General features: G+C 48.2%; 4 protein-coding genes across 4 annotated transcripts in view; 1 reads left to right on the top strand and 3 right to left on the bottom strand.

Annotated features, from left to right (window-relative positions):
- Positions 1-21,738: 21,738 nt before the first annotated feature.
- LOC146041729 (uncharacterized) lies at positions 21,739-32,097 on the top strand. The gene is made up of 5 exons (XM_083161642.1): positions 21,739-21,771; positions 26,464-26,645; positions 27,377-27,505; positions 29,068-29,190; positions 30,194-32,097. Exons 1-5 carry the CDS (start codon positions 21,752-21,754, stop codon positions 30,355-30,357), a joined length of 618 nt encoding a protein of 205 aa, XP_083017768.1. The 5' UTR covers positions 21,739-21,751; the 3' UTR covers positions 30,358-32,097.
- A 2,283-nt stretch (positions 32,098-34,380) lies between these two features.
- On the bottom strand, positions 34,381-46,334 carry LIM2 (lens intrinsic membrane protein 2). Its single transcript, XM_083161641.1, has 5 exons — positions 46,278-46,334; positions 41,157-41,362; positions 39,742-39,891; positions 38,673-38,807; positions 34,381-34,840 (listed from the first exon to the last, which is right to left on the bottom strand). Exons 2-5 carry the CDS (start codon positions 41,329-41,331, stop codon positions 34,779-34,781), a joined length of 522 nt encoding a protein of 173 aa, XP_083017767.1. The 5' UTR covers positions 41,332-41,362; positions 46,278-46,334; the 3' UTR covers positions 34,381-34,778.
- A 2,283-nt stretch (positions 46,335-48,617) lies between these two features.
- LOC146042224 (uncharacterized) lies at positions 48,618-55,320 on the bottom strand. The gene is made up of 2 exons (XM_083162147.1): positions 55,161-55,320; positions 48,618-51,588 (listed from the first exon to the last, which is right to left on the bottom strand). Exons 1-2 carry the CDS (start codon positions 55,169-55,171, stop codon positions 49,950-49,952), a joined length of 1,650 nt encoding a protein of 549 aa, XP_083018273.1. The 5' UTR covers positions 55,172-55,320; the 3' UTR covers positions 48,618-49,949.
- A 9,085-nt stretch (positions 55,321-64,405) lies between these two features.
- LOC146042223 (protein NLRC3-like) overlaps positions 64,406-69,420 on the bottom strand; it is a 23,728-nt gene continuing 18,713 nt past the window's right edge. Inside the window, exons 7-8 of the mRNA XM_083162146.1 lie at positions 67,502-67,669; positions 64,406-65,656 (exon numbers count right to left, since the gene is read on the bottom strand). Of these exons, the coding sequence (XP_083018272.1) occupies positions 65,341-65,656; positions 67,502-67,669 (484 nt within the window). The 3' untranslated portion in view covers positions 64,406-65,340. The remainder of the gene's footprint in view (positions 65,657-67,501; positions 67,670-69,420) is intronic.

The following is a 69,420-nucleotide window of genomic DNA, read 5'->3' as shown; positions in this document are numbered from 1 at the left end:
GTGACAGGGGCAGTGACATGATGTGAGGAGGAGAATGGAGGCAGCAGGAAGCCAAAGACTGAGAGTTATATAGTGGGAGGAGCAGGGTCCCCAGCAGCACAGAGTATATCAGGAGGTAAGTGATGTGTCATTGAGGACAGGGCTGCATGTGACAGGGGCAGTGATATGATGTGAGGAGGGGAATGGAGGCAGCAGGAGGCCACAGACTGGGAGTTATATATTAGGGGGAGCAGGGTCCCGAGCAGCACAGAGTATATCAGGAGATGAGGGATGTGGCAGTGAGGACAGGGCTGCATGTGACAGGGTCAGTGATATGATGTGAGGAGGGGAATGGAGGCAGCAGGAAGCCACAGACTGAGAGTTATATAGTGGGAGGAGCAGGGTCCCCAGCAGCAAAGAGTCTATCAGGAGATGAGAGATGTGTTAGTGAGGGCAGGGCTGCATGTGACAGGGGCAGTGACATGATGTAAGGAGGGAAATGGAGGCAGCAGGAGGCCACAGACTGAGAGTTATATAGTGGGGGGAGCATGGTCCCCAGCAGCACAGAGTATATCAGGAGATGAGTGATGTGTCAGTGAGGACAGGGCTGCATGTGACAGGGGCAGTGACATGATGTGAGGAGGGGAATGGAGGCAGCAAGAGCCACAGACTGAGAGTTATATAGTGGGAGGAGCAGGGTCCCCAGCAGCACAGAGTATATCAGGAGATGAGTGATGTGTCAGTGAGGACAGGGCTGCATGTGACAGGGGAAGTGACATGATGTGAGGAGGGGAATGGAGGCAGCAGGAAGCCACAGACTGAGAGGTATATAGAGGGAGGAGCAGGGTCCCCAGCAGCACAGAGTATATCAGGAGGTGAGTGATGTGTCATTGAGGACAGGGCTGCATGTGACAGGGGCAGTGACATGATGTGAGGAGGGGAATGGAGGTAGCAAAAAGCCACAGACTGAGAGTTATATAGAGGGACGAGCAGGGTCCCCAGCAGCACAGAGTATATCAGGAGAGGAGTGATGTGACAGTAAGGACAGGGATGCATGTGACAGGGGCAGTGAAGTGAGGAGGGGAATGGAGGCAACAGGAAGTCACAAACTGAGTTATATAGTGGGAGAAGCAGGGTCCCCAGCAGCACAGAGTATATCAGGAGACAAGTGATGTGTCAGTGAGGACAGGGCTGCATGTGACAGGGGCAGTGACATGATGTGAGGAGGGGAATGGGGGCAGCAGGAGGCCACAGACTGAGAGCTATATAGTGGGATGAGCAGGGTCCCCAGCAGCACATAGTATATCAGGAGATGCATAATGTGCTGCGCTTCAACGTAAATTAACAAAACAAATGGGGTGAAATGTAATAGGATGAGAGATTCAGAAAGTGAGAGATTTGGTAAGAAATCTCCAGTTTTTTTAAAGTGGCAATCATTCACACAGCAAAATCACACTGGTTTTGCTGTGTCAATGATTGCCACTTTAAAAAAACTGGAGATTTCTTACCAAATCTCTCACTTTCTGAATCTCTCATCCTATTACATTTCACCCCTAATGTTTATACTGTGTGTTTAATATTTAAATATATTTTTGTAAACAAACAGTCTTAAGATCCCGGACAATGCCGGGTACTCCAACTAGTACTCATGGGTCTTCAACCTATGGCCTCCAGATGTTGTGAAACTACATGTTCCAACATGCATTGCCACATATTTTCCTATAAGAGCATGCGAAAACTGTCAGGGCATGCTGGGAAATGTAGTTTCAAAACATCTGGAGGGCCACAGGTTGAAGACCTGTGACTTATATAAAAGGGTGATGTGTGTATAATATGAGAGTGTCAGTCTCTGGATATTATACGTGAGACTGTGACAGTGTGTTGGTGTGCATTATGAGCCTGATTCAGACCTGCTCACTAGACTGCGTATATTCTCTGCCTACAGGCCCAGCTGAGCGAATCCCCGCACTAGCATGTGAGCCGCTGTGTACGCTTACACCTCCGCTCGCATGCGGCCACACAGGGGAAAAAGTCATTCGATGGAATCTCCGTCAACCCACCGGGAGAAAGTAGCCGCCCCGCTAACCAGCGTCCCCTCACAGCAGCCGGACACCTGTGACCAGCTCCCTGGCTTATAGTAGAGCTGTCGCGCTGGCGGAGGCAACGTAACACGGCGAATACCCAGCGGCGCACTCACTTACAGAGTGCCCGCTATGTCTGCCCAGCGGACAGTGTGTGTTAATTGGAGCGCAGGTACCTGTGATACACATCTACAGGAGCAGATTGCACAGGACCCCACGTCTCCTAAAGGAGGTAAAAATAATTATTAATCTATTGTGGGCTTGTGCAATATTAAATCTTCTGCATTATTGGGAAAGTTGGAGTTACTAATCCCCCAGAGAGGATGACTATTGGAAAGCTCCAACAATTCCCAAAGGATGATTATATCTGACCTATTACCTGCAGGTACTGCTTATAACATTCTCCCATATGCAGGGGGTCTATTATCAGTCCCTGCAAAGTGAATGTAGTCTGTATGTTTTATGGTGTATGTCAGTGTGTCTTTTGATTGATTGATTCATTGTGCCACAGTGCCCTAAGCGCCCCACTTTTACTTTCTGTTTTATAATCTGTTGGAGGTGGGCATCCCTCCTGGCGGTGGCAGCTGGGGCACTGGTCATACTCTGAGTTTCTCAAAGCGCCTGAGATTTTTTTTTCCTTCACACACCCATAAAAGGCTGGGTGGTCTACTGCGTCCGCCTCATGCCCACCCCTTTAATTAACCAGTAAAGTGGGTGGTCTGAGCATCGGATGGCATGATCGATCCTGGTTGCAACATTGTAGTGGCGCCATCAACTGTCTGCATATTAACTGCATACTGTCCACCTAGACACCCTTCTGGGTGTCTAGGTGGACAGTAAATAGTTAATATGTCGACAGTTGGGATTCCTGTGGTCACTGAAATCCCAACTGCTGACATTACTGCCAGAGGGACTGCCGGTGCACAGGGACTCTTCTCAATTTTGAGGGTCCATGACCCCCAGAGAGGGGGAATAGAGCCTAGTGGTGAGCAAAGTGAGCCAACCATGCCTGCAAGGGTCCTCTTTCTGATTACCCCTGTCGGCATTCTGGCGGCCAGGATACCACTGTCGACAAATCATAAGGAACCCATCTAGACATCCCCCCGGCTAAGCTAACCCAACGGTTGTCCTGGAGAGAACAGACCAGAAGTCGGCAAGCATGACCAAGCCTTCTGGACCAGAGGTCGGCAAGCATGACCAAGCCTTCTGGACCAGAGGTCGTCAAGCATGACCAAGCCTTCTGGACCAGAGGTCGTCAAGCATGACCAAGCCTTCTGGACCAGAGGTCGGCAAGCATGACCAAGCCTTCTGGACCAGAGGTCGGCAAGCATGACCAAGCCTTCTGGACCAGAGGTCGTCAAGCATGACCAAGCCTTCTGGACCAGAGGTCGGCAAGCATGACCAAGCCTTCTGGACCAGAGGTCGGCAAACATGACCAAGCCTTATGGACCAGAGGTCGGCAAGCATGACCAAGCCTTCTGGACCAGAGGTCGACAAGCATGACCAAGCCTTCTGGAGTTTGGTAAATATGACTGTTTCTGGAAATTTTTCACAAATCTTAATTGACGAATAGACCCCTTTTTTTTTCTGCTTTTCATAAACTTGTTTGCTATGTTATATTGGGCATCCCTTATGTTTTTTTTACCCTTATTACAATACAATTTATAGATAGATAATAGTATTAGAATTTTCATGGTATATATAAATAAACATTTAAAAAAAAAACACACAAACTGGCTGAGTGTTATTACACCAATCCCAGATGGTGAAATGGCCTCTGGAAAGTTAGTAAAACGGAAGCTGATTACAGTATTAGTATTATGTTTATACATACTTGCCTACCTTTAATTTCGTCTCTCCGGGAGAGGTCGGCAAACATGACCAAGCCTTATGGACCAGAGGTCGGCAAGCATGACCAAGCCTTCTGGACCAGAGGTCGACAAGCATGACCAAGCCTTCTGGAGTTTGGTAAATATGACTGTTTCTGGAAATTTTTCACAAATCTTAATTGACGAATAGACCCCTTTTTTTCTGCTTTTCATAAACTTGTTTGCTATGTTATATTGGGCATCCCTTATGTTTTTTTTACCCTTATTACAATACAATTTATAGATAGATAATAGTATTAGAATTTTCATGGTATATATAAATAAACATTTAAAAAAAAACACACAAACTGGCTGAGTGTTATTACACCAATCCCAGATGGTGAAATGGCCTCTGGAAAGTTAGTAACACGGAAGCTGATTACAGTATTAGTATTATGTTTATACATACTTGCCTACCTTTAATTTCTCCTCTCCGGGAGAAGCCGGGAGAGGAGACTGTCAGCATCACGTGTGGGGGTGGGGGCCTGATGTAGACGTCAAGCCCCGCCCCCAGCACTAGAAATCCCCCCCGATTTGTGGGGTTTCGCGGAGAGGTGGGGCTAAAACAGCGCTATTTTCATATTTAGCCTCGTCCCTCGTGAATAGTGGTGATTCAGCTATGCGGCCAGGCAACTGCTGGGGAGAACAGGAGGGTGAGGCAGAATCCGGGAGGATTGCCGACCTTTGGAAGCCAATTAACCTACCTGTATATTTTTGGATTGTGGGAGGAAACCGGAGTACCTGGTGGAAACCCACGCAAGCACGGGGAGAACATACAAACTCTGCACAGTTAGGGCCATGGTGGGGATAGAACCCATGACCTCAGCGCTATGAGGAAGTAATGCTAACCATTACACCATCCGTGCTGGCCAGTATGTACAGAACCCAGGGGACTATGAGGCTACTTGCAATTGTGTAAGAGAACATTTACATAAAGTTTTTGTAAATGTTACGTGGGACTTAGATATTTCATCCTTTCCCTTGTGAAACATCCTAAAAGTTCCCAGAACATGAGGAAGTGTAGCTGACAGCAGAAGCCCAACTTCCCCCCTGTCCTCTCACTGCCCTCGCTTATACTATCATCTCCTCCCCACTGCCAACAACATTTGTCTATGTCGGCCTTATGACTGTTCGGCTATGTTTTGCATTGTAAGTCACTTTTTTATTGTTTCTGCATAGTGTTTCTGTTTACATCCTTTGTAAGGCGCTGCAGACCCCTCGTGGCGCCGTGCAACTGATTGTAATAATTATTTACCGCATATCTCCCAACAAGTCTAGCATGTTCGAGCTTGAACGAACGCAACGAAGGCATGAATGCGCAAAGGGGCAGGGCCATGGAGAAAGGAGGCGGGGCCTAACGGGACTCCCCAGCCACGCCACTGTAGAGGTATGCCCAGCACATGTTGGGCTGCCCCCAGCTTCCCCTTAACATGGCATTTATTATTCTCCCGAGCACCCGCTGCTTACATGCTGCTCTGCTTTCCCCCAATTCTCTCACTGGCACCTCTTTATTATTGTTTGTTTATAGTGTTTATTTGTCACACTTCCCCTTACCCAATTTGCACATCTGCAACCGCTGCACTGATGCCTGTCGCTGGTGTAAACCATCGATAGATTCCTGCCATCGATCCAGCAATGGCTCCCTCGCCATTCTCATTACCCATAGCAATTCTTATTAGAGCAAAAATAGAGCCTCATTCAGACCTGTTTTCTAAGCTGTGTGTGACAGGTAAATGCTGCCCGGCCGAACGCCTGACCGGCCCCGCCGACATCCTGATCCCATCTCTAGCATGCGAGATGATGTGTACGGGATCACATGCAGCCAAAAGGAGGAGAAATCATTCGATGGTCACTGACCATCAAATGATTTCTTCAGCCTACACTCTGTAAAAGTAATTCCATACTTGATTTCAGATGACCGCAGATCGCTGAATTGGGGGCGGGCATCGCAGGCATGCGCAGACCCCCACAGTAGGAGATTGTATAGTGGAAAGGTCCACCAAGGAGGAGGGGGATACGGTCATTGGGTCAGCAGCATGATGGTAGACAAGAATTAAGTCGACATGCATTTAGGTCGACATGGCTTAAGGTAGACATGCAGGAAGGTCGACATGGGTTAGATTTACAGGGTCATTAGGTCGACAGGGTCATTAGGTCAACATGGTTAAGATTGACAGGGTCATTAGGTCGACATGGTTAAGATTGACAGGGTCATTAGGTCGACATGTTTTTTTTTACTGTTTTTGAGCCGACATGTGCCGACAGGCGGTATTTCATGCGCTACCATCCACTAGGGCATGGTGGGAGCATACAATAGTGTGCCCGAAGCATGGCGAGCGCAGCAAGCCATGCGAGGGGACGCGGTGCTACATTTTAGTGTTTATGTTGACTGTGTTGACATTCTGGTTAAAAAAAACACACATAACTTTTTCAATGTCGGCCTTAACCATGTCGACCTAATGACCATGTTGACCTTTCACCTTACCCATATTGACCTACTGTCCTGTCGACCTCAAGTCATGTCTACCTTCCTGCATGTCAACCTTAACTCATGTCAACCTAAATGCATGTCGACCTAATGGTGGCGACCTAATGCTTGTCTACCATAATGCTGGTGACCTAGTGATCCATACCCGGAGGAGGGAGCCGCTTCCCAATGCAAAGTAACCGCTGATGCCCCCTGTCCCCTCCTGGATCTGCTACAGGCCGAGGGGCTCCAAGTTTTATCCCAGCAATCATTATTTTATTGCTACATAATTTTATAGGGGACCCGGGAATGCTCCATTATTAGGCCACACCTTCTATCATACCCAGGCCAGACGCCACTCTCTACTGCCCTCTACTATAAAATGCGTGCCCCCCACCGGAAATTACTGAAGCCCCCCCCCCTTCCTAATCTAAATCTCCCCACAACCCTGCTTTACCCCTCAAATGTGCCGCCACCAATCCCCTCCCCCTGGCTCCGCCACATCAGTTTCAGGCCACCCCCGCCCATCTTCCCGCCCATCTTCCCGCCCATCCTGTACACAGTAGCCAATAGCCGGCTCTGTGTACAGGCAAGTAAATCAGGTGGGGGGAGATCAGTCTGTCATGGCCACGCGGCACCCGCACCGCGGCCTCTGGTAATCAGCTAGCGGGCAGCAGCAGGCGGCAGCATGTCAGTGCGTCGGGCGGGTGCAGGTGCCCACAGAGACCCCGCTGCTGCTCGCTCCCCCAAGTGGCAGCGGGGTCTGCCTTACACCAGTTACGCCACTGACTGCCCTGTCTCTCACAATCCGGGCACTCACTATTGTGCGTTCGTCTGCTGTGCACATGAGGAACGACACGGCACCACTGGAGGAGCTGCAGACAGGCTTGCAGAGGAGAAGGCACTGAGGTCTAATACCGTCACACACATGTCCAATTTGGCCACTTTTCACCCTAACCCGATGGATCGGGCTGAAAAATTGGCCAAAACGCTGGTCCGATCCAATGTGCAGTCCTGAGCAAATCAGAGTCGGAGATGGGACCCGCTTGCACGTTCGACCTCTCACTTGGGGAGCCTCCCAGCAGCAGGGAATGGGATTGCAAAAGGACCACATGCGATATATCACATCCTGCCGCCTGGGCGACTCAAGGGGTATCGGCTCCAGGGGAGAAGCCAGATGTCCTCTACAAGCTCCGCTAAGGTACCCTGCGGACTATTAGAAAACACTGGATACTGAATATGAAGCTGTTAATGACAGTAAGTAAATAGCTTGAATGATAAAGCAGTTATTACAGGGTCATTTTAATATACTTTAATGTGAAGCTACAGTAATACCGCTATCACACTGCCTAAACGTTTTAAAAACCGGTATTTTGAAACTGTATTTAAAAAGGGTCTGAGCCTTCACATTGCAGTAGATTACCGCTTTAAATACCGTTTAAGTACCATTCACATCAGTCAACCCGTTTAATCCCCTGAACACGTTTCAAGGCAGAACGCAGGGGCCAGCCTATCACAGGTCTGTAATCTGTTGTTTTTACTAAATACCGTTCCAAAGCCATTCTCACGGCTCTGAACCGTGTAGGACTCTGCTTTTTAAACGTTTTGAAATACCGGTTATCTTTAACCGGTAAATGAACTCTGGTGCTTTCCCACTGACATAGCAGCAATCTCCCCCTCTCCCTCATTAGTCTAGCAATCTCCCTCATGTCACCTAGCCCACATTACACTGTTACACCATAGTTACCCCCACTGGCGTAACTATAGCTCCGCAGCCCCCGCGGTGGCGGGGGGGGGGGGGCGCAGAGAAATTGGGGGCGCCGCCGGGGGGGCTGCGGGGCTATAGTTACCTGCGGTCTGCGTCTCGCCCGGCTCTCTGTCGGGACCTTCCTGACGTCACGGTCCCGGCCGGCTCCTGCTGCAATGAAAACTGACAATTACAAAATGGCTGCCCCATACTGCAGACAGTTTTCTGTCTGCAGTATGGGGGCAGCCATTTTCTAAGAGTCCGTTTTCATTGTAGCAGCAGGAGCCGGCCGGGACCGTGACGTCAGGAAGGTCCCGACAGAGAGCCGGGCGAGACGCAGACCGCAGGTAAGAAGGGGGGGCAGGTTAGGTGGGGGGCGCCGAATAAACGTGCGGCGGGGGGGCGATAAATAGTTAGTTACGCCCCTGGTTACCCCCCTCCTGCATTCTGCAGGAGACTCCCTGACATAGCAGCAATCTCCCTCTCTCCCGCATTAGTCTAGCAATCTCCTTCATGTCACCTAGCCCACATTACACTGTTATATACCTGGGAAAAAAGGAATGAGACAGATACATTTACATTGAATCATCGGCACCATTTCCCAGCACGTTACCAAGTATAGTAGCTCTTACTAACTGCTTTGGGGATCATCTACATTTGAATATAAGTCATTTTAAAAGAGTCCTCTCAGATGTAGCAGTACACACCCACGCCTCTAGGTGCCACGTACTCAATCGCTCCATATATGGAATTAGACACGCCCTTTTGGGAGGAGCATGACGCCCCCTCAATGGGGCTGTAAAGTTCTATCACCAAATATAATCTCTCTGAAACTAGTTTTCAAAAGTATGCAAGTAACCCCACAGACCATACCAGAAGACGCTAGGAACAATCTCCTTCTCCATACTACCTGCATGGCATGGAGGTTGGTCAGGAATGCCATACATACCTCAAAATACAGGTCTATTTTTCTCCCCCTATGGGGCAACCCTGACTTTATACCAGGTCAACTCTCCAACGTTTTCAAGGGTTGGAGTACTAGAGGCCTACGTTTTATTGCAAATTTTTTGAAGATAGACTCTCTGGTCTTCATGTCATATACAGGCTTGAAAGACAAATACCCACGCCTACAAATCTCACACTTCACATATATCCAGGTGAAATGCTATGCTCAGTCGGTATTACCTCTATCCGACCTATCTTCCAAACTCTGCACTATTGACAAACTAACCCACACACGGTTGGAGAAACCCCTACCTACATCGCATATTTATTACCTCTGTCGGAAAAGCATTTCACTAGAACAACCCCCGAGAGGTCTTTTGAAATGGCAAAACGATTTCCCTGAACTAACTATGAAGACAATGCTGACAGCATACCAATCTTTAAACAAAAGTCTAACCTCTACTTCATACATAGAAATGCACCAGAAAATTCTACATAGATCATATTTTACCCCAAAACTTAAATTCCTCACCGGGGGAGCCCCTAACGCCAACTGCTACAAATGTGGTAACCCAGACGCAGACCTAGTACATTGCATGTGGGCATGTGATGTGGTGCAGTCCATTTGGGCCGAATTTCAAGACTACATCAAAACAAAACTTAATATTGATTTTGCCATTTCGAAAACCTGGGCTTTCTGGGGTCAATACTCAGCCACTGACCGCAAACGCCTTTTACCAGGTGTCAGACTACTACTGGTGAAATTAGCTGCGACAGTTAAAAAAACAATATTGTCGGAGTGGATTTCCCCAACTCCCTCTCCCTTGTCCTTAGCCCTTCCTAGGATGATGGGGGAAATTTACCAAAATGGATTCGTAGAAAAAAGGTGTATTCGTAGGCAGAAATACACCTTTTTTTTACGAATTTGTATTTTCGGGATTTACAATCCCAAAAATACAACAATTCGTAGTCCTAAAGATGGAACATTCGTATTTGTATTTACAAATACGAATGTCTACACCATCGATAGAATACGACAGAAATCACCATTCAAAAGAATGGTGGTTTCTGATTTACTAAGCAGCCGTACTGATAATACGGCTGCTTAGTGGTGTAAAACAGGCATGCAAATACGACAGGAAAATAGAACACCATTTTCATGTCGTATTTGCGTTTTAGCCTGCACGGATCAGTCAGATCCGTGCAGGCTTCGGTGTAAAAAAATAGAAAAATAAATAAATAAAAAAAAAAAAACGGCGTGGGGTCCCCCCCACAGCCGAAACCAGCACCAGGCTGAAGGAGCCGGGGCCGGTAATTAAAAATCAGGGAACCCGACAAATAGGGGTTCCCCGATTTTTAACAACCAGCCCCAGGCTCCAGGTCCGGGGCTGGTTCCCAAAATACGGGGGACAAAATGACTAGGGGTCCCCGTATTTCAAGAACCAGTCCCAGGCACAACCAGCCGGCAGGGTAATGCCACAGCCGGGGGGAGACTTTTTATGCAAGTCCCCCCGGCCAAAGCATTAACCCTACCGACCAGTCAGCCTGGCCAGGGGCCCTGGGGGAGTGGGGACCCCCCCAATGAAGGGGTCCCCCCCCTCCAGGACTTACCTGACCAGGCTGAAGCCTGGTACTGTCCCCGATGCCCCTGGGCGGTGGGCATCGGGCTGATTATGTTGTAAAAATAAGGTTAAACTATTGTTTTTTACTGTGGCACTACAAGTGCCAGCAAGCCTCCCCAGCAAGCTGGGACTTGGAGAACCACAAGTCCCAGCCTGCTGGGCATTAAAGGGCCCGCTGGCACTTGTAGTTCCACAGTTAAAAAAATAGTGCACAAAACACACTGACACACTTTTAAAATAAAACTTTATTACATACAAAGCCCACACATACTAATACTTACCTATCTTCTTCCCATAGGTCGCCCTGGTCCTGTGTCGTCGTCTTCTGGTCCTGTGTCGTCTTCTTCCTCCATGTCGACCGTCGCTGTCGCCGTCCGGATCCGACGAAATCCATTTGGGAAGCTGTGGAAGGAAACCATACTCACCTGTCCCAGCGCGACGTAGTCCAGGTAAGTGTCTTGGCAAAAAAACAAACCGACACCCGAATCCAAGCGGACACGACGGAGACGCACGGTGTTTGTTTACATCGTGCGGCTCCGCCTCCCGAATGCCGCTATTGGCCGCCTTGCGGCCTAGCGGCTCCTGATTGGCCGCTAGGCCGCAAGGCGGCCAATTGCGGCATTCGGGAGGCGGAGCCGCACGATGTAAACAAACACCGTGCGTCTCCGTCGTGTCCGCTTGGATTCGGGAGTCGGTTTGTTTTTTTGCCAAGACACTTACCTGGACTACGTCGCGCTGGGACAGGTGAGTATGGTTTCCTTCCACAGCTTCCCAAATGGATTTCGTCGGATCCGGACGGCGACAGCGACGGTCGACATGGAGGAAGAAGACGACACAGGACCAGAAGACGACGACACAGGACCAGGGCGACCTATGGGAAGAAGATAGGTAAGTATTAGTATGTGTGGGCTTTGTATGTAATAAAGTTTTATTTTAAAAGTGTGTCAGTGTGTTTTGTGCACTATTTTTTTAACTGTGGAACTACAAGTGCCAGCGGGCCCTTTAATGCCCAGCAGGCTGGGACTTGTGGTTCTCCAAGTCCCAGCTTGCTGGGGAGGCTTGCTGGCACTTGTAGTGCCACAGTAAAAAACAATAGTTTAACCTTATTTTTACAACATAATCAGCCCGATGCCCACCGCCCAGGGGCATCGGGGACAGTACAAGGCTTCAGCCTGGTCAGGTAAGTCCTGGAGGGGGGGGACCCCTTCATTGGGGGGGTCCCCACTCCCCCAGGGCCCCTGGCCAGGCTGACTGGTCGGTAGGGTTAATGCTTTGGCCGGGGGGACTTGCATAAAAAGTCTCCCCCCGGCTGTGGCATTACCCTGCCGGCTGGTTGTGCCTGGGACTGGTTCTTGAAATACGGGGGACCCCTGGTCATTTTGTCCCCCGTATTTTGGGAACCAGCCCCGGACCTGGAGCCTGGGGCTGGTTGTTAAAAATCGGGGAACCCCTATTTGTCGGGTTCCCTGATTTTTAATTACCGGCCCCGGCTCCTTCAGCCTGGTGCTGGTTTCGGCTGTGGGGGGGACCCCACGCCGTTTTTTTTTTTTTATTTATTTATTTTTTCTATTTTTTTTTACACCTTGCAGCCTGCACGGATCTGAGTGATCCGTGCAGACTGCTAGAAATAATTCGTATTAGCAGCCGTATATACGGCCGCTAATACGAATCATTACACCATCGGAGGGTTACAAAGCAGTCGTATATGACTGCTTTGTAACTGATCCTCCGGAACACGACTTTGCATACGACTTAAACAGTCGTATGCAACCGTAGGGAAAATACCAATACGAAAAACTAGGTTTTTCATATTGGTAAATTTCCCCCGATGTATCTATTCATGATGGACTGGACAGAGACTTCCATTCAAAAAGAAAAACGCTCATTGAAGTTCTTTAATACTTGGTTACCCTACATACAAACCCTGTCCCCACCCCTGAAAACAGCACTAAGAAACTCTTTCTCTGACACCACCTGGTATCTAACCGAAACATTATCCAATGACCCTCCGTTCTAGTGTAAAGGTGCCCACAGACACATCAATTATCGAATGCGTTTTGTACTTTTTAAGCACAAATTGCATCTTATGTACAATTATTGGATGGTGTTTATGTTCCCTGGAGCCCGATATTGTATGTCTAAAAAAGTACGTGCTGCACGTACTTTTTAGACTACATCTGAAATTTAACATTACAAACATGGGTTCATCACATGCATCCAAGTGCACATCTCATAGCAAGCTGGAAGAAAAATTGTATAGAACCATTGTACAGTCAAAAACGCATAGCACAGTACAATTGTAGCATCTGTGGGCACCTTTAGACTTAAGGTTGATATGTGATTGTGATGTAACACCCTAACCGTCATGCAGACCGACTGTATATCCTGTCAATTACTGTCATTATTGTTGTAACCCAATCTGTCAAACATAATAATGTTACAATTATGTTTCTTTTGTACACTTATGTTCCTCCTGTCAATAAAAGATATATAAAAAGTAAAAATCTACGCAAAACTAATAGCGAATAGGCTTAATCAGATCCTCCCAAACTTAATCAACCAGGATCAAGTGGGCTTCGTGTTGGGCCGACAAGCCCCAGACAATACAAGGAGAACCATACATCTGCTGGATGCCTTCTCTGGGTCTACGGAGCCGCTTTTGGTTATGTCGCTGGACGCAGAGAAGGCATTCGATAGACTTCACTGGGGTTACCTACAAGCTGTCCTTCATAAATTTGGAATTAAAGATAGAGCCCTATCCTCCATTATGGCCCTTTACTCCAGGGCCGTTTCTAGACTATTTGGTGCCCAGGGCGAAGTTCAAAATTGCGCCCCCCCCCCCCCCTAAAAAAGGGGTGTGGCCTCTTAGAAAGGGGCGTGAACTTTGGAAGGTGGTGTGGCTTTGCGGAAAAAAACTACTTTACACCCCAGTTTCGCACAGACATTGGTCACCAAATGAAAAAATATGTTCTGATTCATGCCCCTTAAATTATTTATGTTTCCTCAAAAATACCACTAATACCTTAAGGCACATACCATTATGCCCATGATACATTATGCTTCACAGTATGATATCGATGCCATCATATACTATGGGTGAAAATGAGAGATTCAGAAAGTGAGAGATTTGGTAAGAAATCTCTAGTTTTTTTTATAGCGGCAATCATTTACACTGCAAAATCAAACTGGTTTTGCAGTATAAATGATTGCAGCGTTAAAAACAATGGAGATTTCTTACCAAATCTCTCACTTTCTGAATCTCTCATCCTATTAATTTTCACCCAATGGCCCCTATTCTGATCTGATCGCAGTACAATTTTTGGGGGGAAATGTGCAAAACCATGTGCACTGCAGGTGGGGCAGATGTAACATGTATAGAGAAAGTTAGATTTGTGTTATTTATTTTGTTTCTGTGCAGGGTAAATACTGGCTGCATTATTTTTTAACTGCACGTTAGATTTCAGTTTCAACACCCCACCCAAATCTAACTCTCTCTGCACATGTTACATCTGCCCCACCTGCAGTGCACATGGTTTTACCCATTTTGAGAACAAATTTGTACTGCGATCAGATCTGAATAAGGGCCAATGTGTCCATACATCAATTGACCTAGTTTGGGAGTTCTGGGTCTAAGAATTATAGAAGTCCAGTGCTAGGTTCTAAGGAATTCCTGTAGCATCTTTTTGGGTTAATAAATATATTTGAAATAAAGCAATTGAAATTAAAAGAAAAAAGTCAAGAGCATTCACTTACACAGTGCACAATAATAATCATTTTATTAGGGCACTACAAACAGAAAACGAAGAAAAGAAAAAAAAAAGCCCTTTGAGGCGCCGGCGAAAAGACAAAATCCCTCCCCCTCCCCTACCCCCTCTCCCTCCCCTACCCCTACCCCCTCTCCCCAAGGCCACAGCAGAAGCAGAAGCACATATTCATCATAATTAGTTACTTACATACATTTAGTCAGCGTGTGGAGTGTGTCTGCTGGCTGCTGACTGTGTCCCTCCGCACTGCAGTGACAGCCTGCCTGCGCATAAGCGCGCGAGTACCTCCCTCCTCTGTCCCCTGCTTGGCTAATCTGGACAGAGGAAGGGGGAGGCACTACCCGGCAGTCAGGGGCGTAACAGGCGGCATGGGCCCCATAGCAAAATCTTGGAAGGGCCCCCTCCCCCAATTGTCACTACTTTGCCCATTGTGGGGGTGTGGGGGGGGGGGAAGAGTGATAGACTAAGAGACAGCGGGTGTAGGGGAGAGAGAAAGGGGGAGAGGGCTTTATGGAAAATGAGGGGGAGAGAGAGAATGAGAGGGAAAGAGAGAAGAGCAAGAGGGAAAGGGAGGAGGCGAGTAGGAGTGAGAGTGTTAGCGGGAGATGGGGGGAGAGAGCATATCAGTGAGAGAAAGAGAGGGGGTCAGCAAGAGACAGAGGGAGAGGAAGAGAATGTCAAACGGGGCTAAAGATAGAATGGGCGTCAAGGAGAGAGTATGAGACTGTGCCAGGTAGAGGGGTGGGGGTGAGACCATCGGAGAGGGTATCGGGGAGAGATGGGGCTATAGAGAGGGTGTGTGGTGGGGGTTTGAGAGTACAGGTAAAGAGAGGGGATGGAGTCTGTCAGAGAGAGGGAGGAAAGAGAGAGAGAGGGGGAGCATGGGAAAAGAAGTGGGGAGAAGAGAGGATAAAGTCTATGGGCAGAGAGAGAGATAAAGAGAGGGAGATAAAGAGGTGAGAGTGGAGTGGGAGATTGGGTCGAGAGAAGGAGCAGTGGCAGGGGGAAAGAGAGCAGGAGAGCCCCCCCCCCCCCCAGTATAGATGGCGCGGTGTGCATCCGTGTACCTCCCCATTTCCCCCACTCCCCTCCCCCTCCAAGAGGAAAGGTGGCACTGTACCTCGGCAGTACTGGGTTCCACTCACCAGTGCCAGGTTACCACTGGATCTCTGCACCGCATGGCCAGGTCCCCGCAACACACTTCTGGTTTTTCACACCGCTGCTCCGGATTTCCATTGCGCACACACACACACACACTGCCGCGCCGGGTCTCCTGTCATCAGCCCCGGAAGCAGGACAAGTCAGACAGCACACTCTTGTATTTCGCGCTGTCTGGCTTGTGAGAGTGACGTTGAGCCACAGGAGAGAGGCAGGAGTAGCTGGACCGCCTCCCCCAGCGCTGCATCTCAGTTACGCTGCCTTCATTCTATTTCTGTGCGGAAAGGACAGTCACTGGGGGCACGGGACAACAGCGCTAATTTAAAGAATTGACAGGGTGCAGGGGATTGTTACGCCACTGCCGGCAGTCACCACTCGGTGACACAGTGACAGGGCTCCGCCTCCACCGCCGGGTCCACTCTGCTCTGAGTGGTCTCCCCGGCTGAGGCTCCCTCTATGCCCGCCTCCGCTCCTTCAGCCGCCCAGACCAGTCGCCGCTCGGCGCTCACAGACAGTCACAGCCGCCTGTCAGTCTACACATTGTCATTGAGTGACAGGCGGCTGTGGCTGTGTGAGCGCCGAGCGGGGCACCGCACGTAATAACACACTGTTCGCAGGCAGGCTTGTAGCCGCTGCCCGGCGCCCTGCTCTACAGCTACAGCCAGAGGCAGCATACAGGCGCCTACTACAGGACAGCAGACTGTCCTGGCAGCATTTAAAAAGCGGGGACGAGCCGTGTGGCGCCCCGGGCAGATGCACGGCTCGTCCCCCTGTAAAAACGGCCCTGCTTTACTCCAACCCCTCGGCCAAAGTTTTTGTAAATGGTATGCTATCATCTACATTCACGATTTCCAATGGTACCCGGCAGGGGTGTCCACTTTTCCCACTCATGTTTGTGCTGGCGATTTAACCATTAGCAGAAGCAATTAGATCGACCCCAGATATAGCAGGCCCAATACTATATGGACGCTCATATAAGATATCCCTATTCGCGGACGATGTCCTGCTTACGATTATTAATCCCACCTCCTCCTTGATCTCGCTCCACAAGATCCTACATGCGTATTCGCTTGCTTCTTACTATAAGTTGAATAGCTCGAAAACAGAAGCTCTGCCCATCAATATACCAGATAACCAACTATCAGAATTGAAGATGGCCTACGACTTCGCGTGGCAGCCAACGAGCATAAAATACCTAGGCATTCAAATCACCCCCAAAGTCACAGACATAATCTCTGCCAACTACCAGCCATTACTAAGCAGATTCTCCCAGATGACACATGATTGGATGATGCTTGAGACATCCTGGCTAGGCCGCATAGCAGCCCTTAAAATGATCTTACTCCCAAAGTTGCTATATCTTTTTAGGACCATCCCTATCCTCCTCCCAAAACCTTTACTAGCTAAATTCTATGGCCTATTTTCGAAATATATATGGAGAGGCAAAAAGCCTAGATTGGCCAGAAGTAGAATGTGCCTCCCTAAAGCCAGAGGGGGGTTGGCGTTCCCCGACCTCACCTCCTATCAAGTGGCCTGTATTCTGGCTCCGCTTCATGAATGGTTTGTCAAGGAGAATGCCAAACCCTGGGTCTTGTTAGAAAGGGGCCTCGCCCATCCGTTAGCTATCACTGATATAATGTGGCTTCCTTCGTCAGCAGCCCTAAGGAGTATTGAACAGTCTTCTATACTAGTATCTACTAGACGCTCTTGGCTAACTTTGGTGTCAAGCACACCAGAAATCACCCTACCGTCCCCTGATCTATCCTTGGGGGGATTGGCCTATAATATCCCAGATTTATCTCTAGACCTGTGGATTTCCAGGGGCATTCAGACATTAGGTTCTCTTCTCAAAGAGGGCGCTCTGATTCCATTTAGTGATATTCAAACCACTTTCGCAGTTCCCACCAACCATTTTTATAAATACCTCCAGGTGCGGCATTGGCTGCAGAGCACAGGCCCCCCTCCTCACAGAATAGGATCCCTACCCAAATTCATCTCTCACAGATTTACGAGAGGGAACTCCAGAGGCTCTATAACTTGGTGGTATAATTTACTTACGGACTCACAACAGCCTAACAAACTAAACTTTCAATGTAAATGGGAACGAGATCTGCAGACCACCTTCTCGGACGACGAGTGGAAAAAAATATACCATAATTGCTCTCATTTGTCTAAATGCCAATCACATTTGGAGCAGTATTACAAACTGACACACAGGTTATATCTAACCCCGGCCCTCCTACACTCTATGCGACCGTCTACCGCCAAGGCCTGCTGGAGACAGTGTGGGGAGGTGGGAACATTATCTCACATATTTTGGTCATGTCCAAAACTAAAGGGAATGTGGGCCAGAGTATTTATGCTCCTTTCGGATATCTCGGGGTATACGATGTCCCCACAGCCGAAGTTAGCACTATTCCACCTATTTCCAGACTACATCCCTAAAGATATTCAATATGTGATGGGGCATATCCTAATATCCACCAAGCTATTTCTTGCAGGCCATTGGCTGACCCCTTTGGTCCCTACGATACTATCTATTAAGGAAGCGGTACACAGCCACTATCGGTTCGAGATGGAGGGCTCTGCTTGTGCCACTCCCTCCTGGGCTCCAACGGATAAGTGGGCGGCATGGATGGCTTATATATTAACAAACCCTATCTAAGATGCCTAGTATAGACCACATAGGTTGCGATAGACCTTCCTACATATGTGCAGTGTTTTCCATGCTTCTTGCTATTAGTAAGGTATACACTACGATAGCCTTTGATAATGTTACCATGTACAAGTATGCCTTCCGCGAACTACTGTGTTGTATCCTCCCCCTTCCCCAATCCCTTCCCCAATCCCTCCCTCAGGGGCGGAGATAGCGTAAGGCAGCCCCCGCCACTGCTTGGGGGAGCGGGGGCTGCGTGGGCGCCGGGTGCTGGACAAGTGAGTGTGACAGACAGAGAGTCTGTCACACTTCACTCAGTGGGAGCGGGGGCGGGTGCCGGACAAGTGAGTGTCCGGCACAAACACAGTATGCGGCTGGGTGTTGTGCCGCTGCCGCCCGCCCACCGCCGCCTGCCGCTGCCCGTGCGCTCGCTGATCACAGGCGAGTCGGCACGGGCGCGGCCATGACAGTGGATCTGTCACTGAAAAAAAAAAATATTTATTTGACGGGCGGGTGGGTTGCCCAATGGGAGGGAGGGAGGTCAGGAGAAACATCCAATGGGATGCGGGTGGGCGGGCTTCTAGTGTCAGTCAGACGAGGCAGGGGAAGCAGCAGTGTCTGCTGGTCCCTGCCTCAGCTTCAGCTGCTATGCAATCACACACGCTGGAGCCTGGAGAGCCTGGCCAGAGGAGCTGGGAAGCCAGCAGGAGAGTTAAGAACAGAGGTGTGTTTTTTTATTTTACACCAGTACTATTTAAAATAATTATATAAATACTGTATAGGTGGGATCAGGCAGCATGGAGCATGTTCCCTTTCGGGGGCTGGCGGCTGCCGAATCTGCCCCGCCAGCCCCTGCAAGAATGACGGGCACTCCATCTGTATGTGTGTATATATATATATATATACATACTGATGGAGTGCCTGTCATTCTTACAGGGGCTGGCGGTAGATTTGCCAGCCGCCGGATGGGAACGTGTGCGCACCAGATGCGCATGTGTCCCCATGCCGCCTGATCCCACCTTTCCACTCCCCCCCCCCTAAACCTGCCCATCTCCGCTTCACGGGCTCAAGTCCCCTGCCTCCAGGAAAAAGGGACGCGCATCCCAGTCAGATGGAGCGCCGGGTCGCTAGCGGGGGTGTTCTGGCGAGTCCCAGCGCTTGCTGAGAGGCGCTCCATCTTTGTACATTGTGAACAGGCAACACTACTAGCGTCGGCAACTGGTGTGGACATATGTACAGGCAGCACTACTAGTGTCGGCAACTGCTGTGGGCATATGTATAATCAGCGCTACTAGTGTCGGCAACTGGTGTGGACATATGTACAGGCATTGCTACTAGTGTCGGCAACTGGTGTGGGCATATGTATAATCAGCGCTACTAGTATCGGCAACTGGTGTGGACATATGTACAGGCAGCGCTACTAGTGTCGGCAACTGGTGTGGGCATATGTATAATCAGCGCTACTAGTGTCGGCAACTGGTGTGGACATATGTACAGGCAGCGCTACTAGTGTCAGCAACTGGTGTGGGCATATGTATAATCAGTGCTACTAGTGTCGGCAACTGGTGTGGAAATATGTACAGGCAGCGCTACTAGTGTCGGCAACTGGTGTGAGCATTATTTATAAGTTGTGATACTACTACTGTCGGCAACTGGTGTGGTCGTTATGTACAGTATAAGTTGCGCTGCTACTGTCGGTAACTGTGTGTGTATATATATATAAAACAAGCGAGTATAGGGGCTGTAAAGTCACTTATTTGAACTTGACCAGTGGTCCTGAGCCTCCTGTTCAGACCGACAAGGGTTAATGAGCACTAGGACCGTTCAGTAATGGCCACAGCTCCCTTCTCTACAAGCAACAACTCCAGGATCCACGGAGTGAAAAATCTGTACAAACAATAGAATGAGAAGGAGCACCCAATAGTGCATTAAAAGTGTATTTTAATAGACATAAAAACATCTGACACCTGGCTAAAACTTTGGCTCTGGTCTCCCGGATCGCTGCACTGCAAGCCAGCGTGTGGATGTCCGGCGGGACCTTGGATCAGACGGATGCCCAGCTGTATTGCCGTGGTATTTACTCATATGCCGTGTGGTACTGGTAACCAGTCCACAGTGTTTTATATCTTGGTATGAGTCCCCACTATTTGTATCCAGGATGGATGTTTTTATGTCTATTAAAATACAATTTTAATGCACTATTGGGCGCTCCTTCTCATTCTATTGTTTGTACAGATATATATATTTATATATATATAATCTATAGTGGTGGTAGGGCGGCACTTCACGGTTCAGTGTAAAATCAGCAGCACCAGGTGCCTTCCCCTGGAAGACAAGCACGTCCCCAAATATATCGTGGTGGTAGGGCGGCACTCCGGCGACTTTTCAGAATAAAGGAGACAGACGCCTGCTTACATCAACGTTTCAAGAGTTTTTAATCTCTTCATCAGGATCTATATCATATATATACAGCGCTACTACTGTCGGTAACTCTGGGCATTATGTAGTCATGTGTATGTGTACTCGGGGCATTGCGTGGAGCATAATGTGTGTTGTAATATTATATGGGTATTATGGTGTGCGCTATATTGTGTAAGGAGCATTACGCTGTGTGGCGTACTACATAATGGGCATTACAATGTTATTAGTATTTTTATATGGCCAGGCCCCTTCCCCATGAAGCATCGCTCCTACATTTTGCCGCGCGCCTACGGCGCTCACTCTCTTATTTTAGGTGTGGTGGTGGTGCACTCACCAATTTACTTTCTGGCACAGGGTACCAAATGGTTGTTACGCCACTGGTTCTGTTGTGCCACTGTGTGGTGTAATTTGGAATGGGATTACTATTGTGTATGGTCCTTGTGAGATGGCATGTCTCTCTTTCGGAGTGCACTGTATTTTTTACATAGGGGGGGGGGGGGCGCCGCAAAATTTTATGGCAGGGGGGAGCAAAATTTATAGTTACGCCACTGCCCTCCCTCTCTAGTCCCTCCCGCCCTCCTCTCTTCTTTCTATCTATACCCCGTATTGTTATGCCTGTTTTTTACATGTTTGGAAAACTTCAATAAAAATTCAATCTTTAAAAAAAAAAAAGATATATAAAAAAAAAAAAGTAGGCAAGTATGCCCACTGCAGCCTTAAACGTTTTAAAATGAAAAAAAAAAACAGCAATATACCATTTAGCAAGTGTGGTGTGAAAGGGGTATAAGTCTTTAATGTGTTGCTGTTCTCCAGTACCCCCTGAGTACGTGATACAGTACACGGTGGACGTTGCTCAATGAATACAGACGTGGTGGAGTCAGGTAACCCTACTGTGTATACTCTTCCTTGTACTCACCACACCAATTCCTCGGTGGTGTAACCGTTACACAATCACAGATGTGGGTGGGGAACGCAGCTGAAATATAAGATGCAATCATGCACTTTATGTCTCAATTCTACAGACATTGGCTAAAGGGAACACCATGATCACCAACCAACCAAGGTATTGTAGCCGGCACAGTATCCTCTTAGGGGTAGATGCTGCTAAGCTCGGGGAGAGATAAAGTGGAGAGGGGTGACATACCAAGCGATCAGCTCATAACTATCATTTTAAAGGCCTTGTGGAGAGAAAAAGAGGAGAGCGATAAAGTACCGGCCAATCTGCTCCTAACTGTCACGTTACAGGCTGTGTTTAAAAAACAACAGGAGCTGATTGGTTGGTAGTTTATCTCTCTCCAGGCTATTAATACTCATCTGTATGTTGTAATTCTATAGCAAGGATTCTCAACCCTAATCCTTACATACATGCCATGTTTTCCTGCACAGATGAGGTCATTGATGTTGCTGGGTCTGTGATTAATAATCGTACAGTACCTCCAGTTTCCACTAGCCATGGCCTATTATTAGTGGTACCATACCCTCCAACATGACCCATTCCATAAGGTACAAAATGCTCTGTTCCTGGACTTCCCTGCCAGTGCCAGTTACAGATGTGAGCCTACAGCACAGTCCAATATTCAAAGAGGGGGGGTCACATCAACTCTCAGTGATGTTTGGGATGGCAGCTGGTGTGGCTCCCCTTTTTGAATATTGGACTGTGCTGCAGGCTGACATCTGTAACTGCCACTGGCAGGGAAGTCCAGGAACAGAGCATTTTGTACCTAATGGAATGGGTCATGTTGGAGGGTATGGTGGTACTTGGGAAAAGTGGTTGAGAAGGGGACGGGTGGTTAGATAGGTAGATAGAATCTACTTCTAATTTATTTAGCACCTTCTAGAAGATAATAGAACGTATCTGACTGGTTGCCCATAGCAACACCCCATGTGAAATAGAAGTCCCATCTTAGTGAATGTCCCCCTTTGTGTATACACATATGCACAGTACAACTGCGTTACTTGTATGCCGGATATTCCCACGGGATTCCCACGGTAGTAATTAGCGAAGAGCATGGGAACGGCTCAATAACTGTGCAGTGATCAGATCCTGCTTACGGGTCAATTTACTAAAAGGTTCATAAAGTGAAAAGAGGCATTGTTGCCGATAGCAACCGCATGAGTGCTCATTTTTGTAGCACAGCGATCAGGTATATGCCGGCCCGCCGGAGTGAAATCCCGGCATCCGGACTCATGATAGATTGCCTCTAGGTTGACAGACATAAGGTCGACCACTATTGGTCGTCAGTCAAAAGGTGGACAGGGTCAAAAGGTTGATAAAGTCACTTGGACCTCTAATTAGTGTCAAGCTCACAGTCGTACTCTGTGTCTACCTTTTTTCATGTTGACATTTTGACCCTGTCGACCCATTGAATGTCGTCCTTTTGAGTTAGACCTATAGACTGTCTATCTAGGCACTGTAGATCTATCAACTGGAATCCCCAGTGGGGCCGATTCAGACCTGTTCTTTCGGGTCCGAAATCGGAACATTCCCCGACGGTCGGGGTCTGCGCATGTGCATATGCGGATATGCGCAGACGCCTACAGTGAACGGCTCCGTTCGCTCCAGATGGGGGGTGGGGCAGCAGCAGAGGAACGCCGAGGGGTTTTATGGGGGGAGGGGAGCGGGCATTCAATGGGGCGTTCGGTGGGGTGGTGGGTGGTGTGCGGGGGAGTCAGGCGTTCGGTGGGGTGGCGTGTGGTGGCGGGCGTTCGGTGGGGTGGAGGGTGGTGTGCTGGTGAGTCGTGCGTTCGGTGGGGTGGCGTGTGGTGGCGGGCGTTCGGTGGGGTGGAGGGTGGTGTGCTGGTGAGTCGTGCGTTCGGTGGGGTGGCGGATGGTGGCGGGCGTTCGGTGGGGTGGCGGGTGGTGTGCGGGGGAGTCGGGCGTTCGGTGGGGTGGCGGGTGGTGGCGGGCATTCGGTGGGGTGGAGGGTGGTGTGCTGGTGAGTCGTGCGTTTGGTGGGGTGGCGTGTGGTGGCGGGCGTTCGGTGGGGTGGAGGGTGGTGTGCTGGTGAGTCGTGCGTTCGGTGGGGTGGCGGATGGTGGCGGGCGTTCGGTGGGGTGGCGGGTGGTGTGCGGGGGGTCGGGCGTTCGGTGGGGTGGCGGGTGGTGGCGGGCGTTCGGTGGGGTGGAGGGTGGTGTGCTGGTGAGTCGTGCGTTCGGTGGGGTGGCGGGTGGTGGCGGGCGTTCGGTGGGGTGGAGGGTGGTGTGCTGGTGAGTCGTGCGTTCGGTGGGGTGGCGGGTGGTGGCGGGAGTTCGGTGGGGTGGCGGGTGGTGTGCGGGGGAGTTGGGTGTTCGGTGGGGTGGCGGGTGGTGTGCGGGGGAGGTGGGCGTTCGGTGGGGTGGCGGGTGGTGCGCGAGGGAGAGGTGGGCGTTCGGTGGAGTGGCGGGTGGTGCGCGAGGGGGAGGTGGGCGTTCGGCGGGGCGGCATTGACTTGTTCGCTTGGATGCGTGTATATGCAGGTCTGAATCGTGCCCTTTGTATGACAGCTATATGTTCCTGACTCATTACCGGTTCCCTTTAGGCAGCTTTTTTGTAACCCAAACTTTGAATACAACCTCTAGCGGTCACCGCTTAGCTTTGCACCATTAACGGCTCATTCACTTAATCTGTGTAAATTTCAATAAGAATGGGAAATAATTGGATTACTACAATCCGCACGGGAGTAGCCTTAGCTGGGACCCTTCGCTGGCAATACATTGATAGCCCCTATAATTCCTGCAATCACTTTTAGACAGGGGTTAAAGTGAGGGGGATATTACTTGCCTACTTTTGAAAACTAGTTTCAGGGGGATTATAGTTGGTAGTAGAATTTTGCACAGTGCCCCACTGAGGGGGCGTGTCATGCTCCACCCAAAGGGCGTGTCTATTTCCATATATGGAGAGATTGTGAAAAGAGATTGTGAACGTGGCACCTAGAAGCGTGGGTGTGTACTGCTACATCTGAGGGGAATCTTTTATTATGATTTATATCCAAATGTAGATGAGCCCCAAAGCAGTTAGTAAGAGCTACTATACTTGGTAAAGTGCTGGGAAATGGTGCCAATGATTCAATGTAAATGTATCTGTCATTCCTTTATATAGTGTGGCGAGCGTAGCGAGTGGGGGTATGAAATCACCCATGGTTGACTATACAATTAAAAATCGGGTCTTTACAATGAAAAATCGCATTGCATGCCATAAGTAGTGGCAATAGATGAAAAAATCGGGCGCCCAGATAATACACAAGTACCCTATGATGTAACAGTGTAATGTGGGCTAGGTGACATGAGGGAGATGGCTAGACTAATGAGGGAGAGAGGGAGATTGCTGCTATATCAGGGAGTCTCCTGCAGAATGCAGGAGGGGATGTAACTATGGTGTAACAGTGTAATGTGGGCTAGGTGACATGAGGGAGATTGCTAGATTAATGAGGGAGAAAGGGAGATTGCTGCTATGTCAGGGAGTCTTCTGCAGGAGGGGAGGTAACTATGATGTAACAGTGTAATATGGGCTAGGTGACATGAGGGAGATTGCTAGACTAATGAAGGAGAGAGGGAGATTGTTGCTATGTCAGAAAGTCTCCTGCAGAATGCAGGAGGGGAGGTAACTATGATGTAACAGTGTAATGTGGGCTCGGTGACATGAGGTAGATTGTTAGACTAATTAGGGAGAGAGGGAGATTGCTGGTATATCAGGGAGTCTCCTGCAGAATGCAGGAGGGGAGGTAACTATGATGTAACAGTGTAATGTGTGCTAGGTGACATGAGGGAGATGGCTAGACTAATGAGAGAGAAAGGGAGATTGCTGCTATGTCAGGGAGTCTCCTGCAGAATGCATGAGGGGAGGTAACTATGATATAACAGTGTAATGTGGGCTAGGTGACATGAGGGAGATTGCTAGACTAATGAGGGGGAGAGGGAGATTACAGCTATGTCAGGGCGTCTCCTGCGGAATGAAGGAGAGGAGGTAACTATGTGTTGGGGGGAACTGAGTTCCACGTGTACCACAGCCCTGAACAGTAATTCCAACATAAAAGCCTGTCCCAGCGGCTTCTTCTTCTGGCACGGCGTATGTGATGTTATGAAGTGAAGAGTAGCAGGCTCTGTGCTTGCTGAAGACAGGTTGAGAGGGGGCTGGAGGGACTCAGAGGTGGGGAAGCTGCTGGAGTGACACAGGGCATGGAGCTGCTGGAGGGATACAGGGCATGGAGCTTCTGGAGGGACACAGGGCATGGAGCTACTGAGGGACACAGGGCATGAAGGTGCTGGAGGGACACAGGGCATGGAGCTGCTGGAGGGACACAGGGCATGGAGCTGCTGAGGGACACAGGGCATGAAGGTGCTGGAGGGACACAGGGCATGGAGCTGCTGAGGGACACAGGGCATTGAGCTGCTGGAGGGACACAGTGCATTGAGCTGCTGGAGGGACACAGGGCATGGAGCTGCTGAGGGACAAGGGCAGTGAGCTGCTGGAGTGACAGAGACAGACATGTATAAGCAGCACAACTGTGGACATTATGTGTATAAGGGGCACTACTGTGTGATTTAATATGAATCAGGGGCACTACATGTAATGTGTAAATGATTGTGTTACTGTGTGTTGTTACTATTGTGTGCCCACACCCCTTCCCTGTGGGACCATTATTTCTGTATGGGAGGTAAAGGGATAATGCCTAATGAGGTGTGTGTGTGTAGGGTGGGGGGTGGGGGGTGTGTGCAGTTCCACCACCTCTCCTGAACCACTTTAAGCCCTGATTTTAGATATTGTCTTCCTTTTCAGTACCACCTTGTCCCTGAGGCTGAGAGTGGCGGTGACCGGGATGGTTCTTGTGAGCACTCTGTTCCTGCTGATCACCATATCAACCAATCACTGGGTTAATGCCAATGGATATGGTGATGTGGAGTTTGCCGGATTATGGAATATCTGCAACAGATTAGTTTGTCAAGCCCACTCTGGGATGAGTAAGTGATCACACTGTCCTCTGATGTCCTCAGCCCCCTGGAAGCTGCAGAAATAGGAGGTGTCCCAACTTCTACGCTGTAATATGCCCAATAATATCAGTATTAGTAATGCCACAAAAAGATGCAAAGAGAGAACTACCAAGGTGGCAACTGCCTTGGGCGCTGGGATTGACTGTACAAAAGCCTGTGCCCATAAATCACCACATATTAAGATGAATTGCAGGCATTGCCCAGCATTGGGCAGGGCTACAATGATGCAATCCACGTTATGGGTCCCATGACCACTTCCCCCGCTGTTGGTGTGTGTGGGGGGAATAGCGTAAGACTGGCAATAATGTGGGGTACTTGCCCCACATTACCGCCTGGGAGGCGGACACGATTTTTTGGGGCCGGGAGGTGTACACGATATTTTGGGGCTGGGAGGCGGACACGATTTTTTGGAACCAGGCAGGAGGCGTCTGCATGCGAATGTCCTGCGTTTCCTGGGCGTGTCCATAAAAACGATGGGGAAAACGCCAGGTGTCCCCACGCGAACGCAGGCAGCCATCTGCCTTCTGGGGACGGGTGGCCTGTCACAGTACGTCAGCTGCCCGCCCCGTACTGTTACCGTTCCCATGACTACGTAGTTCTTATTTTTTTTAAAAGAATGCACCAAGGACACTAGGATTATGCAGCAACAATTACCTGTATTGTTATTTACTGTACATTCTCTCTCTCTCTCTCTCTCTCAGTACATGCCAAGGTCTTGCTGGTGTGCGCCTTTATCTTCAGTTTCTTCGCCTGCGGTGTACTCGTACTGGCAATTTGGTTAAACGTTATGGATATGAAAAAAGCCATAGCGAAAATGCTAATAGTTATAGGTAAGCATCAACTACTATGTGGAATGTTATCAGGCAGAATTCTTCCTTCGGTCCTCGGGACCAGGGCCACCGACAGGGGGGTGCCAGGGGTACAGCTGTCCGGGGTCCCGGCCTCTGGAGGGGCCCGGGCAGCTGCCCACAGTGGCACGGCACCCCCCCCCCCACACCCGCACAATGCATTCCCCCACCCGGCGCCGGCAGCCAGGCACACGCAATACACAGTGCAGTCTGCAGAGCGCCGAGACTAGGATACAGAGGGGCTCGGCGCTCGGGTGCCGGACGGGGTCCTGACAGTCGGGATCCCGACAGTCATTACCCGACGTTGGGATCCCGACTGTTAAAACACCGACGGCAGGGTTCCCGGCGGCCGGCGGCTATTTTCCCTTGTGGGGGTCCACGACCCCCATAGAGGGAGAATAGAATAGGTGGCGAGCGTAGCTCGCCACCGTGCCCGCAGCGTGGCGAGCGCAGCGAGCCCGCAAGGGGCTTTGTTGCGCTGGCCACGCTGTCTGAGGCCAGGCAGTCGGGATCCCGACGTCGGGGTAATGACTGTCGGGATCCCGACTGTCGGTGAGTCATACCACACCCCGGCGCTCTGCAGGCTGCACTGTGCAGTGAGTGATGATCCGAGCCCCGAGTCCCGACCACAAGATGAATTGCTGCGCTGCCGCCTGCCGCTGGTAAGTAATAGCAATGGGGGGGTGCCGGGGCGCGCAAGGCGGGGGGGGGGTGCCGGGGTGTGCAAGGGGGGGGGGGTGCCGCTGGTCAGTCCCTGGCCCCAACAATACTAGTGGCGGCCCTGCTCAGGACCCTCCAACAGCGCATGCTTTCCAGGTCACCCGGCAGGTGCCCACAGGTGGAGCTAATTATTTCACCCGTGATTCTTTGAGGAGACCTGGAAAATGTGGGGTCATGAGGGCAGTGGTTTAAGGCATCGTGCCCTGTATCTATAAATCTTGATTCATGGACAATGAAAGGAGGGGGACTTACATGGATGCGGATGGGGCTTACATTGAGGTCCTCCTCCCCAATCGAGCGCCACGCCAACAGTCCAGGGCGGCGCTGGCGTTCGCACAGAAGCCCTGGGCATGGGTATAATTGATAAGGCACATGCAAGACCATCAAAGGAATCAGAACCTGCCGCCCAGGTGCACTGAGCTTGAAAGGTAATAAAGTACCAGCCAATCAGCTTCTAACAGCCATGCCACAGGCTGTGTTTGAAAAAAAAATGACAGTTAGGATAGTTGGCTGGTTGTTTATCACTTTCCATGTTATCACATGTCAAGGCTTAGTACATCTCACCCAGGGAGAGGTGTGTCAAACCTCGGAGAGTGTACGTGGCTGGTGTCATTCACAGAATTCGGATTCGCCATTAAGTAGAGATGGTTTGTACCGAGGAGAACTTAATATGCTCACTACAATATGTCACAACAGATTAATAAATGCTAATATGGATAGGCCTTATATCCTGATAATATATGTATATTTTGTATTCTATGGGGGGAGAACACGTTGGCTAACCTGAATACGTTCATCTGTTAATTACGTTCTCTTTCCGTTAGCTATTCTCGAACTCGGCGGGATGATCTCTGCAACCGTTTTCCTTATGATCGCCATATTCTTCCGGAGCGTCGCCTACGGTCTTATCTTAGGCTGGATCGCTGCAATTCTGTCTCTTGTTGCCAGTAAGTCATCCTAGCGCTTTAAGTAATAGTCTATGGGCCAGATTCTCTAAGCTTCAAAAGTGATAAAATAGAGAGTGATAAACAGCCATCCAATCAGCTCCTGCCTGACATTTTTTAAACACATCAAAAGGAGATAGAGAGGACTAGCACAGACTCTCAGCAGGATATTTCACATCACGATATTCAGAACCAACATTTTATATATCTCAGGACCTGATGTCCCTAAAAATTTCTTCGTTGGTGGTGCTCCCATGAGTCACAGTTAGTATCAAGAAAGACAAAAAGAGTCGACAAAAAGAGTCACCCTTTTTTCTTTTTCTTTCTTGATTTTTTAAACACAGCCTGTGACATGGCAGGTAGGAGCTGATTGGCTGGCTGTTTATCACTCTGGATTTTATCACTTCTGAAGCTTAGAGAATCTGGCCCCAAGTGTGGCAGGCGCAGACTGTTACACAATCCCGTCAGTGTCAGAATATTATATATACAGATGTGTCCTCACACACCTTTTCCCTAATTGTGCCAAATAACCCAATTTTGGCACGCCACGGACATCGCAACTTAGTGGCACCAAGCTTTTTTTTTTTTAATGTGTGTCTTTCCCGCACCACTAAAGCGATAAAGTAATTGGATCCCACTCGGTAACCCCGGTGGCACATTTATCACTAAACCATTGTGCTGGAGGACTACCGGGTCATAAAGCAGTAAGCTCTCCTATCACAAAGGACACCTCTGACCTTGAGAGTTCTCCTATGTGATGTCATCCAAGCATACGGCCACGGCACTAATAATTGTCACCATCGAACGATTTCTGCAGCCTTCAGTCTGAAAAGTACTGTAAGTCAATACCTACTTTTCAGATGCCAGCTGCAGCCTGAAATTGGGGGCGGGCATTGCCGTCTACTCCAAATGCATCACAACTGCATTTGTAGGAGAACACTCAGCGTGTGATACAAGAGGTTTGCACTTGCACATATTCAACAACTGACCCTCTTTACCTTCACAGGCTGTGTGAGCTATTATCATTCAAGGATAGAACCTGACAATGACTTACCAACTCTACAGACAAAACCAGAAGGTGACCACATTGATCCCCCACCGCCCTACACGGTGGACTCCTTGCCAGGTTACGCATCGGAACCCCCGCCAAACAGCATTATTGTGTCATAAAGGGATTCTATTACTTGATGGAAAAATGATATAAAAGTGCTATATTTAATGTTAGTAGATAACTGTAAATGATTCAAGATTGTTTTAGATGCCAATGTTTTAAACGGCACATTATGCGGTGGAGCATTACTCCGCCACACCACTGTGATAAAGGCAGCAGTACAATGGACAAGATATCTCTTATATATTTGGCTACATCTGTCACTCAAAGTGGGTGTCTGTGTCTATAACGCTCTGTTCCTGGACTTTCCTCTTAATGTGTGATTGCCTTCATCTGTGCTGAACACCTTTCTGAGAAATTAACCTGTTTAAAACAGGTGATGGCAATCATACATTAAGGGGAAGTCTAGAAACAGAGCATTGTGTCCCTCCTGGAGAGGGTCATGTTGGGAGGTATGTGACAGAGAACCAGCCCAGTGAGCCCACAGACAGTGCCAGACACCCACTGCCTTCCCATGTTGCCCAGCACTGCTACTCCACAGCCACCAGGTGAGCGACCCCCTCGCCGGATTTGCGGCAAAACCTCCCCCCCCCCCCGCGCGCCCCCTCCCGCGATTCGCGGCAAAAACACCCGCTCCCCCGCGACCCCCCCTACCGCGGTTCGCAGCAAAAACACCCCCCGCGACCCCCCCTCCCGCGATTCGCTGCAAAAAGAACCCCCCCACGACCCCTCCCGCAATTCGGGGCGGCACCCCCCCTGCGACCCCCCTCCCGCGATTCGCGGCACCCCCCCCCCGCAATTCGCAGCAGCCCCAGGATTAAATGTCACATGCAAAACACTGACATGGCTATGGTCGACAATGAAAAAGGTTGACATGAGTTTTTGAAGATTTATTTTAAATTTTTTTAATTTTTTTCATGTTCATTGTCATGTGTCGACATGGACACCAATGAAGTGGCACACTTATGTCAACATTTACATGTGTTGACCTTTCTGTGTTGATTTTTTCTTGTGGCGATTCGCGTCACACCCCCCCGCAACCCCCCCTCCCGCGATTCGCGGCAACCCCCGTGACCCCACACCTCCCGCAATTCGCGGCAACCCCCCACCGGAACCCCTGTGAACCCCGCCCTCCCGCGATTCGCGGCACCCACCCCCGCGACCCCCCCTCCCGCAATTCGCGGCACCCCTCCGTGATTCGCGGCAGCTCCAGAATTAAATTGCACATGGAAAACACTGACATGGCTATGGTCGACAATGAAAAAGGTTGACATGAGTTTTTGAAGTTTTTTTTTTTCATTTTTTGAATATTTTCATATTCATTCTCATGTGTCGACATGGATACCAATGAAGTGCCACACTTATGTCAACATTTACATGTGTTGACCTTTCTGTGTTGATTTTTTCCTTTGGCGATTTGCGTCACCCCCCCCCCCCCCCACAACCACCACTCCCGCGATTCACGGCACACACACACACACACCTCCCCCGCGATTCTCGGCACCCCACCCCGTGACCCCCCCTCCCATGATTCGCCGCAACCCCCGCCCCGTAACCCCCCCTCCCGCGATTCGCGGCAGCTCCAGAATTAAATTGCACATGGAAAACACTGACATGGCTATGGTCGACAATGAAAAAGGTTGACATGAGTTTTTGAAGTTTTTTTTTTTCATTTTTTGAATGTTTTTATATTCATTCTCATGTGTCGACATGGACACCAATGAAGTGCCACACTTTGTCAACATTTACATGTGTTGACCTTTCTGTGTTGATTTTTTCTTGTGGCGATTCGCGTCACACCCCCCCTGAACCCCCACTCCCGCGATTCACGGCACACACACCCCCCCGCGATTCTTGGCACCCCACCCCGTGACCCCCCCCTCCCGTGATTCACGGCACACCCCCCGCGACCCCCCCTACCATGATTCGCCGCAACCCCCCTCCCGCGATTCTCTGCAATCCCTAACCTCCCGCGATTCGCAGCATCCACCCCCCCACAACCCCCCCTCCTGCAATTCGCGGCACCCTCCGCGACCCCCCCTCCCGCGATTCGCGGACACCTAAGTTGCAATACAGGGCATCTTTCATACAATTCTAACCATATTTCTCATATACAAACGTTCACAAATTAAGGGGGCGCAGCCCCTTACGACGGTGTGAAGAGCGCCCGTAGGGCGCGATGAATCACCTAGTGTTTATATATTTATCTATAAAGGAAATAGAAGTATCTACCTGCCTACCTGTAATACCTGTAGTTTGCTAAATACATCTCCGGTTGTTTTTTTTTGTATAACGTATACCTGAAATACAGAAGAGTATGCAGATTTCCTGTCTTTGCAGTTGATGAATTAATAAAAACCCTTCTGCCAACGTTGAGATGGTAGATTTAAGTATATAAGTACAAATGCCATTCAGTCAGGAGGCTTTCACTTTAGATGCAAATCTTTAGCCATTGAAGCAATGATAAGAAACTGCAATGAAAAGAAACTGTCCTAAATTCCTATTATCACAATTAAGGGACCCAGGTCTATCGCAGCACATGAAAAGTGCACCAACATCAGCTGCAGAAGAACTTACCACCTGCTATAGGCGCATAAGGGATTTGCTTTTGTCATTTAGTCCATTGTTAATATCGCAGCAAAAAAACACAGTTTAGAAAGTGTGTAAGTTGTGAATGTGTTGAATGAATAAGGACAAATGTTATTTTATAACAATAAAGAAATTGTCTAACATCTAAGTGCAAATATGTGAGCTGGGGGGGGGGGGGGGGGCTGCCCAGCTGCGCAAGGAGCACCGAGTATGCCCCTAAAATGCCAAAAAGTTTTGTGTTGTGAGACCACACCCCCACTCATCAGAACACTTTTGGTTGTGTGCAAGGTTCCTGATCTGCAAACCTTGATTGTTGGGAAGTATGCTTTAGTGACTTTTGCTAATACTAGTAAAACCCCTTCCCCTGCTGTACAAGTGTGCATTTGACAGTGCAAAACTGCGATCCCTTCTTGAGCATCTTTAGACACTACCATTGGACACTCAATAAAAATGCATGAGTGATCCGTGCTGCCTCTTAGGAACAGCATCGGATTACCTGCAAGACCATTGGCCAGCTGCGTATTACAGAGATCCCCCACAGGGCTGGTGCCTTCGACAATCAGACCAGACAGACAGAATAATCTACAGTACCTGCATCCCAGTCTCCAGCCAGACAGTGAATGACTGTCCGTATGTTGATTGGTGGATGATTTGAGCTATCAGCCACTGTATGGAAGCATTTGGAGAAACAGCAGGACTGCAGGAGGGGCGCGCTATGATTTATTGATCATGGGGCAGTACAGATGGTGTAGTGGTTACATTACTGCTTCACAGCACTGAGGTCATGGGTTCCATTCCCACCATGGCCCTAACGGTGTGGAGTTTGTATATTCTCCCCATACTTTCGTGGGTTTCCTCTGGGTACTCCGGTTTCCTCCCACATTCCAAAAATATACGGGTAGGTTATTTGTCTAATAACAAAATTAACCCTAGAATGTCTGTGTGTGCATGTACATGTGGTAGGGAATATAGATTGTAAGCTCCACTGGGGCAGGGACTGATGTAAATGTCCAAATATTCTCTGTACAGCGCTGCGGAACATGTGTGCGCTATATAAGAAACTGGTAATTAATTTATTTATTTGCGTGGATCTGTGTGTAGGGGACAACCTGTATGCCAATCGAGGCATTTTTTAACAGTCACTGAGACGCGTTCATGGCTGCGGCAATATAAAAGCGCACTAATCTGAATCAAGCCCACAGAACGGTCTTATTACTACTGTTATACCCAATGTACAAAGCAGAGCAGTTCTGTGCCGTACCCAAGGGATAGCTGATGTTAGCTGCAAGTACACACAACATATAAAGCCGTCTATTACTGGATAAAATGTACTTTCTCCGACTGATGGAAATGCTTTTATCTGGGTAATCGGTTCTTTGTTCCATTTGCCCTTTTGAGGAAAATCAGCGATCACCGTAAAGATGCGACCAGTGTGTAACGTACAAAGCTCGCCAAATAAATACCCAGCAGCCTCTCACAAATGGGCTCTTTAATAACATTGGTGCAATCTGCACAAACGTGGGTGAGCACAAATATACACAAGATGCACTTTAGTAAATAACGGAGTTGGAGAGGAAATGTTGGGGGAGATTGCGACAATGGTTCAGACTGGTGCAGTGATCCTGTCCGGACTTCATAGCAGGTACGGGGTGTTTGTAGGACACGTTATTCTCAGTGTAAAGAGTGTGTTACCCTAAACCCAATGATACAGGGGATGTTGTGAATATGTCATATGGTTGCTACAGTATACAAATGACTCCGTGGCCAGCCTGATTGGCTGTAACCACCCCACTGCATTCCACACGATGGGGGCCGGGATAGGAAGACTTAAATATTCGGAGATATTTTCTTTCGGCGTATTATTCCCTACGGTTTCCTTCATTCCGCACTCCTAGCGCGGCCCGGACACTCTCCGACACTCATGCATCCGATATGCGCACATGTAAAATATTCCTGTGAGGGAAAGACAAGATGTGATCAGCGATCGTGGTAGAGGAATTAACACAGAGCAATTAGCAGAGATAGATTATTTGGGAAACCATTCGTTCTGGACTCTTAACAGAAGATCTGGGAAAATTATAGATCTTGGGACACTGGTGTCAGTCGCAACAAACAGTCCCGCCCTGCGCGCCAGGGCGTGATTCACATTGACCCGTTTCCCGGCGTATTCGCGCCAGGGACCGTGCATGTAGGCGAATATACGCATGTGCAGGGCCGCAGTGCGAACACCTTAAGTGACTTTCGCAGTCGCAGAGGCGATCGGAAACAGCAGTGTGAACAGGGAGTGTGCAGGGGGCTGGAGAATGGGGTCGCGCAGCATTTCCTGGGCGTGCCCACAAAAACGGTGGGTGGGTCCAGAAGAACGATGGGCGGAGGCTGACATCACATGACGTCAGCTCCTGCCCCCTGTTCGGCCTCTTTTGTGATTTGTCGCCAAGCACCGCCCGCATCTCCTCTTTTGTGAATTGTCGCCAAGCACCGCCTGCATCTCCTCTTTTGTGATTTGTCGCCAAGCACCTCCCGCATCTCCTCTTTTGTGAATTGTCGCCATGCACCTCCCGCATCTCCCCTTTTGTGAATTGTCGCCATGCACCGCCCGCATCTTCCCTTTCGTGAATTGTTGCCAAGCAGTGGCGTAACTATAGCTCCGCAGCCCCAGCGGTGGTGGGGAGACGCAGAGAAAGTGAGGGCTCCGGGGGGTCTGCGGGGCTATAGTTACCCGCTGCTGTCTGCCGGTACCTGGCCTGCCGTCACGGTCCCGTCTCTCCCGGTGCCAGCTCCTGCTGCTATAATGAAAAGGGACACTTAGAAAATGGCTGCCCCCACACTGCAGACAGTTTTTGAGGATGCTTGAGGAGGCGGCGGCCTCCTCTAGCATCCTTAAAAACTGTCTGCAGTATGGGGACAGCCATTTTCTAAGTGTCACTTTACATTATAGCAGCAGGAGCCGGCGCCGAGAGAGATGGGACCGTGACCACAGATGCGGCAAGACAGGTACGGGGCGGACATAATGCGAGGGGGGGCATAATGCGGGTGGGGGGTGCCAAAAAATTTGCGGCAGGGGGCACACATTAGGAAGTTACGCCACTGTTGCCCGCATCTCCTCTTTTGTGAATTTTCAACAATTTCCTCTTTTTTTTCTGCTCTTTTTTTCACCTTCCAGAAGGGAAGTTGGGGGAGAACACATGTTACTAGAACACTGTGTAATTACGGATCGTCAGTGCCGCAGTATATACATTCAGGGTCATTTGTAAAACAGGTATGGGTCACAGGGTTGACATGCATTAGGTCGACCACTGAAGGTCGACGGCTTAGGTCGGAAGCATAAGTCAACAAAGGGAAACTTGACAGTCAAAAAGGTCTACATGAGTTTTTCAATTTTTTTGTGTACCGTTGCGCTCGCCATGCTTCGGGCACTATTTTCTGTTACCAATAGGCCATAGTGGATGGTAGGGTATGAAATACCACCTGCTGGCACAAGTCAGCGTAAAAAAATGGGAAAACTCATGTAGACATTTTGACTGTAGACCCTACCATTGTCAACCTAGTGCTTATGTAGACCGTTTAACCCCGTCAATCCTTAGCCATGTTGACCTATTTCAGGTGTCGACTTAGCTCTGTCGACTTTCAGTGGTCGACCTCATGTATGTCGATCTTTATTGTGTCGACCTAATGACCGTATTTCTGTAAAACGGCGTTTCTTTCCTTTTTGGAAAATTCTGCTAAGCGCAACTATTCGCCTACATTGTTCTGGGCAGATCTGTGATGAGGGCGGCCAAGGGTTAAACTGAGCAGGAACAGGGTGGAACTGAGTTCCACCACAGCCCTGAGCAGGGCCGGATTAACAATGGGCCTGATGGAGCTACAGCTCCAGGCCCACTCTCAAAATAGGCCAATTTTGTACCAGGCTGGTCCATATGGGTTCATTTTTTCTAGAGATATTGTGGGTAAACCGATTTTTTTCATTTCTGAAATGTAATTTCATGGCTGTTAATATTCAATTATATCAGATTTATCTGGAACCAAACGGCCCAGTTTCAGGGGACCAAAATCATTCGAAGCCCACATGTAAATGGGTCAGTGGTTCCGAAGATATAGCTGGTTGTTTAAAGGGCTAGGGTGGTTTTCTCTCCCCCTCACACCAGAAAATGCAGGGACTAGGTTGGTGTAAAAGGGACCAGCCCGGCATCCCTGTATTTTCTGGTGTGAAAGGGGTATTATTTCAAATAGCCGGCACCAGCAGTGCTCTGAATACAGCCGGGCAGCCCCCTGCTCTCTGCCCAGCTGTCAATGGCTGTCACTTCTGCCCAGCGGCAGCTGTACCCCAGTTACCGTGAGCATGTATTCCCCCTTGGCAAAGAGAATGTAATTCCACATGGCAATGAGCATGGTACCCCTGGCAATAAGCATGGAACCCCTGGCAATGAGCATGTAGGTAAGCAGCACTTATGTAGCATAATTTTTAATAGACATTATGGTGTTTGGCATAATACATAATGGACATAATGGTGTGTGGCTTAACATGTAATGGGCATTATGGTGTAAACGTTTAATGCGCGCCTTTGGCGCGCAATGCCCCTGTTTATGAAGCATATTGTGCATTATTGCTCAATCAGTTTGGTATAGTGTGTATTTTGGCTAAATCCATGTGGCAAAATGTGAATTTTGTCTTAATCTGTGTGGCATAATGTGAATTTTGACTCAATCCGTGTGCCATAGTGTGAATTTTGGCTCAGTCGGTGTGAATTTTGGCTCATTCCATGTGGCATAATGTGTAAGAACAGTATAAGGGGGTTACTATTGTGTTGCATGATTTGTATAAGGGGTATATGGTGTGGTAAACTTAGGTGACAACATAAAAGGTGCTAAAATGTTGTCTACCAAGTTTCAGCTTTCAGCATTTTTTTTATGACTGGAATGCCGCCTCAAGTATCTTAGGACATCGGCGTTGTGCGGGTGCACCTTCGGAGGGCACCCGCCAATATATCTCCCTGCATTTTTCTTATGCCAGCCCCCTGCCTTTTTCCAGGCATATATAATTAGTTGAAAGTATTTACACAAATAGAGACACAGCCATGAGCAAACCACCCAACCAGAACACTGGTCACGTCTCCCACATTATAAGGTGCTGGCCACAACACCTATTATTGCGCATAATAGGCCCTTGATAATTTTCAGCTCCAGGCCCATGTAGACCTTAATCTGGCACTGGCCCTGAGCAGTAATTACAGAAAAGCCTGTCCCAGCGGCTTCTTCTTCTGGCACGGCGTATGTGATGTCATGCCATCACCACCGTTGAAGTGAAGAAGAGCCACTAAGAGGAGCAGGCTCTGTGCTTGTTGAAGACAGGGTGAGAGGGGGCTGGAGGGACTCAGAGAGGAGGGGAAGCTACTGGAGGGACACAGGGCATGAAGATGCTGAGGGACATGGACAGTGAGCTGTTGGAGCGACAGAGACAGATGTGTATAAGCAGCAAAACTGTGGATATTATGTGCATAAGGGACACTACTGTGTGGTATAATATGAATCAGGGGCAATACATGCGGTGTTATGTGTATAATTGTGCTACTGTGTGTTGTAATTTTAATTGCTATCACTATTGTCCTTGTAGGACCATTATGCCTTTATGCGAGGAAGGGCACAAATTCCCTGGCACTGGTCTAGGCTCTGCCTGAGGAGGGGGTGGCGCGGTGTTAGGGGAATGGAGTTCCACCACCTCTCCAGGACCACTTTAAGCCCTGGGGGTGGCTCATGAGATCTTGGGAGAAAATCCTATAGTAATTACCTGCAAAGAAAGTCATCAGCAGGGCCACCCAGCCCAGGATATAGGACCAGGAGAAACGCCAGTCACCAAAACGCTTGCCCATGAAATTCACAGTTACACCAGTGTAGATTGCCATGGCCAGCAACACAAACAATGCTGGGGGTGAGCGGGAGAGAGATGATTAGAGACAGCAGATAAATCAGTGTAATAGATGGGTATAATGGCGTATTTATCACATGGTCATTATCGGCAAGAGATTAGAATGATATCCAACAGCTAACACCTATCTCCTGTGTTTGTGATGTCATCACTGGATATTATAAGAGGACAGAAGTGGTTATATCATACAGATAAACATTGATACGTAATGTGTCCTAGGGGATTCTGCATGCAGTGGGCAGAGTTATTATGCTCCACCTTCCCTTGGGGATAGTGCAGCGTAAAGCCAAAAAGTGACTTCAGGTTCACACGTCTTCTAAGGAGGTTTGGTATATTAGTTAGACGGTCACAATATTAACAATGAATATGTCGGCATGGTCAACAGTGAACGCCGACATGTTCATGATGTCAACATTTACCATGTTACAAAGTTTACAAGCTGGTGCTCTCCTGTGCCTAACCCTAACGACAACCTTAATGTCAATCCTAAAGCTAACCTTAATACTGTTGGAAATGTCAAAATGATGACAATGTCGGCATTCTGTCTATGTTGACATTTTGTAGGTTTTGACATAAATGATGTTGTCTCTTTAACCATACTGACATCATCAATGTTGGGCTTCTGCTGTCGACACTATAAATGCTGGCATGTTAGCTTGTCATTAGGTTGTCATTAGGGTTAGGCACAGGAGAGAACCAGCTTGTAAATTTGGGTGGGGTGTGTTGAAACTGAAATCTAAATTGCAATGTAAAAATAATGCAGCCAGTATTTACTCTGCACAGAAACACAATAACTCACAAAAATCTAACTCTCTCTATACATGTTACATCTGCCCCACCTGCAGTGCACATGGTTTTGCCCATTTGCCAAACAAATTTGTACTGAGCTCAGATCTGAATAAGGCCCAGTGTACATATGTCTAGTACTTACTGGCGATGAAGAACATGATTCCTGCTGCAAAGGATCTGTTAAATTTCTGGAAAGTGGAGAAGTGAGCGAAGGACAGGATCCCAGCGATGATCCCAGCGAAGCAGGACAGGGTAGAGAGGATCATAAAGGCCCGCGTGGCGTTCCAATAGGCTGCAAGAGGGCAGAGCGTTAGCAGGATGGGTGCAGATTACAGCAGGAGAACAATTCCCAGCAGAAAGCAACAAGTCCCTATAAATACATTTTCTGCCATGTGCGAGATACACGAACAAGTCAGTAACATGAGATTTCCAACCTCTACCACCTAAGGTTTGTGGGAGGGGCACATGGCCTTGTCACACGCCCCTTTCCATCAATCTAGGGGCCGTACCCAGCACTCACTGATCGGCTGAGATGCCCCCAAGCTCTCCCTGCAAATGGGCCTAATTCAGAACTGATCGCAGAGCACAATTTGGGAAATGTGGGAATGCAGGTGTTGCGTGCCCGGGGTGTGCGGCTGACGTCACATGATGTCGGCGCCCTGTATTTGGTGACCAGCGGCAGAAATAACAGTCAGTTCAGATTGACTTATATTTCCGAATGATTTCTCTCCGCTTCGGCCAAATGCGACGGCATGTGTTCCCGTACACATCCCATTGCATACTAGCGAGGGGATTCGGGTGGTGCAGGTGGCGTGAGGGTGGGGGGGCATTTGGTGTGGCGGCACTTTTATGCATGCAGAAAGATCACTGACCAATTTTTTAATGGTTTTAAATAGTTTCATGTGTATACACGATGAATGATTTGGTAAAAGCTGATTGACTGGCTCCCACACCCGGCCACCATCGTTAAAGATCGATCATTCATGTGTGATCATTTGTATTATATGTATCATTCACTATTTGACACCAAATCGTTTGTCCAGGAGTTCTGAGGAAATTGTTAACGAGATTGGATCTTTGCCAAATTGTTTTGTGTGTACGCGCCTTAAGATCCAGCATGCCAGATAAATCTAGTTAGATCGCCAATCAGGGCCAGTGTTCTCACCGGAGAACACTGTCCATGACAGGTCACTCAGCACAGATCACTGACACATCACTGTGCAGCACTGTGTGCTAAGCGATCAGAGAGATATAGCTTCACTCAGCAAAATCTCCCAGTAAGGTTTTTATATCTGTGCAATCGACTCCTGTAGTTCCATGAGGGAGAAACAGAGAAGAGTAAAAGGGGTGACAGAGGGAGGGATCCTAAAAATAATGTTATATGAGAATTTGAGTGATTTTATTTGATGAACTGGGCAGAGAAACCCGCATCAAGGGTAACTCACTACGCTATGCCATATAATGTAGCATAATGTGGTGGGTTATTTTTCCATGTTTAATGTTTTTTTAAAAATATAGCAATTCTTATGGCCCAATCGTTTTGACGGGACTACATACCGATGCTCTCAGTCTGCATGTAGCACTTCCCGGTCACGCAATACCTCCAGAGGCCTTGGTGCGCGAAGGCTCCGGACAGCCGGTACTGCATCCAGTAGTCGGTCGCCGTGGAGACCACCAGCAGTATGTTGCCCACGCAGGCGCAAAAGAGTCCTCCACCCATAAAACTGTACATCCTGATAGTGAGGCGGAGGTGGAGGAGATGTCTGGGAAAGAAGCAGAACACATCAGATACATGCATAAAGGGTGTAACTCATCATCCTGCCATAGTACATACTAATTACACGGTTATGGTACATCATATTACCCTACAGCAGTGGTTCTCGGTCTTCAGGACCCCACACAGTTCTCGTTTTCCAGGTCACTCGGCAGGTGCACAGGTGTATTCATTACTCACTGACACATTACCGTGATACGGTGCCTCATAAAAGGTTATTAATGAAACTAGGTAATTTAGGGTTAGGATATAAAATTTGTAATTGGATTAAAAACTGGTTGCACAATCGGGGACAGAGAGTAAATGGCATACATTCTAACTGGGGTAAAGTCCAAAGTGGAGTCCCGCAAGGTTCAATATTGGGACCCACCTTGTTTAATATATTCATTAATGATATTGGAAGTGACATGTGGGTTATTCTAGTTCACTCTTTCTGACAAAATCCATCTTAGATGGACAAAACCATGTGCACCGCAGGTGGGGCAGATGTAACATGTGCAGAGAGAATTAGATTTGGGTGGGGTTTTATTTCAAAGTAAGATCTATATTGCAGTGTAAAAATAAAGCAGCCAGTATTTACCCTGCACAGAAACAAAATAACTCACCCAAATCTAATTCTCTCTGCACATTTTACATCTGCCCCCCTGCAGTGCACATGGTTTTGTCCATCTAAGAAGGATTTTGTCAGAAAGATTGAACTAGAATAAGGCCCATAATAGGGGCAGATGTATTAAGCCTTAACAAGAGATAAAGGCAAGTGTAATAAGGAGAGATAAACATCCAGCAAATCAGCTCCTTACTGACTTTTTTCAAACACAGCCTGTAACATGGCAATTAGCAGGTGATTGGCTGGACGTTTATCTCTCTTTAACACCCTGGCATTTATCTCTTGTTAAGGCTTAATTCATCTGCCCCATAGTGAGTAAAATTGCAATATTTGTGGGTGACACAAAATTGAGTAAGGAAATTAACTCAGGAGAGTATGTGGAAACACTACAAAGTGACTTACATAAACTGGGAAGGTGGGCGAAAGGTGGAAAATGCAATTTAACATTAAAAAATGTAAAGTAATTCATTATGGGAACAAAAATGAACAAGCTACTTATAGGGTAAATAGAGTTATTATAGGGAATTCTGCTGTAGAGAAGGACTTGGGGGTCATCATAGATGAAAATTTGGGTAATAGTGCACACTACTCAAGTGCAGCAGCAAAAACAAACCAGACACTGGCATGCATTAAAAGGGGAATGGATTCAAGGGATGCCAATGTGATAGTGCCTCTTTACAAGGCTTTGGTGAGACCACACTTGGGATACAGTGTTCAGTTCTGGTCACACCTTAAAAAGGACATAAATGAATTGGAACAGGTACAGATAAGGGCGCCTAAGCTAGTAACAGGTCTCGAATCACTAGAATACAAAGAATGGTTAACCAGGCTGAATATGTTATCACTGGAGAAATGGAGGCTGAGAGGTGATGTGATTAGTATGTTCAAATACAGGATTGGGAATCATATGGAACTGGGATATGACAGGCCTATACTTAGGACACGCGGGCATGTACTGAGGCTCAAGGAAAATAAATTCTGTACTGAATTAAGCAGAGGATTCTTCACCATTAGAGCAGTAACATTCTGGAACCCATTGCCGGTGGGGTGGTTACAGCAACTACTGTTAATTAATTTAAATCAAAACTGGATGCATTTTTGGCCACTAAGGGAATCCTATAGATATGACTTACTGTAGTCAGTAGTTACAAGTTAAATAGGGTGAACTCGATGGACTAACGTCTTTTTTCAGTTTTAATTACTATGTTACTACTATGTTATCACAGTCGGAGCTAACTATTTCACTTGTGATTCTGTGAGTAGACCTGCAAAACATGCACTGTGTGGGGTCCTGAGGACCGAGTTTGAGAACATGTTCCCTACAGCACAATGCACATGCAATATTCTTTAATGACCTTACTGAGTCACCCAACGTCATCCTGATCTTCTGTTCACACTGTAATATAACCTTTGTGCATTTGTATTCTCGCCATTTCTTTGCAGTCGACATGAGCTTTTCACTTTTTTCCAAAACCAGGTATCAACTACGGCAGTGGTTCTCAACCTCAGTCCTCAGGACCCCACACAGTGCACGTATTCCAGGTCACCCGGCAGGTGCACAGGTGCATTCATTACTCACTGACACATTATAAAAGATCCACAGGTGGAGCTAATTATTTCACTAGTAATTCTATGTGGAGACCTGGAAAACCTGAACTGTGTGGGGTCCTGGGGACTGAGGTTGAGAACCACTGCACTAGGGCATGGAGGGAGAAGATAAGTGTGCCAAGTGCATAGAGGCACCATGCCCAAAGCATGGCGAGCGCAAGAGCTACACCGATACGATGCCCACGTTGACTTACGTCGACATTTGTCCAAAAAAATAAACCCATGTCGACCTTCCCATTGTTGACCTAATGCTTGTGTCGGCCTTCTAACCCTGTCGACCAAAAAGTTGACATGAGTTTTTTACCCCCCCCCCCTCAATGTCGACATAGTCGCCATGGACACCGTCTAATAAAATAGTGTGTACCTGCTGCCCTCGGCACACTAATTCTCACCCCACGATGTAGTGGATGGTAGGGAATGAAATACAGCCGGACAACACAAGTAGGCTAAAAAAAAACCCATTAAAAATGCATGTCGACCTTTTGACTGTCAACCTAATGCTTGTGTTGATCTTTCTGACACTGATGACCTTAGCCTTGTCAGCCTAGTTCAGGTGTCGGTCTAAGCCCTTTCAACACCTGAGTATGTGTATGTCAATCTTTATGGTGTCGACGTAATGGCCCATACCTGTAAATATTGAGTCTGCTTTTATTATATTCTAAGATGGATAATACGTGCGCAAATAAACCCTGCGGGTGCTCAGCAGGTAACATAAGACAATGCCGTTATAGGGCACGTACACTGTCCCGGGAAACAGCCCCTCTCGTGCTCCAGGTTCTGGGCGACTCTTCAGCGCCAAGCGTCTTTCCTGCTCAAGATGTGCGTCTTAAATGCTGTGTACACACGGTCCGATTTCCTTTCCGATGTTGACGATATAGTCAACATCGGATCGGCATCGGATCAACATCGGATGCAGATCGCAAGGGTTTTAACCCTTGCGATCCCGATGCGCGTTCACGTATCGGAAGCCAGAAAGTCTTGGCTGCCTTGTCTATATAGTGCAGATCTGCACTATATAGTCAAGATAGGATGCAAATCGGATGTGCCTTAAGATCCTATCCACGATCCTATCTGATCAGATCGTGGATAGGATCTTAAGGCACATCTGACCGTGTGTACACACCATTATTTACAGGCATAAAACTGGCAGCGACAAAACTACTTTCCTAAATTACGCTGAAGTTTTGCAACACTTGTAACTCTGTATCTGTATATGAAGTGCTGCGATGCTTCAGCTGCGGCGCTACCCCGCGGTCGGTTCCACCGAGATTCACTTGCGACTTTCTACGTGTTTAAGGGCGGGATGTATTAACATACATCGCTGCCCTTCGCACTGCAGCCGCCGCGATGCTGCCGCATATGTACTAACATATGCGTCCAGCATCGGGTTGCGGTGACGGAGACCCCCGCGATACCTGTGATGTGGGCTGCGGGGGTCTCCGTCACCTCCCAGCGGCTGGCAGCGTCCCCCTGCGTCTCCTCCTCCCCCCTGAAGCCGGATGTCCTCCCGGCTGTCACACCAGGGGGAGGAGGAGATTTTGGAGGACGGGAGGGGGGGCGCGCAGACGTCGTACGGCGAAAGAAGCCCATAGGCTTCTATAGGGTATCGCCACCCAGGGGGTGGCGATACCCAGCCTTGCGAAAACGGGGCGGACGGAGATTGATACATAGGAAAATGCCGTAAAACGGGGGTTTTACGGCATTTTCGCTTTAGTAAATCTCGCCCTAAAACTGACTCCTGTGCAGCTCAAGCCACAGCCCCGAGTCTCTAATCGCACCGCAAGTGGGGTCTCGCTGCATCTGCACAATTTAAAAAAAACGATGGTACTCTCAGATGTTTATTTACGAAGATGGGCATTCTGTTGAATACGGGATGTTGCGCAGAGCAACCAATCAGATTCTACTTCTTATTTATTTAACACCTTCTAGAAGATAATAGAATCTGATTGGTGGTCCATAGCAACATCCCATCAACCCCTCAGCGTCTGAGCCGCTCAGAGGCAAATTCCTTCTCAAATGGACAAAACCATGTGCACTGCAGGTGGGGTAGATGTTACTTGTGCAGTTAGATTTGGGTGGGGTTTTACGTCATTGAGATCTATAATGCAGTGTAAAAATAAAGCAGTCCGTATTTTCCCTGCACAGAAACAAAATAACTCACCCAAATCTAATTCTCTGTGCCATGTTACATCTGCCCCCCTGCAGTGCACATGGTTTTGTCCATTTCAGAAGGAATTTGCCTGAGAGTGAACCAGAATAAGGTCCTTAAATAGGGTTTAAAATTGCTAAATATTCTAAAAAATGAAAAAGAGGCAATATTGACCGTAGCAACTAATCTGGTCATATCTTCCATCTTCTAGGACGCAGTATAGAAACTATAGAATCTCATTGGTTGCCATTAGCAACACCCCCTTTCCATTTTTCAAAGCTTTAGTAAAATTACACCCAAGTTATCAGTTTGTGTTCACTTTTTGCAGCCAAACGGAACCTCTACAAAAAAAAAAACACATCCAAATATGGGTTACAAAGGGTGCAATGAATTTTTGCAAATGGATAAGAGTTTCGCAGCTGAGGATCACGTCTGGTGTGATTGCCGTACGCTGCAAACCCCCAGCTTTCTGCGGCACAATGGAAGTCAGGTGTCCGGCAGCGTCGGACCACCGCACCATCTGCAGCAAAAGCCCCTTACCTGTGTGAGGTGTCCTGAGACGAGGTGAGCAGACAGAAGAGAGGTCTCGCTCCGACGCTGAGCAACAAGGAAAAGAATCAGACTAGGCTGCTGTCCAAAAAATGCCCCATGACGCTCCTAGTCACTCTGGATGGTTTCTGTTGACGCAGGTAAAATCCTTTTAACCCGGGATACCTCCCTCCCTAGCTGATAGAAAGGGGTCAATAGCTCTCCCCCCTTCCCTGCTCTACAAGTGGTGGGCTGGTTGGGCACCCTGATAAAGGTATGTGCTTAGCTGGCACTCTGGTCCGGTGAATGGATGTGATGAGGGCGACAGTTTTTTCCAGAGAACCCGGCCTCTCAGAACAATGACAGCCGATGTTAACCCCTCCACGGCCAGCAGACACTTTTGTGTTAGGGCCGGCACATGACCAGCCTGGAGGTCTCTGGGATTGAACTTCATGGATCACACAAGGCAGGAGGGCAATAGGGCAACATGTGAGATTGTGCTATAAAACAGCCGCGGCTTATCCCAGATAACTCCCAGCGTATGGCAGGGGGCTCGCTCTGTGCTTATCACCCTGTGTAATATACATTACCGGGCACCATATGTACACTGTGTATTATTGCTGGGAGCAGATTGTCCTAGCACCATATATATATATATATATACTGCACTCACACACACACACAGGTGCGTCCTTACCTCTGCCACGATGTGTTGCATGCATTACCTCAGCAGATATACGTATGCATACGCACAGTGTATTCCCTATGGAACGCGGATATTACTGTTAGGACCAAGCGATCAGGGTGGACATATATAGATATCTATGTACTGTAGTTATATAATGCAAATACAGTTCTATCTAATATAAACATATTAAATCTACCTATATATAATATTAATATATTCTAAATACCTATCTCATGTATAGTGTATATATATTTCCCATTTTATAACCATCTATTTAATGTTATCTATATTCTACATCACACACATAATAATGATCCTATACGGCACTATCTTATGTGGTAATAATACTATGAAGCACCATCATATATAATAATCATCCTATGAGGCACAATTCTATGTGGTAATGATCCTATACGGCACTATCCCATGTAGTAATGATCCTATACGGCACTATCCCATGTAGTAATGATCCTATACGGCACTATCCCATGTAGTAATGATCCTATACGGCACTATCCCATGTAGTAATGATCCTATGAGGCACCATTCTATGTGGTAATGATTCTATACGGCACTATCTTATGTGGCAATGATCCTATATGGCACTATCTTATGTGGTAATAATACTATGAGGCACCATCATATATGATAATCATCCTATGAGGCACTACCCTATGTGGTAATGGTCCTATGAGGCACCATCTTATGTGGTAATGGTCCTATGAGGCACTGTCATATGATAATGATACTGAGGCACCATTCTATGTGGTAATGATCCTATGAGGCACTGTCATATATGATAATGATCATATGTGGTAATGATACCATGAGGCACTATCCTATGATGCACTGTCATATGAACATGATACTGAGGCACCATCCTATGTGGTAATAAAACCATGAGGCACTATCCTATGAGGAACTGTCATATGATAATGATACTGAGGCACCATCCTATATGGTAATGATCCTATGAGGCACTGTCATATGATACTGAGGCACCCTCCTATGTGGTAATGATCCTATGAGGCACTGTCATATGATAATGATACTGAGGCACCATCCTATGGGGTAATGATCCTATGAGGCACTGTCATATGATAATGATACTGAGGCACCCTCCTATGTGGTAATTATCCTATGAGGCACTGTCATATGATACTGAGGCACCCTCCTATGTGGTGATGATCCTATGAGGCACTGTCATATAATGATACTGAGGCACCATCCTACTGTATGTGGTGATGATCCTATGAGGCACTGTCATATGATAATGATACTGAGGCACCCTCCTATGTGGTAATGATCCTATGAGGCACTGTCACATATAATAATACACAATTGGCATCTCATTAGCACACCTCACGTGAAGGCGGGTTACCTCAGACTGTAAGAACGTGAGACACATGTAACAGAACACGTCAGGCTTTATTACTGTGCAAAAAATACATAACTCAAAAACATATGTGACAATGTGCTCAGCGTTGTACACAGGAGATGAATGCTGGCTTGTTATATAACACAGAACATGGTATATAAAACATCGTGGGCCAAATGTAATAGGGCGAGAGTTTCAGAAAGTGAGAGATTTTGGGAGAGTTTTCCCATGTTTTTTAAAGCAGCAATCAATTACACTGCAAAACCAGGTTGATTTTGCCATGTCATTGATTGCTGCTTTAAAAAACATGGGAAAACTCTCCCAAAATCTCTCACTTTCTGAAACTCTCACCCTATTACATTTGGCCCCTGGTCTTTTTGTCTGTAAATCCCAGTCACACGCATTGGTAAAGGTAAGGAACAGAACTTCTCAGTCAGTTAGTACACTGGGCCGGGTATCAATGATCTCTCAAGGGCAACTCAAGGACAAACAGAGGTGTGAATGAGAGTCTCCAATTTACGTATGGTTTTGTACACCCCAAACTCTTTATAATATGAGACAACTGGACCAGGAAGCTGGCAATGAACCCATTCTTAATCAGGGCTGCATACAATATAGAGCTGGACATTAATGACTACAAAAACCAACTTGCCTTGGAACCATACACAAGACTAGCAGCGCTACAACACAAAGAAAGCAAGAAGCTATCACCTGCCTCTAACAAGTATGTCAGAAAACAAAGGTCCTACATATCGGATGTGGTCTCCTTATTCTGCATACAGGAGAGATATGTGACAAGCTAGAACAGTGCTCATTCTAGGACACTGCCACTTTCAAAACCCTTGCAGTTCCTCTTCCCTGCTTGGAGTGAAATTCTCTGCCATGTGGCTCTAGCACAGCTTGGTCTGTATCTCTCTGCTGAAATACAGATCAGTCTGTGCTACAAGCAGCACAGCAGAGAGTGACACCCCAGGCTGAGAAGAAATACTGCACGGGTTTTGAAAGTTGCTCAAATGACACTATATAATGTCCTTATCTGCTGAGCACCGTAATGCCCAACTCTTCATCCATCTCTTGCTCTTCATCCAGAGATTGGCACGGAGTAATCTAAAGGTCTATAGGGAGTGAGGCTATAGGGAGTGTGTGCTGAAATTTAGCAAGGGAAAAATAATTTTGACGCGTTTCGCACTCCTGAAAATGTACGCATAGAGCCAGTGGTTATCTGGCCTACGGTAAACTATATATTAATACTTTTTAAGGTATCACACAAACACCTTATATTATCGTCATTTAAGGATCCAGTTTTCTATAAGCAAAAAGCATTCAAACAAAACTTTTACTTTTCAAAAAACCTATAAAACTTTAGAATTAAAACAGTCAAACTATCTGGACTATTAGCGGGCTTCATTTGAAGGACCAAAGACTACAGATCTCCAATGTGGCTTTCCAGACATATCATTCAGGGTAAATACTACATACCCTTTAGGTGGCCGATATTAGATTTACAAGTATGGTACGGTGTATCCTGTAACTGAGACATGGCAGAGGTGAATGTAATAAACTGTATAGTGAAAAGGTGTCAAATGACTACAAGTAAAACAAGCTAAATGCACTTTGTTTACTGACTTTCTGCATTCACCTCCACCAAAATCCCTTTTGTGTCATCGCCATCCACAGAGATAACAAAGGAGATGACATCCTCGGCACTGCTCCCATTAGTTACGTCTACAGTCTCCACGCGTTCTGCCGAATTCACAACTGGACTTGTAGCAGAATCCCGTCCTCCAAGTTGAGGCTCAGGTTCCAATGCCTCCACGTCTACTTTTTCAGAGCTGGAACACGTGTCTCCCTCTTCCTTCTCACTAGCAACTTCTACAGCAAAGCCTCCTATGGTCTTATTACTTTTGTCTTTACCATCTTCTGAGCTGAGTGCCGGCTTGAGTATTTCTGAAGACTCGTTGCTTTGTCTTGAGCAATAACTCTTAGGTGAAAAGGGCGACGGTGAACTTACATTTACCAAGCTCTGCCCAGACGAATCATCCGCTTTAGAAGTCGCAGGTTGTTCGGGATAATCTGTTTCCCAGTTCTCGTCTTCAGCAGCTGCTCCATCAGTCTTGCTGGTCATTTTGGTGTCTCCACCTGAGCTGAACTTCTCCTTCAAAGCTGTTGCGTTAGACCAATTTGGGGAGTCATCCTGCCTGTTCCTCTGCTGCCAAGTGTCTCGGTTGTCTCCACCGCCTCCTCTACCGCCTGGCCAGCGGCCGCGTTTGGCAAAGTTGCCCCGCTCAGGGCTGTCAGAGAACCTTTTCTGACCACCGTAATCAGGGTTACGGGATCTGTCTCCAAATTGCCAATCTTTATCCTGACCTCTCGAGTTACCTCGAGACTGACCAGAGAAGTCTCCCCTGCCCCTTCCGTATCCCCTCCTGAAATTCGACTGTTGTCTGTCTGACCAGCGGTCTTCATTCTGTTTATCTCCAAACCTTACAAAGCCTCTTCTTGATGGAGAGTTTTGTTGCTGGCTTTCTGAAGAGAACGGGTTACTATTGGTTCCAAACCTATCATTAGGTTTCTTGGCCCATCTATTACCATCCGACTGAGAACTTTCATTATTGTCCTGCGCCAAGTTTGTTACGTTAGAAGTAAAGGCCATTCCGGATTGGGGTGGAAAGTTGGATAAAGGAGTCTTGACCTCATTCTGTGATGTACTAGCCATAGATTGACCATACATTGGCATCTGCTGCTGAAATGCCGGAAGTCCTGGTTGGTTACCACAAGGTGTATAACCTTGTGGAAAAGTGGAAAACTGGTTTGGTAAAGAGCAATATTGTGAGTTCATGCATGTGCTGTAGCAAGGCCAACCCATCTGGGGATAAGGATATGCCGGGTACGCCGGTGGTACGTACGGCACTTGAGCTGGCGTTTTGCTGGCTCCCGTAAGAGCATTATTCAGCAAATATGACAAGGCATCCAAACGTATCGGGACGGTGATTCCCGAGATAGATGATCGTGACTGTCCAACCACAGCTTGCAAATCTAGCGCCCCGCTGGAAGAAGAGGACTGGGCATGTCTCTCCAGAGAGTGAGAAGGCCTATGATGAGTAGATGGTACAATGGAGGACCTAGCTGGGGGGTTTTGTGGTTTTCTCTCAGGCGGTTTTGCGCTTTCAGCAACTGAAATAGTAACGACATCCGGGACGATCATTTCCTTAGAAACACCATTTTGGGATGAAGATGTTTGTTCTCCATATGAGGTTCTAAATGGGAAATAAAGAACAGCAAAGACACAGTAATTAAAACTAGGGTTCCTGTTTTTCTTCAGATGCTGTTCTACAGACGGTTTACTAAGACAGCACTACTGAGATGCGTTCTGCATCTTAGTGCTGGGGATACTGATGTTCACAATATCGATGGTGGCATCCCATCAACCACCAGGAGGCCGGCACCGGAATCCCAACTTTAATGAGGAAGCTGGAATCCTGACTGCCATGATGCCAAATGAAAGTATGTGTGGCAGGTCAGGGATAGGCAGGGGATGGAGGAGTGTGGTTTAGGCACTAGGGGGGACTTAGGGCTGGGCTGCGAGGGGCAGGGGAAAGTTAGGGTTAAGCTGGCCATACACCTAAAGATTAAGTGCCATATTCAAATGTTTTCTCGCACTTTAGATGGGAGAGCCAAGGTCAATATTCAAATGGCGGCTTTTAGCACGCTGATTGAGACCATTAAGGATGGGTTTAGGCGTGCAGAGTGGCTAAACCCAACCAAAGTAATGAGCCCCGTTTGTGTACCTGAATAAGTGACTTTTCAAGTCATCTCAGCTTACCACCCCCTGCCTATCGGGAGAAGCGTTTGAATACCGCCGATGGGCTGTAAACATTTGAATTGGGCCCTTATTGTCCAATCTAGCTGGTTGGAACAACAGAATCTGCTAATATCTGTATGTCCTTTTGACAGTTTTCCAGCATTTTGAAGCAAATGGTCACCTGTCATTTACTCCCAGATCTTTGTTCCAAACAGCCAGATTGGACAATAAATCTTTAGGTGTATGGTCAGCTTTAGGCTGCATTGATGGAGGGTTAGACACTTAGAAGGGTGGCTTAGGCTGTGGGGTGGGTTATGTTTAGGCAGCAGGGTACGGATGATAGCGTTAGGCACGAGCAGGGAGGGATGGTCTGCGGGGAGGGAGGGTTGGGGGGGGGGGGGAGGGGGGAAGGTAAGTATACTTATCTGACCCCTGTCCGAATTCCCTACATCGGCATCCTCAATTATTTTTCAACAAAAACACAAAACCTAACTACAGTATGTAAAGTACAGGAGTCTGTGCACATCCCCTGTATGTGGTGACTCTGCAGTAAGCAGTGTATAGAGGGGCCCATGTACTGCAATGTACAGGCTGCATGGGGCCCTGTGCACATCCCCTGTATGTGGTGTCTCTGCAGTAAGCAGTGTATAGAGGGGCCCATGTGCTGCAATGTACAGGCTGCATGGGGCCCTGTGCACATACCCTGTATGTGGTGTCTCTGCAGTAAGCAGTGCATAGAGGGGCCCATATGCTGCAATGTCCAGGTTGCATGGGGCCCTGTGCACATCCCCTGTATGTGGTGTCTCGGCAGTAAGCAGTGTATAGAGGGGCCCATGTGCTGCAATGTACAGGCTACATGGGGCCCTGTGCACATCCCCTGAATGCGGTGTCTCTGTGCAGTAAGCAGTGCAGAGAGGGGCCCATGTACTGCAATGTACAGGCTGCATGGGGCCCTGCGCACATCCCCTGTATGTGGTATCTCTGCAGTAAGCAGTGTATAGAGGGGCCCATGTGCTGCAATGTACAGGCTGCATGGGGCCCTGTGCACATCCTCTGAATGCGGTGTCTCTGCAGTAAGCAGTGCAGAGAGGGGCCCATGTACTGCAATGTACAGGCTGCATGGGGCCCTGCGCACATCCCCTGTATGTGGTATCTCTGCAGTAAGCAGTGTATAGAGGGGCCCATGTACTGCAATGTACAGGCTGCATGGGGCCCTGTGCACATCCTCTGAATGCGGTGTCTCTGTGCAGTAAGCAGTGCAGAGAGGGGCCCATGTACTGCAATGTACAGGCTGCATGGGGCCCTGCGCACATCCCCTGTATGTGGTATCTCTGCAGTAAGCAGTGTATAGAGGGGCCCATGTGCTGCAATGTACAGGCTGCATGGGGCCCTGTGCACATCCCCTGAATGCAGTGTCTCTGTGCAGTAAGCAGTTCAGAGAGGGGCCCATGTACTGCAATGTACAGGCTGCATGGGGCCCTGCGCACATCCCCTGTATGTGGTGTCTCTGTGCAGTAAGCAGTGCAGAGGAGACCATGTACTGCAATGTACAGGCTGCATGGGGCCCTGTGCACATCCCCTGTATGTGGTGTCTCGGCAGTAAGCAGTGTATAGAGGGGCCCATGTGCTGCAATGTACAGGCTGCATGGGGCCCTGCGCACATCCCCTGAATGCGGTGTCTCTGTGCAGTAAGCAGTGTATAGAGGGGCCCATGTGCTGCAATGTACAGGCTGCATGGGGCCCTGCGCACATCCCCTGTATGTGGTGTCTCTGCAGTAAGCAGTGTAAGGAGAGGCCCATGTGCTGCAATGTACAGGCTGCATGGGGCCCTGCGCACATCCCCTGTATGTGGTATCTCTGCAGTAAGCAGTGTAAGGAGAGGCCCATGTGCTGCAATGTACAGGCTGCATGGGGCCCTGTGCACATCCCCTGTATGTGGTATCTCTGCAGTAAGCAGTGTATAGAGGGGCCCATGTACTGCAATGTACAGGCTGCATGGGGCCCTGCGCACATCCCCTGTATGTGGTATCTCTGCAGTAAGCAGTGTATAGAGGGGCCCATGTGCTGCAATGTACAGGCTGCATGGGGCCCTGCGCACATCCTCTGAATGCGGTGTCTCTGTGCAGTAAGCAGTTCAGAGAGGGGCCCATGTACTGCAATGTACAGGCTGCATGGGGCCCTGCGCACATCCCCTGAATGCGGTGTCTCTGTGCAGTAAGCAGTGCAGAGGAGACCATGTACTGCAATGTACAGGCTGCATGGGGCCCTGCGCACATCCCCTGTATGTGGTATCTCTGCAGTAAGCAGTGTATAGAGGGGCCCATGTGCTGCAATGTACAGGCTGCATGGGGCCCTGCGCACATCCTCTGAATGCGGTGTCTCTGTGCAGTAAGCAGTGCAGAGAGGGGCCCATGTGCTGCAATGTACAGGCTACATGGGGCCCTGTGCACATCCCCTGTATGTGGTGTCTCTGCAGTAAGCAGTGCAGAGAGGGGCCCATGTACTGCAATGTACAGGCTGCATGGGGCCCTGCGCACATCCCCTGTATGTGGTATCTCTGCAGTAAGCAGTGTATAGAGGGGCCCATGTACTGCAATGTACAGGCTGCATGGGGCCCTGTGCACATCCCCTGAATGCGGTGTCTCTGTGCAGTAACCAGTGCAGAGAGGGGCCCATGTGCTGCAATGTACAGGCTGCATGGGGCCCTGCGCACATCCTCTGAATGCGGTGTCTCTGTGCAGTAAGCAGTGCAGAGAGGGGCCCATGTACTGCAATGTGCAGGCTGCATGGGGCCCTGTGCACATCCCCTGAATGCGGTGTCTCTGTGCAGTAACCAGTGCAGAGAGGGGCCCATGTACTGCAATGTACAGGCTGCATGGGGCCCTGCGCACATCCCCTGTATGTGGTATCTCTGCAGTAAGCAGTGTATAGAGGGGCCCATGTACTGCAATGTTCAGGCTGCATGGGGCCCTGCGCACATCCCCTGTTGCGGTGTCTCTGCAGTGAGCAGTATATAGAGATTCAGACCTGTTCTCCATGATGCCTCCGCACGTTCCTCGCTGCCAGTGTGACGGCTCCGCGCCCGGCTCTGTCTGCACCAGCCTCACCCGCACCGCACCTAACACTCTGCTGCGCTGCGCACTCACTCTACTGCTTGGAGATCACTCCGCCCACAGCCGACCGCACCCGCCAGCGGCACAGCAGCAGCAGCATCCCACTCTGTGTATATCACTCCGCCCATGGGACTACTTGCTTTCACATGATTGTGTATAATTGCAGCGGCATGAGACTGAGAGTGCCACGGATCTGGGAATGGGCATGATCGTGACAGCTAATCATGGGATATATGATGTGGTGGAAGGCTATGTACACACAGGCAGGAGGGTGCTATTTGCCAAGGTGCTTGTAGTATGCAATATGTGTAATACAGCAGTAAGTATGGAGCATGCCGACATGACCCTCATAACATGTAGACACATAATGGGGGTCATTCTCATTCTTTCGGTGCCTGGCAAATTTGCAACGGGGACTGACGTTTCTGTTCTGTGTATGCGCATAATATCTATGCTGAGCCGTTCACAGAGCGGAGCGGGCCGGGGTTGCCTCGCCCCATGGGAACGCCCAGCGTTTCATGGGTTGCCCCCAGGTTGATGTGTGCCAGGGGCGGGCAGCTGACGGTCACATGACATGACCTGTGTTTGTCCTGACACACGGACTGTTATTTGCGAGCCCAGGAGAAAAAATTCGATGTTCGGTGACCATCGAATGATTTCACCAACAGGGGCTACATGCGAGGGGATGTGACTTCGGTACACATCCCCTCGCATATATGCGGAGGGGGTGGAGTTTCAGCGAGGCGGGCTCTCTGGCACTCGGTAAGCTGCGATCAGAATCAGCCCCAATATACATAATTACAGCATACGTGTGTGTCGATTTCCTACTTATACTGTAATGTGCAGCAGCCAGACCCCATATATATATATATATATATATATACACACATGCCATGACAACCATGTGTGATATATGGACTGTCTAACTATCGTCTGGATACTGGTTAGTATTTATCTCAGTCAACTTTATCTTTCTCCAAGTCTTAGTACTGGACATAGGGGGTTTTTCAGTATTAATTAGCGTAATAGCAAATTGGGTAATTATGGAACGACTGTGCGTGTGTAGACGCAGCTTGTGTGGCAGGACGTTGGCATCTGGAGGCAGTAACATGGCATTTTCTGGGTGTGTCTGAAAGAACGCAATGGTGCCCAGGCGTTCTCAATGTGTAGAAATGTGTAAGTGTCTGCGCTAAAATGATTAGAAGCAGGATCAATAGGACCAATATCTGCGGACACAGAATTCTGCAACAATTGTTCTCAAAACAAGCTATATTTATTAAACAAACAAACATCAAATGTCGCACAATATTTATTAGTCTAATCACAAATGTCACAATATATATATAGATAGATAGATAGATAGATAGATAGATAGATACAGAAGTACCAACACACTCGCCATTCCTAAGAATGAGGTGCAAACAGCACCCACTTCCCAGGATGGGGTGCAGTGGCCTGTGACCAGACACTCTAGTAAATACAAACACAGGGGGCCCAGCACTCACTACAACAGACTAACTCACCTTAACATTCAAGTAATCAATTAAATAAATAATGGGGTTTTAGTTCATGAATTGATCAATGCATTTAAGCTTGCAGCCCATCGCCAAGGGACCCCATTTCACTGCAAGTCCTACACTAACAACTGATTTTCATGGGAACCTGGCACCTGTTTGCACATCATAGCTAAAATGACATATATACAGGGGTATTTTTGGGCCGGAACGCTCCGGAACGCCGTTCCTGCAGTTCTGTTCAAATATGTCCTCAGCAGGAACGGCGTTCCGGAAGCTCAATTAGGCCCGGCTGCCCAGCACAATTCTATGCATCCCCGCGCTGGCCGGGTGGATGCGCTGCAGCTTCCTGCGACACGCCCCCTGCCCTCCGACACCATGGATGCACGCACATGACGTCCATGGTGCGCATCCATGGTGACTCCCGCCAGTAGCGCTACAACTCCCGCGGACGCCGAGACGCCCACCCGCCCGGCCGTCCACCCGCCCACCTGTCTGCCCGGCCGTCCACCCGCCCACCTGTCTGCCCGGCCGTCCACCCGCCCGCCTGTCTGCCCGGCCGCCCACCCGTCTGTCTGCCCGGCCGCCCACCTGTCTGTCTGCCCGGCCGCCCACCTGTCTGCCCGGCCGCCCACCTGTCTGCCCGGCCGTCCACTGCAGGGACGCATTCTCCCACCTGCCAGCCTGCCAGAGGACGCTCTCCCATCTGCTGCCTGCCCTGACCTGGGCAGGCAGCCAAGGTCAGCCCTTTCTATTCCTCCATCTGCCTCCATCTGCAATTGTCTGGTATGGAGGGCTTCTCTGTGTGGGCCTGATGTATAATGGGCATCTCTTTGTGGGGCATATGTATAATGGGCATCTCTGTGTGGGCCTGATGTATAATGGGCATCTCTTTGTGGGGCATATGTATAATGGGCATCTCTTTGTGGGGCATATGTATAATGGGCATCTCTTTGTGGGGCATATGTATAATGGGCATCTCTTTGTGGGGCATATGTATAATGGGCATCTCTTTGTGGGGCATATGTATAATGGGCATCTCTTTGTGGGGCATATGTATAATGGGCATCTCTTTGTGGGGCATATGTATAATGGGCATCTCTTTGTGGGGCATATGTATAATGGGCACCACGGAGTGGGGCATATGTATAATGGGCACCACGGAGTGGGGCATATGTATAATGGGCACCACGGAGTGGGGCATATGTATAATGGGCATCTCAGTTTGTGGCAGGGACGCGCGCTCTCCCGTCCGTGGACCTGTGACGCATTCTCCCACCTGCCAGCCTGCCTAACCTGAAGACGCTCTCCCACCTGCTGCCTGCCCTGACCTGTGAAGTGCCTTCTTCCTCCATCTGCCTGAGCAGTGAGCCCACTTACACTGGATTCTGATCCTGGCTGCAATTGTCTGGTATGGAGAAAGAATGTTCTACAAATTTGTAATGCAATTTTATTTTTTCTCACTGCGGTTACTGTATAATGGGCATCTTGGTGTTATGTTTAATGGGCAGCATCACTGTGTGGGCCTTATGTATAATGGGCATCTCTGTGTGTGGAATATGTATAATGGGCATCACAGAGTGGGGCATATGTATAATGGGCATCACGGTGTGTGGCATATGTATAATGGGCATCACGGAGTGGGGCATATGTATAATGGAGCATCACGGTGTGTGGCATATGTATAATGGAGCATCACGGTGTGTGACATATGTATAATGGGCATCACGGTGTGAGGCATATGTATAATGGGCATCCTGTGTGTGTGACATATGTATAATGGAGCATCACGGTGTGGGGCATATGTATAATGGAGCATAACGGTGTGTGACATATGTATAATGGGCATCACTGTGTGGGACATATGTATAATGGGCATCACGGTGTGTGACATATGTATAATGGGCATCACGGTGTGCGGCATATGTATAATGGGCATCACGGTGTGTGGCATATGTATAATGGAGCATCACAGTGTGCGGCATATGTATAATGGGCATCACGGTGTGCGGCATATGTATAATGGGCATCACGGTGTGTGGCATATGTATAATGGAGCATCACAGTGTGCGGCATATGTATAATGGTGCATCACGGTGTGTGGCATATGTATAATGGCATCACGGTGTGGGGCATATGTATAATGGAGCATCACGGTGTGGGGCATATGTATAATGGAGCATCACGGTGTGGGGCATATGTATAATGGAGCATCACGGTGTGGGGCATATGTATAATGGAGCATCACGGTGTGTGGCATATGTATCATGGGCATCTCGGTGTGGGCCATATGTATAATGGGCATCTGTGTGTAACATATGTATAATGGCCATCACGGTGTGTGGCATATGTATAATGGCCATCACTGTGTGTGGCATATGTATAATGGGCATCACGGTGTGGGGCATATGTATAATGGGCATCATGGTGTGTGGCATATGTATAATGGCCATCACTGTGTGTGGCATATGTATAATGGAGCATCACGGTGTGTGACATATGTATAATGGCATCACGGTGTGTGGCATATGTATAATGGGCATCAGGGTGTGTGGCATATGTATAATGGAGCATCAGGGTGTGTGGCATATGTATAATGGGCATCAGGGTGTGTGACATATGTATAATGGGCATCATGGTGTGTGGCATATGTATAATGGAAATCTCTGTGTGGCATATGCATATTAAGCGTGACGGAGTGAGGAATTATGTTTTTCATGTTTTTTTATTTTTTTTATGTAATGCCCCACCCCTTTTGTAGCTCCTCCCATATCACCGCCCACTTTCTGCCCCCGCCCACAGTTCCTGAACCTATTTTCCTACAAAAATAGCACTGCATATATATATATATATATATATATATGTCAGTGAGCAATGTCACCAGAATATCGATACATCGATAAGTGTCCTTTCGGTATGGACAAGTTCCCTTTACTGGACTGAATTCCGCACTTGCACCGTATGGATATAGGATTATGCGCTTACACTTTATATGCACCATTCACAGGGACACAGGATATCTGGTCCCAAATTTGTTGACGTGCTGTAGATTGCGCGATGCAGCTTCAGGTGAGGCCAGTGGCGTAGCCAGGGGGCCCAACCCCCGCCACTGCCTGCAACAGACCAGTTCTTGTTCTTTCCTGGCTGTAGGTGAGGACGCTCATTGACCCGCCCCATGACACGCACATGGGGCAGGCCGCGGGCGGGTCAATGAGCATCCTCACACAGCAAGCCAGAGAACCCCTGCCCCTTTCTCCCTGCCTGTCACTCCCCCTTCCACACAGCCCGCTCTGTCTGGCTGCCGCTCCTAGCGCGGCACTTTACCTCCTCTGCCCGCCCCACTGTCCATCAGCTGCACTCCTCCTCCCCCTGTGATACCCAGGGCCTGGTACTTAATCCTCCCCTGTGATTCCCAGCACGGGGACTCCTCCACCCCCCCACGATTCCCGGCATGCGGCCTCCACCTCCCCCGGCGCGGGGACTCTTCCTCCCCCGCGTGATCTCCAGCGCTGCCTTCATTTGGGTGAAGCTGCAGCTAAGACTCTCAGGGGCGCATTATTACACAGAGCTGCGTGAAACCTGTAAGTGAGACAGTGACTGACTGTGTGTGTGTGGTGGGGTGGGGTGCGGGGGGGGGGGGGGGTGTCGGGGTGTCAGGTTGGACACAGGCTGTATTAGGCTGTAACAAACTAGGTTACCAGTTGTTTTTGTAGGCAGCTTTTGGATGGGGGCAGCTGTTTTTTTAATGCTATGTGTGTGTAAGTATGTGTGTACATTTAGTATGTCTATGTGTATGTATGTGTGTGTATATATGTGTGTGTGTGTGTATATATGTGTGTGTGTGTTTGCGTGTATGTGTGAAAATGCATGTGTGTGTGTGTGTGTATGTATGTATGTATGTATGTATGTATGTATGCTGTATGTGTGTGCGTATATATAAATATGTATGTGTGTGTATGCTGTGTATATGTATTTAAAGTAAGCATAATACCCCAGTGTGATGTCTCCTAGACAGGCTAATCACTTACAGCAATTCATGATTTTAAAATGTATACATTTCTTTTTCAACCTTTCGTAGTCAACCGCACCCTATCGTAAGGAGAAATATAGAAACGTATGTTATATGTTAACGTATATAGAAATGTATGTAGGGGGGCCCCAAGCTGACCTTTCGCACCAGGGCCCATGAACCCTTAAGGCCCCCTTACACTTGTTCAACTTATTGTTCAACAAATTGGACCTGATTGACTCGAGATTTATCCTATGTGCAGGAGGATCAATCTCTTAAGGTGCCCATACACGTTACAATTATTGTATACAATATTGTATACAATATCGCATCTCATAGCATATCGGTTTTGCGATGAGATCAGATGAGATGAGATCTAGTACAAAAAGTATGTGCTGCACATACTTTTTGTACTAGATCTCATCTCATCTGATATCATCGCAAAACCAATATGCTATGAGATGCGATATTGTATACAATATTGTATACAATAATTGTAACGTGTATGGGCACCTTTAGCTACGCCCCTGGGTGAGGCCAAACTGCACTTTATTCCTACTCTCCCGGAGACGCTGCCGGCACTGCCGTCAGCTGTCGGCCGTCTCGTGAGTGTTTATTGAAGCTGGATAGATGGCAGAGCTCTACACATTTACTCTCTCAATGCGAGGGGATGTGGTACACTTTGATGGTGTCCATGTCGACTGTGTTGACATTCGGAACATAAAAATGTAAACTCATGTCGACCATAGCCATGTCAAACTATTTCAGGTGTCGATCTTCAGTGGTCGACCCAATATTGGCATGTCGACCTACATTTGGTTGACAAAGCACACTGGTCAACATATTCCAGCAACTCCTCTGATACAAACACAGTGGCACAGATATCTGTGCCCACTGCGCTGTGATACGGCTCCGTAGGATATGCCAACAAGTAAGAACCTCGCGGTTTATATCCTTAGCGCCGTGTTTATCATACCAGCCATGTGTTGCCAGTAAAATCATTTCCATTTTAAATTTTGGGCACAGACACTATCAGGGATTATATAATATAATGCTTATTAAATAAACGCCCTTCTCTCGTACCTGGATTTGCTTTGTTTACAACATTGTTCATATTTATTTATATAAAAAAAGTGTATAAGTAATTTTTAACCCCTAGAATGCCCACGTTGCTGTAAGAGATGTGCAAAATATCGGCTAAAAATGCCAAGGTCGTATTCCTACTTGCCTACTTTTGAAAACTAGTTTCAGGGAGATTATTGTTGGTAGTAGAATTTTGCACAGCGCCCCAATGAGGGGGCGTGTCATGCTCCACCAAAAGGGCGTATCTAGTTCCATATATGGAGAGATTGTGAAAACAGATTGTGAAAAGAGATTGTGAACGCGGCACCTAGAAGCGTGGGTGTGTACTGCTACATCTGAGGGGAATATTTTATAATGACTTATATCCAAATGTAGATAAGCCCCAAAGCAGTTAGTAAGAGCTACTGTACTTGGTAAAGTGCTGGGAAATGGTGCTGATGATTCATTCCTTTTTCCCCCAAACATGTAATGTGGGCTAGGTGACATGAGGGAGATTGCTAGACTAATGAGGGAGAGAGGGAGATTGCTGCTATGTCAGGGAGTCTCCTGCAGAATGCAGGAGGGGAGGTAACTATGATGTAACAGTGTAATGTGGGCTAGGTGACATGAGGGAGATTGCTAAACTAATGAGGGAGAGAGGGAGGTTGCTGCTATTTCAGGGAGTCTCCTGCAGAATGCTGGAGGGAAGGTAACTATGGTGTAACAGTGTAATGTGGGCTAGGTGACATGAGGGAGATTGCTAGACTAATGAGGGAGAGAGGGAGATTGCTGCTATGTCAGGGAGTCTCCTGCAGAATGCAGGAGGGGAGGTAACTATGATGTAACAGTGTAATGTGGGCTAGGTGACATGAGGGAGATTGCTAGACTAATGAGGGAGAGAGGGAGATTGCTGCTATTTCAGGGAGTCTCCTGCAGAATGCTGGAGGGGAGGTAACTATGGTGTAACAGTGTAATGTGGGCTAGGTGACATGAGGGAGATTGCTAGACTAATGAGGGAGATTGCTGCTATGTCAGGGAGTCTCCTGCAGAATGCAGGAGGGGAGGTAACTATGGTGTACCAGTGTAATGTGCGCTAGGTGACATGAGGGAGATTGCTAGACTAATGAGGGAGAGAGGGAGATTGCTGCTATGTCAGGGAGTCACCTGCAGAATGCAGGAGGGGAGGCAACTATGGTCGTATTTGAGGAATATAAATCACTTTAGTTATTGCCGGCTTATGATCTAAAGTCAACTAATTTAAGTTTAGTTAAATATTAGCCACAAAATAAATAAACAGTGGCTGCGGGCACTCTGCCCACAGCCACTGTTTTTGTTATATGTTGGCATTTTTTTATTTTGGTATTTTTAGCGGATATTTTGCACATCTCTCACAGCAACATTGGCCCCCAAACGGTTAAGCAAGGTTTAATTTATCTGTGCCATTATTCAAAATATTTGCCATGGTATATATCATTAAAAGTAGAGATGTGCAGGCTCTGATTTACTCTGATTTCAAAGCAGGATCTTATTGGCTATCAACTGTTAACAACTGTCATGTGATTTGGGATAACCAATAGGATCTTGCTTTGAAATCAGAGTAAATCAGAGCCTGCACATCTCTAATTAAAAGAGGTATAAATTAACATGCAATATTATTTTTTTGCGTTAAATCTGGGCAGCTCTCCAAGGATTTTAAGACTTCCAGCTACAGGTTCTGTGGGTATGTAACAGTGGCGGATCCAGGGGCGGGTCTGCAGCACAGTTCGACATTTAAATTGGGAAGCCACACAAACTGCCAGTGAGTCAGTTTGGAATGGCAGTTGGTGTCAATGGGTGTGGCTCCCCTATTTGAATTTTGAATTGTGCTGCAGCCTCACCTCTGGAGCAGCCGCTGGACTATGTACCATTTATGGCCATTTACTGGGTTGCCATTTGCTTCTGTCCAATCAGCTGGCACATAACAATAACTAGCTAGAGATTAATGCACTAATGCATACAGATCTCTTTCCCATGCTGTCACACCCAGATGACAACAGTGGAGTCACCACCTGCAAGTTCTGCAGGAACAGGACTATTTGATTATCTAGCCCGCAGCTCACAAGTTTGTCCATTTGAAATGCTGGATGGTCGGAACAAAATCCTAATACTCCTAGGTGCTACAAAATGTAGACAAAGTGACAACATAAATGTAATACTTTTATACACGATCTTCTACTTCAGTGGCGTCTTTGTTCCCTTGATCATGGTGTACAGTAGATTGCAGGAAAGTGTTGCAAAAACCAAAACACCATCAACCGCAGGTTATTTACCAGCTAATTTTGTTTCAGTCTTAAAGTACGTTCTTCACATGACGCCTCGCAGTTATCACTATCAATGTCATAGGGTGGACAAGCCTCACCAGCCGTATGGAAAAGAACCTAAAATTATTGGCATCATCTTATCTTTTAGATTGTCTTTAGATAGAGAAATGCAGGATATTGTCCCACTCCACAGCTGGCTCAAATCATTTTCACAATAACAGTGGTATATGATGCGATTTTACTAGCACTACGGCCGCACCATGCAGTTGATGGGATGGCGCGGGGCTGTCGTGCATGTCCAGTGGCAGCAGCTTCCCCTACCAAGTCTGCAGTGTATGGGGGGATCTGGGCTAAATCAGCGTACCGGACCAGAGAGCAGCTGCCAGCAAGAAGAGACAGGTGCCTCAAAATGAGGTGGGAGATTTTGCATTTAGAGAAGCCCAGTTCTGTCTCTTATTGGTTAAATTGTGTAGGTATATTTATTACATACATGTTTATTGTATTTATTTACAGATTCTTATATAGTGCAGCAAATTTTGTAGCGTTTACTGCCCACATTTATCATATATAGGAGATAAATAAGTTTGATACAAAAAAATAGTTTTCTAGTGTCTCTGCTCTATAGATGACACAGTAGACCTTCCATTGTGTTCATTATTAATACTGTATTACATACACTATCCTGTGTATAAGGAAATCGATGAGTACATACATGCCCAGGACTAAGGGTAGTTTCTTCTGAAGCCTCCACCTAGCTCCAAACATGCTCCAAGGCTCCACAAAACAGGGGACCTGGATTGTGGAATGGGGCCCAGCTCTTCAAACTTCAGCTCTCACGGTTTACTTAACGAGGTATAGCCTACCATAGCTTGTTCAGTGCTAAGCATGGCCCTCCTCCATGAGCTGGCCATAGAATTCAACTCCCCCCCATCCTGCGATTACCCCTGGATACCCATATATCTATCTATTTCATGATTGTGTTGACGTCTTTCCTTATTTGTTGCCTAGGATTATCCAAAGCATTAAATGAGGTTGAAGTTGTAAAAGCCACCAGAGACTCGTCCATCTCATTCCTGGTTGACGCATGACTACTTTCCCCCTGTTTTTAATTCACCTAGTGGTAAGAAGTTCCAGTACTTTTACCCCTGGACGTCAGTGGTCGTCCATGAGTTTTGTTGGAGAACCCTGATCCAGAGCCAGCAAGTTCTGTTACCCAGCTTCACAAAGTGTTTTCAGGAGTTGTCGTACCTCCCTCTCCAACTCCGATGCCCTTTTTCTAACATCGTTGGGTTTCTCCTCAGGGTCCTCCTTGCCGAGCTCAGACAAGACGTTGTGCAAGGCGTCCACGTTATTCACAGACTCCATTTGCTGTGGGTTTTCTTTGAGTTCCTGCACCCAGTCCAGGTACGCCTGCAGAAGGCCCATATCACCCATGAAGCTGCTGAGGATCTTCAGGCCGGGCAGACGCCTCTGGAGTTCCAGCAATACCTCCTTCCCTCTCTCGCTCAGCTTGTTACCTGCAATCCTGAGGGAAGCGGAGAGGATTCGTCAGTAGCTACATTGTACACCCGCTCCCTGCCCTACCGCTTGCCCTCCACACTATACTCGCCCACTGCCGCAATGGACTGTCCCATTGCTGCACAACTCAAATACAGGACAGTCCATTGATAGTGGAATGCCATTGGCCGACTGGGCATCTTTGATAATACAGAGACAGGGCTGCCAGAATGAATAAACCAAGGGACCCTGGTTATGGTTTAATTATTACCCATGGTAACGCTATGCCTTTTCACATAAGGACTGGGGAAGCAAATAATATTGGTTTATTGAACTATTATATTGATTTCTCTAGAGTTTATAAAATAGTTTTACCCTATATATTTTTTCCCATGTTATGTACTGTACATATTAAGCGACAACTCTAGAAAAATAGTATAGTTATAATACTTTACTTAGTTTATATGCTGGTGTAGAGTTATCATTGTTCTTCCCCATAGTCTTTTGGGATACAGTCATATGGTCTACAGCTGGGGTAGCCGACCCTAGTCCTCGAGAGCTACCAACAGTGCATGTTTTGCAGGTCTCCTCACAGAGGCCCTTATTCTGGTTGGTGCGGTAATATCCGCGTGCGTTCGTGCCGCCGATGTTTTGTGTCTGCGCATGTGCAGAGGCGTCTTTGCGCATGTGCGAGCGGGCGTACGGCCAAATCCCGCATGAAATGTGAACACTCTGAAGAGCGGCGTGAAGGGCTATTTGGGCTCATTACCATATGCATACGCCCCGCGTTTCATGGGCGTTCCCATGCAAACGCTGGGCGTACGTATGGTAATGCGGCCGTGATGCACGTGTAGGGGGCGGACATATGACATCGCCGGATGTCAGCTGCCCGCCCAGATCCCTGCTTTTGCACGGAAAAATGTCCGTGTGGTCTGAAGTTGCGGGAGCTGGTGGACCACTCGGTCCTGCATTCGATGGTCTGCGACCATCGAATGATGGGGGAGGTTCCCTGAGATGGAGGAGGCGTATTCCATGAAAAATACACGTGCGGTCCATTCGGCCAGCTTCTTAACGCGTACGGACGGGGTTGGCGATCCGTATGGAAGGCGGGGTTTCGCACGCACGGTCCTGGCCGCATATTCGGATCCGGCCGCACCGATCAGAATAAGGGCCAGAATCACAAGTGAGCTAATTAGCTCCATCTGTGTATCTTTTAAAATGTGTCAGTGATTAATGAGTGCAGCTGTGCAGCAGCTAGGTTGTCTGGAAAATGTGAACTGTTGGTAGCTCTCGAGGGCTAGGGTTGGCTACCACTGGTCTACAGCATGATGGTCGACAATCATTGGGTCAAAACCATTAGGTTGACATGGGGATCGGTCATCATGGTTATAGGTCGACATGGGTCAAGGTTGACATGGGTCTAGGTCAACAGGTCGACACAAGCATTAGGTCGACAGTGTCTAGGTCGACAGTCAAAAAGTTGACATGGGGTTTTCCGCTGTTTTTTGAGCCAACATGTGCCGACAGGCGGTATGTCATGCCCTACCATCCACTAGGGCGTGGTGGGAGAATAAAATAGTGTGCCTGAAGAATTGCGAGCGAAGCAAGCCATGGGAGGGGATGTGCTGCACTTCAAACTGTGTCCATGTCGACTATGTCGACATTCGGGTAAAGAAAACCACGAAAACCCCATGTCGACCTTTTGACTGTTGACCTAGACACTGTCGACCTATTGCTTGTGTCGACCTAATGACCTGTTGACCTAAATCCATGTCGACCTAATGCTTGTCGACCAACATGCTGTAGACCAAATGATCATAACCCAGTCTTTCCTAGCAGAGTTAGGGTGTGCATGTCGGTAACTGGTGCTTACGTCAACAGCCGCAGCGTCTTGTTGTTTTCCAGACAGGACAGTAAGTTGTCCAACCCGCTGTCTGTGATCCCATTGATATCCACGTACAATTCTTCCAGGGTTTGGTTGTAGCGCAATGCCTCAAAGAGCCGCCGCACGCCGTCTGAGCCGATGCTGTTACCACACATGCTGCACAAAGACATGACCAGTTATACAGTACATTACCATCTGTCTGCATGTGATATGAGCTGGAGGATTTGGGGGACATGACATGAGGTGTACCCATGAGGTGCAGAGAATACTGTATTTTGCAGTGTATAAACCCAGATTTGAGTGTGAGCTCCTGCTAGGAGCTGGGAAATCTCCACATATCCAGTGAATGAATAAGAGATCATTCGCCACCCGACGCGTTTCTCTTGTGGCAGCTTCATCAGGGAGCCATACAGATTTGGGTGAGGATGGATGTTTGCGGTTTATAAGGATTTGTAATTGATTGTTTTATCATTATTATTATTAATCATCTATTGACTACACAGCAAGATTTTGGGTGCATGGGTGTAATTTTAGGAGAAATAAGATTGGTTTCAAGAGGCAGAAAACATCCCAAGCGGAGACACCAACATAAAGGATCCCTCAGTGTAGGCTGTGGGGAGGGAGGGTTAGGGTTAATCATTTAGGGGTTTACTTAGTAAAGCTTCTAAAAATGGAAATAGGTGATGTTGCCCATACAGCCAATAAGATTATATGTATTATGTATAATTTCTTTATTGGGTACTTATGTAATATCTGGGCTCCCGTTTTTCTTATGAGACGGCGTTCCCTCGCCACGCTTCGTGCACGTGGCTCGCTGCGCCGCCAGACTATATAAAATCAACTCCATGCGTAGTTGGATAGTAGGGGTATGAAAAAATGGGGTGCATTTAACATGGGAGCCCAGATAATACATAAGTACCCTTTATTGCATTATTGCATCACTTCTTTTCATTTTTAGAAGCTTTCCTAAATTTACCCCTCAGAATGGAGGGGGGGGGGGGGATTATGCTAGAGTGAGGGGCAGGGGGATGGGTTAGGCTTAGGTGGCGTGGTTCGGTGGTTGGGGTTAGGCACTAGTGGGGAGAGATAGGGTTAGGCAGTAGGGGGGTGGCAGGGTTAGGGTTAGGCTGAGGAGGGAAGGGCTTATGCTAGAGTGAGAGGCAGGGGGATGGGTTAGGCTCAGGTGGCGTGGTTCGGTGGTTGGTGTTAGGCACTAGTGGGGAGAGATAGGGTTAGGCAGTGGGGTTGAGGTACTTATGCTAGAGTGAGGGGCAGGGGGATGGGTTAGGCTTAGGTGGCGTGGTTCAGTGGATGTGGTTAGACACTAGTGGGGAGAGATAGGGTTAGGCAATTGGGGGGTGGAGTTGTTAGGGTTAGGCTGCGGAGGGGGGAGGTACTTATGCTAGAGTGAGGGGTAGGGGGATGGGTTAGGCTTAGGTGGCGTGGTTTGGTGGTTGTGGTTAGACACTAGTGGGGAGAGATAGGGTTAGGCATTTGGGAGTGGAGTTGTTAGGGTTAGGCTGCGGAGGGGGGAGGTACTTATGCTGGAGTGAGGAGCAGGGGGATGAGTTAGGCTTAGGTGGCGTGGTTCGGTGGTTGTGGTTAGACACTAGTGGGGAGAGATAGGGTTAGGCAGTTGCGGGGTGGAGTTGTTAGGGTTAGACTGCGGAGGGGAGGGGCTTATGCTAGATTGAGGGGCAGGGGATTGTGTCAGGCTTAAGTGGCATGGTTCGGTGGTTGGGTTTAGGCACTAATGGGGAGAGTTAGGGTTAGGCAGTGGGGGGGGTGGAGGGGTTGGGGTTAGGGTTAGGCTGCAGAGGAGGGGGGGGAGGGTTAGGCTGCTGGGAGAAAGGGTTAGGGGAAGGTACCGGACCCCTGTCGGGATTCCCTGACCGCCGGAATCTCCA

This window comes from Crinia signifera, chromosome 19, assembly GCF_055691185.1.
Source record: "Crinia signifera chromosome 19, ASM5569118v1, whole genome shotgun sequence".
NCBI lineage: Eukaryota > Metazoa > Chordata > Amphibia > Anura > Myobatrachidae > Crinia > Crinia signifera.
This window is presented reverse-complemented; position numbering and strand designations above follow the sequence as displayed.

Excerpts from the sequence above, each read along its gene's own strand:
- LIM2 (XM_083161641.1), bottom strand. The coding sequence starts at position 41,331 with ATGTACAGTTTTATGGGTGGAGGACTCTTTTGCGCCTGCGTGGGCAAC. Across the intron at positions 39,892-41,156 it reads CATGCAGACTGAGAGCATCG|CCTATTGGAACGCCACGCGG; the intron begins GTATGTAGTCCC and ends GCCCTCTTGCAG. Across the intron at positions 34,841-38,672 it reads GCTGATGACTTTCTTTGCAG|GAATATTTTACATGTGCGCA; the intron begins GTAATTACTATA and ends TTTCCCTCACAG.
- LOC146041729 (XM_083161642.1), top strand. The coding sequence starts at position 21,752 with ATGATCACCAACCAACCAAG. Across the intron at positions 21,772-26,463 it reads ATGATCACCAACCAACCAAG|TACCACCTTGTCCCTGAGGC; the intron begins GTATTGTAGCCG and ends CTTCCTTTTCAG. Across the intron at positions 26,646-27,376 it reads TCAAGCCCACTCTGGGATGA|TACATGCCAAGGTCTTGCTG; the intron begins GTAAGTGATCAC and ends TCTCTCTCTCAG.